The sequence below is a fragment of the Hylobates moloch genome, unplaced genomic scaffold, assembly GCF_009828535.3.
Source record: "Hylobates moloch isolate HMO894 unplaced genomic scaffold, HMol_V3 SCAFFOLD_2, whole genome shotgun sequence".
In the NCBI taxonomy this organism is placed as follows: domain Eukaryota; kingdom Metazoa; phylum Chordata; class Mammalia; order Primates; family Hylobatidae; genus Hylobates; species Hylobates moloch.
In genome coordinates, this window is record NW_026652277.1 from 5234786 (window position 1) to 5305746 (window position 70961).

At 51.0% G+C, this 70961-nt stretch overlaps 2 protein-coding genes and 1 long non-coding RNA gene across 3 annotated transcripts; 1 reads left to right on the forward strand and 2 right to left on the reverse strand.

The window, feature by feature from the left end:
- Positions 1-20600: 20600 nt before the first annotated feature.
- Positions 20601-21041, reverse strand: CALML5 (calmodulin like 5). The gene has a single exon (XM_032163215.2). It carries the CDS (start codon positions 21039-21041, stop codon positions 20601-20603), a length of 441 nt encoding a protein of 146 aa, XP_032019106.1.
- A 15100-nt stretch (positions 21042-36141) lies between these two features.
- Positions 36142-47887, reverse strand: LOC116474628 (uncharacterized). The gene is made up of 4 exons (XR_004249720.1): positions 47774-47887; positions 45946-46060; positions 43588-43800; positions 36142-39417 (listed from the first exon to the last, which is right to left on the reverse strand). It is a non-coding gene; the product is annotated as an uncharacterized LOC116474628 (long non-coding RNA).
- Positions 46602-47770, forward strand: CALML3 (calmodulin like 3). Its single transcript, XM_058429466.1, has 2 exons — positions 46602-47134; positions 47333-47770. The coding sequence occupies exons 1-2, from the start codon at positions 46727-46729 to the stop codon at positions 47477-47479; spliced, it is 555 nt and encodes a 184-aa protein (XP_058285449.1). The 5' UTR covers positions 46602-46726; the 3' UTR covers positions 47480-47770.
- Positions 47888-70961: the final 23074 nt, after the last annotated feature.

Sequence of the window (70961 nt, forward strand, 5' to 3'; positions counted from 1 at the left end):
GCTGGAATGGTCTGACCTGAACTCGCTGGCTGGGTATTTTTGAAATCTACTCTGGGAAGCTTGGAGGGCATTAGCAGACATCTCAAAGAGATGGGCAGTGACCCTCCGCAGCTGAGCTCCCCAGTCCCTTGCCAAGTGACTGGGATGGGGACACGAGGATCACATGTCAAGGTGCCGTGGACAGAGATAACAAATGGGAGCTTCAAATATTAGCCCCCAGTCAGAAGCTGCAACCCCAGTGCTCTGCTCAGAGCGGCTGTGATCCAGCTCTGACTCCCACGGGGTGAAGTCATGGGGATTAACTGACTTAACTGTGCTGAGCGATTCTCCCAGGAAAGGCCGGGAGGCTGCTCATCTTAAGTCCGTGTTCCAGATCTGAATTTAGCAATAAATTTATACTCAAAGAATTTTTGAAAACCTCTAGCAAAATGAATCAGAAGATTTGGAAGCTGTATCTTCAGAAAGTCCGTTTTGTGGCTGGGGCCAGGTTTTTGCCTCTGGCTTGGGTTGGGGGCTGTCCCTGGGACTTGATCAAGGGGTGGGAGTTAAGCGGTGCTGTCCTTTCCCAGGGGAGCCTCCTCACCAGGAGGTGTAGAGGAGCCAGGGCAGGGGGGCCGCCTTGCCTGTAGGACCAGGGCTGGGCCGCCGAGGGCCTCTCTCCCTCCACCTGCGACTGTCTTGGCCTCGGCTCCCCTGGAGCTGGGCAAGAGCCATCCATGAGAGTGTCTGGGTGGGTTAAGGTCCCTTTCTGTACCCTCGCGACTCTCCTCTGAGGCCTGTGTCTCTGTCTCTCTCCTCCAACCCCCTCACACCATGGCTGCACTGCGTCCTTCTCTCCTGGAGGCCCCCGGCTGAGCCCCCCACCGTGGCCTTGGCCTCTTCCTCAGGAACATGAGAGGCTGGGATTACATCGCGTTTCCACAGGCCCTCCCGTTTTGTGCCACTGCCACAGTTTTGCACTTTTTCATTCATTATCTGCTCAATAGTTTCAAATCTACAGTTTCTGTCTTTAGTGAACATAATTTAAATGAACACTTTATGTGATTATTCTAAATGGAAAACCAGCTTCCTTTGCTTTATATAGAAGGAAATGATAACAATAAGTATATACTGAAAACAAAATAATGTCAGTAAGTGCTGCCTGGGCCTCCCTGGCTCTGAGAAGGGTCTGCTGTCTCCTTTTCTGTTTGCCATCGCGAGCCCTGAAATCCCTCAGACACCATCAGTGGCACATAGCAAAATTCTGGCAAACCCTTGGAGATCTCTGTGGTCCATTTCAAGGCTACTATTCTCACTATTCTTCTGTTTCTTTCTCCCCTCTCCTCCCCAGATGCCTTAGCTACTTCCCCTCGATAATTACAACACACCCACAGATAAAATCCTCTGGTCTAAAAGTACCTGCTTAAAAAGACTTTATTTTCCAGCGCCCGCCCACAGCAAGGCACCAGGGTTGTGTTTTGGGAGAGATAAGCGGCTGTGTTTCCAACATCCCTCCCCATAGGCCCTGACAGATACCACGGTGGTTCCTGATAGGAAATCCCCTCTGCCTCATGGAAAACCCAGAGAAGGAAGCTGAGCCGCCTGGGTGGAATGGGCAGCCTCCACCCGAAGCTACAGAAATAAAAAGAGCCCATCTTCTCGGGGCCCCAGGCCCAGAAGCCCGGGGCTCTGATGGGCGGGAGGTGAGTGCCCCACTCACAGGGACAGCCACGGCTGTCCGTGCCACTGTGTCCGTACCACACTCCACCAACCACAGCTGTCCCCTGCCACGGCGTATGCACGGCGCTACCCCAACCACAGCTGTCCCCTGCCACGGCGTCTACACCGAACTCCATCAACCACAGCTGTCCCCTGCCACGGCGTCTGCACGGCACTCCACCAGGCCCAGAGTGGCCCTGACTCACGACTGCGTGATAAAGCAGAGGAAGAAGTGTCCCTGTCTCCATTTTGCAAATGAGAAAACCACGTCCAAGACGCTCTGCCCAACATGGAGCCCAGGCACGCATTTCCAACCCAAACACACGCAAAACACTCTGACCCCCTCGCGTACTTGTCATTCCTTCTTTCCCTTCAGCTTCTTCAGAGATGATGCCAAGTTCAAGCTCACGACCACTCCCTGTGACGGAGCCTCTGCTTCTTTCCCCACGTGGGTCCACGTGAGGCTCTGCCACACCAATGCCCGGTGCCTTCTAGAACTCAGTGGCTCAGCCGTCCACCGCCACTCATGAAGCTGATCCGAGCCCCTCAGTGGGAAGGGCAGAGTCAGTCTGGCGAAGGCCCTCCCGCCTCACAGGGTGGTCCCGAGGCTTCCCATCCTGGCAGTGGTTGGGCTGCCCCCTCCTGCCTTCCCCTCCCTGCAGCCCCGAGGTCATCCCCTCCCATCTCTACCCACCCTGTCCAACCCTGGGGTGGCAGGTCGTGAGTGACAGCCCCAAGGACACCAAGGGATGAAGCTTGTCCTGTGCTGAGATCCTTCTCGAACTTTCTCAGAGGCCATGCGGAACAGGAGGCCCCATCTCCTGTTCTGACTCCGAAGCCGTCAGCAGGGCTGGGCTCAAGATGAACCCGTGGCCGGCCCCATTCCCCGACTCTTGCTTCAGGGCCTCACGTTTCACCCCGAGGCCTGGGGGCTCCATCCTCATGGCTGGAGGGGCTTTCAGAATATCTGGTGGGCTCCGACCTCACAGCTGGAGGGGCTTTCAGAACATCTGGTGTCACAGCTCCCAACTCTCTTCCGGCCAAGGATCCCGTGTTCCTCAAATGTCTTTCTACCAAACACGGTTGCTGTGTAAATGCTCATTTCATTTTCCTAATTTGTGTTGATCTAGGACACGGGAGGAGACCTGGGCAGCGGGGCAGAGTCACTTCGGGTCACTCTGCGGTGAGGACGCCACAGACACCAGGGTGCTTCTCTTCAGGACACGCACTTGTAACAACATGTTTGGCCCTTTTTTACCCCCTTATGTTGGTTTCCTACAACTATGTAGCAAGGTACCAAGACTGGGTGGCCTAAAACAGCAGAAATGTACCGTTTCTCAGTTCTGGGGGCCAGAAGTCTGAGACACAGGTGTGGGCACGTTAGGGGCGGCAAATATCTGAATTACCGGCAAGTCTGCAGAAACCTCAATTCTGGCCTCCTCAGAAGAAAGAATTCAACAGAGGGGTGTAACGCAGAAAAAGAGACCAAGGCAAATTTCAGAGCAGGAGTGGAAGTTTATTAAAAAGCTTTAGAGCAGGGAAAGAAAGGGAAGAACAACTGGAGGAGACCCAAGCGGACCCCTGGAAGGACGAGTGCAGCCTTTGACCTTTGGATTTGGGGCTGGAAACATTGGCATCCTTCCGGGGTCCCGTCCCTCTTCCGTGCTTCTCCCCTCAGGGTGAGCCACCCGCATGCATGGTGGGCCCTGAGTTTAGGAAGTGGTGGGTGTCCTCCCTGAGGCTTTCTTCCCTTCTCCAGTGGAGTGCCCCCAAAAGCCGTACTCCTCCGTTTTGTCTCTTAATGCCCATCCCCGAGCCTACTTGCCCCATTTCTGAGACTTTGTTGGAAGCCGATTACACATCTCGAGCCTTTTTATCTGTCTGGGGAATTGCCTCTCCCTGGCGCCTGTGATCAATGATCATTTTTAGAGAGGCGGTGGGATAACTGCTGAACTCTCACCCGATGATCGCCTGGCATTCCTGGTGGGGGGCGGGGGAGCCCTCTGCAGCCGGCTGGTGCCTGACTAACCACCTGCAACAGGCAGGGCCCTGAGGGAGAATCCCTCCACATCTCTCTGAGCATCCAGGGCAGCCGGGACCCCCTCCGTGCAGTCTCTGCCTCCGTCTTCACATGACCGCAGTCTCTGGGTCTCTGTGTTTGTGTCCGCTTCTCTTAGGACAACAGTCAGTGGATTTCCAGCCCACCCTAAATCCGGGTGATCTCCCCTCGAGATCCTTAATTACATCTGCAAAGACCCTATTTCTAAATAAGGGCCCATTCACATGACTGGATGTTAGAGCATGGACATACCCTTTTGGAGGCCCCTTCAACCCACAGCCCCCTCACCAGTGAACGGTAAGTTCTGCATGGACAGAGACCATTTCTGTCCTGTTCATATCACATCATCAGAGCCTTCACAACAGTTATTCAAACACATTTACTGAATGAATGTGTACATTTAACCCAAAACACTGAAGTTTGACCTTTTTCTCCTCCGTAGGTTAAGGGAAATTTCCACTCTACTTTCTAAAATACAGTAGATGATTATTTCTCTGGGAATCTAATTATCAGAAGCATAAAAATAACAAAGTGGCTTTTAAAGGAACTCAGAATGAGACCCACCATGGCATTCATGCCAACATCACAAATGACAGCAACATATCCTCAACTTTCGCTTATTTCTTCCCATTTTATCCTAAATTGTGTATCATACCAATTTTTCCAAATACATTGTTTGTTTGTTTGTTTGTTTTCAGTTACTGGGATTGTTTGCATTTGGACATCAAATTTGGGCCTGGCAGGATGGCTTATGTCCATAATCCCAGCACTTTGGGAGGCCAAGGCAGGAGGATCCCTTGAGCCTTGAATTTAAGGCCAGCATAGGAAACATAGCAGGACTCTATCTCTACAAAAAAAGAAAGAAAGAAACAAGGCTGGGTGCGGTGGCTCACACCTGTAATCCAAGCACTTTGGGAGGCTGAGGCGGGTGGATCACCTGAGGTCAGGAGTTCAAGACCAGCCTGGCCAACATGGCAAAACCCCATCTCTACTAAAAATACAAAAATTAGCCGGCCTGTAATCCCAGCTGCACAGGAAGCTGAGGTACAAGAATCACTTGAATCCGGGAGGAGGAGGTTGCAGTGAGCCAAGACCGTGCCACTGCACTCTAGCCTGAGTAACAGAATGAGACTCCATCTCAAAAAAAAAAAAAAAGAAACAAGTAGCTGGGCTTGGTGGTGTGCACCTGCAGTCCTAGGTACTCAAGAGCCCTAGGTGGGAGGATTGCTTGAGCCCAGGATTTTGAGGCTGCAGTGAGCTAGGAATGTGCCACTGCACTCCAGCATGGGCAACAGAGAGAGACCGTATCTCAAAAAAACAAAAACAAAAGCGAAAACCTATTGTTTATTTGGAATGCATCAGGTCCTGAATGCTCCAGGCAAAAAGTGCCTGTGTTGAAATCTGCTGGTAACCCCTCTTCACATTCCAACCCTCCATCCAATGGTCCCCTCTGACCTCACTCCCTTCTGTTATCTTCCTGTCCATACCAGACTGGGCCCTTAGCACAACCAATCAGGCCACAGGATAGGTCTTGAAGGAACGAGGGTGGGATGCACACCGTGCTAGGTTGAGCGAAGAAGGGGTGGACACTGAGAAAGAAATGTCAAAATTACACAACTGCAGCCTCATGAAACACAATTGAAATCATTTTATACTGATGGGGGATTTTCATAAAGTTCTTCTACACATTTAAAACTCTCAGAAAAGACAAAAACTCCAGTTCTAGGTGGCTTTTATAGACATTCCGAATTTCTCAAAGTCAACATGGATGTTCTAGTAGAACATCCAGTTCCATCCAGTTCAATCCAGTTCATCTAGAACAATCCAATTCTACTAGAAAGAGTTTACCTGTCATAAAATCTGAAATAAGTATTTCATCTATAAAATAAGAATATTTTAGCATTGTCCTAAGGAGATGATACATGAGATACATGAGATCATGTATGTGAGTGGGGAATAGAAACTGTAAAGCTCCGTAGTTATGGAAAGCTTGAAAACCAATTATTTTTACGAGTCATTTACAGATTTTAAATACCCCATACCTCTCTACTGCTTAAATATTTTTTACTGATTGATGAATAATATAAATAGTGGTGGACTGGTACATGGTTAATAACCAGCTTTCCAGGGGGGGAAAAAGGACCTAATTTGTAGCATTTGCCAGTTGCTATGGTGTAAATACTCCCACCAGGACCAGTTTCAAGTTGCCAACATGATGTAGCTGATCCACTGTATTTCATGCAACTGTATCCCTGCAGTTGAGAAGAGCTTACACAGTCTCACGAGTCAGGAGCTGGCTCTGGCTCATCATGGATATAAATGATGCACCTATGTTATTCATCATCTGTTTTTCTTCTTTTGTAAAAAGAAGTATGTGCTTGGTGAAGCAAAATTAGAAAACATACAAAAACAAAAAAAAAGTTCATAATTCCACATCCTGCAAATATCTCTTTTTCATCTTTTGGTGAATGGTGTTTTACTGTTTTATGCACACCTCCACGTTCATATACTGTAGCAAAAATACAATAGCAGGATACACATTGTTCTAGAAGCAAACAAAAATGTATGAAGACATTTATATGTTTACGAAGACCTTTACATGTTTATATAGAAATAAAATGTCATTGCAACCTAACATCATCCGTTAAAAATAAAAGGAAAGGAAAACGGCAGGGAAAAGTGCAATAATTATGAATGGTGATGTGCTTAGTCTTAAGCATCACAGCAAACTCATTATTTCCAATGAAACAAGGATTTTTAGACCCATCTTTGGAAATGATTCCCAAATTAGAGAACCATCAGGTCTCAAAAAAGGAAGGGCCATCAAAGTCCATCCAGCCCAGCCACCCTGAGGTGCCTGTATCTCCTCAACAAGCTCCCTCCCAAATGTTTCCCTAAGGTCTGAGGAGCACCTGCAGCCTCCATCCCCCAAGGTGACATCCCTCCCTGGGCAGCTCTATAATCTAGGCTCACTGTCTCCGTGCTGAGCTGCAGCCCAGCACAGCAGCTCCCGCCTTCATCCCTGACTTAGCCCGGGGCTGTGATTCCTAGCAGGTTCCCTCTCTTTTCCAGCACCCAGTGTGTGGTCTTCTCAGTGGCAGCTGAGCACATTCCTTCCGACCACCATTCCCGACACATGGGTCTTCCTGGTCCTTCCTCTCGGAACCAGTTCCAGGTTAGAAGTGAAGTGCCCAGAAATGAAAAAGCTGGTCCTCTCTGTGTTATCCATCCATCCCGCAAAATCGAATCCTTGCTGCTGGGATGACAAGATGAAGTCCAAGCTCACGTCCTGGTGGGGTGTGGGGCATGGGTGGATGGAAAAAAGGGCAAAAATATCTGGCTATGGTAGATGCTCTGCAGAGCTAAGTGGGGTCTCGTAGTAAAGGGGGATGGGCTGACAGCTTTTATTAGAGATCGAGTCAGCGTCTCTGAGGGATGACATTTATGCTGTGAACTCGGTGACAAGAGGGAGCCAGGCAGAAAGACCAGTTCAAGCTGCGTCCCCGAGGCAGCAGCAGGCCACCTGCACTGCTTCTGCCTGCCCACTCCTTCTGCCTGCCCACTCCTTCTGCCTGCCCACTCCTTCTGCCTGCCCACTGCTTCTGCCTGCCCACTGCTTCTGCCTGCCCACCGCTTCCTTGTGCCCCACCTTCCACAGCTTTTAATCCCAGGCCGCCTGGCAGACTTCTCTCCAGATCTCAGGCTTCTCCCAAACAGGCCAACCCCAGAAGGGTGCCTGCCCCTGGACAACCATGCCAGGAAGGAGGCACATTGGGCCACTGAGATAACTCTAAAGGCAGAACTTTCAGAATTGAACATCAGTGATACTGAGAAAGGAGGATCAGGAGGCCCTGTGAGCAGTCCAGCCCCTCCCCAAAGGCATCCCTCTCCAAGGCACCGGTCCACTTGCTTCCGAGCAGAAAAATCCCAGGTCCAAAGGCAGGCAGAGAGCCGGTCTGGGAAGGGGTTACTCTGCACCCCAAAGTCTCCAGGAAGCCCCAAACTCACCCTGAGCCTGCAACACCCAATTATCCAAATGGTCTTCAAAGCCTCAGATGCTTTACGACCCAGTCCAGCAGCCTGTGACCCTCAATACTGTCAGCCCCACATCTTGTGTGCTCAGAGCCTCCCGAGGCTTCCAGTCCAGCACCCTCCCTGACCTCGGCCACGGCCGTCACTTGTGCCCATGGAGCGCTAGGGCCCGGCACTGTGCCTGCAGATCACTGGGCTCCGTGTGTTTTGCTGCGGGAAGAAAGGGAAGGAGGGAGAGGAGGGAGGGAGAGGGCAGCTGGGGCAGGGAGACTGAAGGAAGAAGGGCATTAGCAGCTGTCACTCCTGGAGCGCCAGCCTCTCCGGAACCGGGTGCTCTCTGTCTGCATACTGGGGGCAGCGTCTTTCCTCTTCCCCTTCTCCTCTTCACAATGTCTGACCGTCTGCACATCCAAGAGGGAAGGAGAGGGTTTCCTAGATGCCTCAGACTCCGTGTGGATTCAGATTCTGCCTTAAGCAGATGGAGCTGGAGGTTAGGAAGGACCTGGGCCTGCAGGCGGAGGAGAGGCAGCTCTCCCTGCTGACTTCCCCCTTCCCTGACTCCTTCCCTCCTGGTCAGCACCTTCCTGGCTTGAGGGGAGTCCAGGGCTTTTCTTCTCTCCAAATTCTGGAGATGGGCAAGCCCTGGGGTTAGAAACAGCACCTTCTACCCTGTTCCGATCACAGCCTGAGTCTTGCACAAGTGCTCCTCGGGCTCTCAGTGGCTCCAGGATTCTGAGAACTCTGACGTGCTTCCACCATCTGACAGGCAAGAGGCCACATGGGCCTGGTTGGCCCACCCTTCCAGTGGTACCAGCAGTAACTCTGACCCGGCAGGGCACGGACACAGCTCAGCCTGGCGGGGCTGGGGTCCCTCCTGTCCTCTGCTCGCTCCCCTCCCACCTCATCCAGAACTGCTCAAGGCCCCGGGGTTACTAAGTCAGGCCCTGTCCCTCCAACGCCTTCCTCTCCGCTTCCCCTCCCCCACGTCCCTTCCTTTCTCTGCCGACTGTCTCCACCTTCCCTCCTGTCCTAATCAGCTCAGGCTTAGGTGGCCGAATCTGCCTCCTACAGGGCCCATCTCCCTGCCCTCCTTCATACCGCACATCACTGCCAGCACAATCTTCCTAAAGCACAGATTTGGCCGCATGCCCCCACGGGTTAAAAACCTTCCGTGAGTCTCCATCTGATCTTCTAGGGAAGAAATAGCACTAATCTTGGTGACGTTATGCAAAACACTTCTGCTGCCCCACAGACGCTGTTCTTAGCACTTTCTCCACATCCCCCCCACCCTCCTCACAACCACGTTGAGGCAGATCTCACTCTCACCCCCAGTTACAGTTGAGGAGACTGAGACAGAGAGAGCCACTGACTTGCCCAAGGTCACACCACCAGGCTTCACTGGGACATGAAAAGGATCCAAACTCCTTCGGCAAACCATCAAGGCCATCTGCGATGGCATTCAGACCTCTCCCTTACCTCCCAGGCAGCACGGGCTCCCCAAAAGACACTGACGCTCCCACTTCCAAACCGTCACTCATGCAGTTTCCTCACCAAGAACACCCTAACCTGTTGAAATCTGCCCCCGCCGCAGTGCTACCTCCCAGAAGTCTGTCCCCTTCTCTGAGTACCTCCTCAAATGGGAATCCACTGACGAGGGACCTGACCCACTGTCTTTGCACGGCCATTTATGTTACATCTCCTGGGCCCAGAGGCCGGCGCAGCGTCTCCCTCCAAGCCCCCGCAGACCCACAGTAAGGAGGAACACCCAAGGAAACACTTGTAGAATAGTGAGTGAATGAACGAATGAAAGTCACCCACACCTCCTCCATGAAGCCACAACCACACGGCTCCCTGTGTGGGAAAATACTGCTCCTCAAAAGCACTGAGATGTGTTTTTGTTTGTTTTGTTTTGGTTTTTGTTTGAGACAGTCTTGCTCTGCCGCCCAGGCTGGAGTGCAGTGGTGCTATCTCGGCTCACTGTAAGCTCCGCCTCCCAGGTTTAAGCAATTCAACTGCCTCAGCCCCCTGAGTAGTTTGGATTATAGGTGCCTGCCACCATGCCTTAATTTTTGTATTTTTAGTGAAGATGGGGTTTCACCATGTTGGCCAGGTTGGTCTTGAACTCCTGGCCTCAAGTGATCCACCTACCTCAGGTTTCCAAAGTGCTGGGATTACAGTTGTGAGTCACCGTGCCCGGTCCAAAACACTGAGATTTGACTTCTTTCTAGGCCAAAGGTCATCTGGGCAGCAAGGCGGGAGCTCCTGGATCAGGAAAGTGCAGGCACACCATGTCTCTGAGTGGTGGGGTGGGGACAGAGGCTGGCAGGCCACCAACAGGGCAGCATCTGTTCCCAAGCGAGGTGACTCAGACCTCGCCTTGTCCAACCTGCAGGCCTCCCACCAGTGGGGCTCTATAAGCTGGCGCTCGCCTCCAGGGTTCTCCCCCACACGGGGTGCCAACCTGCCCAGGGGCAGAAGGGAGGTTGGGCATGGGCAATGCCGGGTACAGTCAGAGTTTCCAGGACAGTTTGGAGCAGTGCCTCTTAATCTTGGCCGCACAGCACCTGAGAGCTTAAAATAGACCCCCATGCCTGAGCGCCCCCACCGCTGACCCACCAGGGCTCAGTGCAGGGGGATGGCTCACACGGCACATTTTCCAGAAGCTCCTGGCGTATCTTCCAGGTGCAGCCAGGGTTGGGAATTGCTGGCTTATGCAACCCAGTGGAGAGGTGGGAAAGGCAGAGCTGAGATCGGGTGGGGCCACCTGCGGTGGGGAAAGAGATGAGCTCACACCTGGAGATGGTAAACAGTGCAAAAGCAAGAAGCAGCTTGCAGAAGGAGGCGTTGGGCCTTTGCCCCAACTGCAGCCACGTGAGAGGGAAGCTGGGGAGGAGCCAGGTGCAGGCATCTGCGGGCTGGGCAGGGCCTGACTTCACTGGGCCCAGGCTGGGAAGGCCTCACCTGCTTCTCCAGCGGGAACGGAGGGCGACCCTGTGCAGCCTAGGCACTGCGGCCGTGGTTCACATGCAAAAACTAAAAGCTGGACTCATTTTCAGAGAAACTGAGATAGAATATTCTACCTAGACTGTTTCTGTAACACATGATCACCGTACTGTTGGGAATCTGTTCTTTATGAGTTTTGTTGTTGTCGTTGTTTTTATAAAAGGGGGACTCACTGTGGAGAGAGAAACAGTGGCTTAGAATCTTAAAAGCTGGTCTTAGAAGTCTGAAGTCCACATCTTTGACTATCTGGTAGGGTGACATGCCTTCGACTCTGCCTATTTTTGGACCAAGAGGGGATGAGTTGGGATTTTGTGATCATACGAGGACTATTTTCGTGGTTCTTGGACAACAGAAAGGGAGAACAAGAGAGGAGTCCTCCCTCTGCAGTCGCGTTTCTGGTTCTCCCTCTTGTTGCAGAGTACGACTCTGTGAAGATTTCCTTTAACCCCAATCAGCACTATGGAGGCCATCTCCCCCATGCTGGAGATGAGGCATCCCCAGCAAAGGAGACTGCCAGGTCGTGCCATCACAGTGCATGTGGAGGGTTTCATGCAGAATCCAACACACCTGAGGAGCCTGTCATCTAGTTTAAGCATTGATGGGCTTTATTTCACTATTCAGGGTTCTGAGGACGGAGAATAGGCCTTGTCCACTAGGAATGATGTAAGAGGTGCACTCTGAAAAGAACTGTACGAACAGGGAGAGATCACCTTCAGCCATTCGCTTGGAAAAGAGGTGCAGAGGACCCCCTCTGCGCCAGGCCCCGCTGTGGAAACCTTCCAAAAGCAGGAGGCATTTGATGTGGATCTTAACAGAAGGATTGGGTCACCAGGCCTACCAGGATGGATATAAACTAGGATTTAAAAGATCCAGGGGGCAATCCAATGAAGAAAATGTATTATTTCGTATATGAAATTTGAAACATGTATCTGGATCAGAAGTAGAGTAATTCAATCTACCGATGAATCAATCTACCGATGAACCTCTTGGAAGATTTGGGGGAAGTTTTGCTTTACTTGAAATTAGTTTTGGTTTCCCCAATGCTGTCCCACCCAAGCCAGCTCCAGTAGCTTCATGAGTTCAGTTCTCCCCTGCTGAATGTCAGTTTCATGTGTGATTCATATTTCAGACACCAAGCACTTACCAAATACTTCAACCACTTGCAAAATATCCGTTTGATTGAGCCAGTGAATAAATCAGTGAATTGAAAGAAGTACTAAAGCAATAGATTTAAGTTGAAATTCTATTAGGGGAAAGAAACCTGCCAATCTATAAAATCCTGGACGTCGAAGACGTGTCCAATGGCTGAATCTTGAAATGAACCAGAAGCTCTCTTTCTCCAAAACCATTGAACCAAAATGCTAAAAGTGAAACAACAAAATAAAAACAGACGACTTTAAACACTGTCAGCTTATGGTACAATGGTTAGGTGAACTGACTGCCGCTAAAATCGTTTACTAAAAGTAAAACTGAACAAAACTAAAAATTTAAACTCGGTAAATAAAACGTCAAAGAAATAGTCAACAACTGTTAGAACAGCTCATCCAATATGAATTTCTGTGAACTTTATTAAGTATCCTTTTAAAAAAACTTTTTAGTAAGTTGGGAAATACCAGCACATTTACCGTTTGCAGAACTAAGCTTCTGGCAAGTCAATTTTCAGAGAAGCAGCTTTCAAAGAACCGGGTTTTCCTAAGTGACCTGAAGCTGCGCCAGCTGCTCGGATGCTTCCTGGGCTCTGTCTACTCTCTTCGGTGTTCTGAGCTGAGATGGGGCACCCTTGTGGACCCAGACGTGGAGCATAGCCTGCCCTCTGCCCTTGAGGGTCTTCAAGGCCATTCAGAGGCGGCAATGAGGCCATGTCTGTGCATCTCTAGTAACTCACAGTTGCCAGCTTCTGGAAGACATTCCACGATGTGGGTCCCAACCAACCCCACCCTCAGACCCCCACCTCAAAACCAGTCCCTGGGCAGAGTCTGCCCAGGAAGCACCCCTTGAAGGCTGTCCCCTGACCCCGTTCTGAGCTCTTGAATTCCACTCCAGGTCCTTCTCAGCACCTCACTCTAAGACCTGAAGTGAGCCACTTCCTCTCCAGTCCCTCAGGTTCCCTTCTTCGTCTCTTGGGTCAGTAGATTCAGAGAAGTTTCTGCTGCTTTCTTATTGCTTTGTGGCCCCATCAAAGCCCTTCTTAAGAATGGGCTCGACAACAATGAATAACTGGCTTAGAACACCCTGTCTGTTATTCTGTCTGCCCCAGACAGGTCGTCTGCCTCCCTAGGCTGTCCGAGTGGCTTCACTTCTTTCCTTCCTTAATGCTTCTCTCTGATTGCCCATTTCTCAGACCTCCAAATCAGCACAGAGCTTCCTGCCACAGCCCTCTTTGCAGGGGACTCACCCCTGCCCCCTGCCTGGCTCCAACTGCCAAGGCCACAGCCCTGGCGTGGACACCCAGACTCCCTGATGCCAAGTCGGCCACAAGCCTGGAGCAGGCCTTGGCTCTGGGATTCCAGACTGTATTCCCACGACATGATGGATGTTCTGAGAGGGACAGAATCGCCGAACTCAAGCCCAGGATCCTGTCTCTCCTTCACCGTTCTTCACTTAGACCCTTGTACCCGGGGCAGTGTGTGCAGCTGGGGACTCATGAGTCACACCTGCTGTGAGCACTAAGCACTTGCTACGTGGCAGGGGCTGCACTGGGCCACGTGTGGACTCCACAGGCAAAGGCCACCTTGGGACACGCTCACAGCAGCTTGCTCCGGAAGCCTGGGCTCTGCAGTGGGCTCTGAGTGCTTTCTAGTACGTTCCGCAGGCAGTGTGCCCGGTGCTAGCCTCACAGCACCCAGTAGCCCAGGCATTATTATTGATCTCATTTTCCAGGTAAGAAAACCAAGACTCAGAGAAGTCAAGGTATTTGCTCAAGGCCACATGGACAGCGGATCTGGGATTTAATTCCTTCTCCATCTCATTCTGGAGGCTCCAGGGGTGACACAACCATTGGATGGAATATGATCAGCCACTAAAAGCAATGGCGTGGGTCTCCATTATTTTCACAAGGAAAGGTGTCCACAATATAGCATTAAATAGAGAACGGTTACAGAGTCATCTGCATGATGCCATTTCTGGGAAGGAAAAGTATGTAGAAATAGAAGTATGTGAGTGGATAGAAAAGGAAAAAAAAAAAGGCAGGATATGTTCCAAAATATTTACACATGGTCTTTGCTTAGAAAATTGTTTCGATTTTATCCTGCTGTCTATGCTTGTGTAGGTGAGCATTGGACTGACAACTCTGAAGTCCCTTCCTGATGACCAGCATGATCTTTTCCTTCCCAAGAACTACGTTTCTCTTGCTCCTCGCCTCCCCACCTTACACAAGGCACAGCTGAGCCCAGACAGCGGTGGCAGCTGACCTAAAACCACCGAGCAGAGCATGCCCCAAGCTTCAGGCCTGGAGCCCGGGAGTCCTGACTCCACACTCACGGGGGCCTGGGGCCTGACCAGACCAGTGAGGCCTCTGACCCTTCACTCCCTGAGGGAATGTGCCCCAGCCTGTGCAGCAGCTGCCCCCGGGCCCTCCTTCAATACCAGTACTAGGTAGAAAGGCTGATGGTGGCCCAGGAGGAGGGTCTGGGCTTGGCCTGGCCATTGCAGGAGATTCCAGGGTTCACCTTTCCCCTTTGCTCCCACCACCTGGAATCCCTGCTGCCTGAAGCACCCCCACTGTGGCATCCCTCTAAGCAAGACCAGAGCTCATCATTCATCAGCAGCTGTTCTGGTGGGCTCGACCAAGAAGTCAAGGACCCCCTGACAAGGAAGCTTCAGCACAAGCCAGCGGCTCTCAGTGTGTGTGTGGAGTGGGCATGAGTGAGTGTCTCTTCCTCAGTGCACATGCCTGACTCCCGTCCACTCCATACTCTCCTGACATGGCCTGGGGAGGGACTGGCCGACAGACACTCCCCAGGCCTGACCCTGTCCCCCTATGCCTGCCCAAACTGTGCGCTGACATTGGTGCTGCCTCCATGCAGACCCGGGAAGGATCAGACCCATGGCTGGGTCAGGGGTCCTGCCCAAGAAGAGGGAGAGGTGGGGGTTGGCTGATCTGCAGGATTTGGTTCCATGGAGAGCTGGAGAAATGGATTCCAGGAAACCAGGAAGGCAGGGAGAGCAGACACCCGAGGTGGGAGAGAGGGGCCTGGGCAGCCAGAGCCCAGGGCAAGTGTGTGGAATGTCGCCACATCCCTGGAAGTTAAGCAGGAATGTGGTGGGAGACGTACACCCATGGGTGCTTCCAAGAGGCACAGCAAATTCCTGCTCTCAGGCAGAATTCCCAGAAACAGCAGGTGATTGGTCCCTACTCACCTTAGAAACGCCCACCGCACAGGAGACTGGCGAAGCTCCCTCTGGAACTTTCTCCCTGCTCGACGACCTCTCACCTTCAGGAGACGGGCGAAGCTCCCTCTCGAACTTTCTCCCTGCTCCACGACCTCCCTCCTGCCCCCTCCTCTCATCTTCAGGCTTCTTGTCTTTGCTAAGACTCCAGGGGAGTCCAGGGAGGCCAAGGGGGTCCCTCCTCCAGCAAACATTCACTGAGGGAGGAGTGGCCCTGTTTATTCAAAGCAATTCATATGTTCTGTGTGCAGCAGGCTACACCCTGGAGGTATAGGAATTAGGAACTGCCCTGCAGGCCCTGAGGGGGCTCCAGTCTGGGTCTGAGGGAGAAGAAAAATTGAGAAACTGCTGTTTACCTAGAGACAGGTAAATATTGTCAGCGAGGAATGTGCAAATGGCCCAGGGTTAGAGGATGACCTTCCCTGCAGAAAAGGCCCCAGGGATTGCACAGGATGCCAGGCTGAGCCTTCTTTAGTCCCCCGGGCCTTCCTTCAATACCAGGCTGATCCTTCTTCAGTCTGGCATCCTGTGCAATTCCTGGGACTTTTCTGCAGGGAAGGTTGCCCTTTCCTCTACAACCCTCCTCCTTTCCCCGTTAAAAGATCCCCCAATAAAAGTCAATCAGGTGGCTCGCCCTGCCTTAATCCCAGCACTTTGTGAGGCGGATCACCTGAGGTCAGGAGTTCAAGACCAGCCTGGCCAACACGGAGAAATCCCGTCTTTACTAAAATGCAAAAATAAGCCAGCATGGTGCACGCCTGTAGTCCCAGCTACTTGGGAGGCTGAGGCAGGAGAATCGCTTGAACCCAGGAGGCCGAGATTGAAGTGAGCTGAGATTGCACAGCTGTATTCCAGCCTTGGGTGACAGAGCCAGACTCCGTCTCAAAAAAAAAAAGTCAATCAGACCAAGGCTTTTGGGGCCCTGACTCCCATTTCCCTCGAAGTGTGTGGGTTTCTGGACAGGTTTTTAGCCTCTGGGTACCATTCCCTCATCCTCATCTGGGTCGATCAGCTCAGCCCTGGTGCCCTCCACTGTCCCGTTCTAACATTGCAAGCCCGGCATTCCAAGATTGCTTACATTCCAGCCAGTCAGGATGGTGCCCACCCCATTGCCTGAGCTCTTAGCCCACAGGGGAGCTCCCCTATTGCTTCCAGAAAAAGGAACAGAAGTGTGGTCCACACTGCAGGTCTCCAGGCCTGGTCTCCTGGCTACTCCCCCAGCAGCAAATCAGCCTGAGCTGCTTTCTCTCACCTGCTCCCTTACACGTGGAGCTGATTCCTTTTCTAAGTGAGTGGATAGAGAGGGGGATGGAAGAGCCAGCAGATGCCTCCATAGCCTGCAGAGACGGCAACAGAACCATGTTTCTGAGAGCGGGCCAGGGCCTTCCTTCCTGGGACCCAGGAACTTCCATTCCAGTGCATTTTCTTCTCAAAGGTTGGACCTTGATCCACGGTTGCAAGGAGAGGCCAGATCTAACCATCATGACAAATCTGGATGTATATGCTGACCCTAGCGTTGGTAACGCTACTGTAGAAAATGTCTTCTTTGGTGCAGTGGCTCATGCCTGTAATTCTGGCACCTTGGGAGGCTGAGGCGAGTGGATCACCTGAGGTCAGGAGTTCGAGACCAGCCTATCCAACATGGCGAAACCGTGTTTCTACTAAAAAATACAAAAAAAATTGCCGGGCGTGGTGGCGCAGGCCTGTAACCCCAGCTACTCAGGAGGCTGAGGCAGGAGAATCGCTTGAACCCAGGAGACAGAGGTTGCAGTGAGCCGAGATCACACCACGGCACTCCAGCCTGGGCGACAGAGCGAGATTCCATCTCAAAAAAAAAAGAAAAAAAATGCCTTGTTTGTTTCTTTCTTTTTGGTTTTGGTTTTTCTTTAGCCCTTCCAGATTCTGTCCCAACCCCCAACTATAGAAATGGAGACAGGCAGGTGCCTTGCTAGTTCCATGGAAAACTCAAGCCCTTTCCTCCCAAGTCGGTCAACAGACTGTGGAGTCGGGGCCAGTGGGGCAGGGCCTTCCCACAGGGGAAAATCCAGCAAAGCTTCGGGCTGTGGGTCTCTGGAGGCGTGGCCTCATGCGGGAGGGTGGAGCTTCGGGCTGTGGGTCTCTAGAGGCGTGGCCTCATGCGGGAGGGTGGAGCTTCGGGCTGTGGGTCTCTGGAGGCGTGGCCTCATGCGGCAGGGTGGAGCTTCGGGCTGTGGGTCTCTGGAGGCGTGGCCTCATGCGGGAGGGTGGAGCTTCGGGCTGTGGGTCTCTGGAGGCGTGGCCTCACGCGGGAGGGTCGAGTTCCCCGTGTGCTCCTCTCTGCGATTTCTAACCTTCCGTGATGCGCCCATGTTATTTTTAATATGAAACATTTCAGACACATAAAAATATAGAGACTAACATAGAGAACACCCACATAACCGTCAACATCATCAGCTAAAGAAATGACACCTTCAGAACCAGCTGAGGCCCCTCTGATGCCTTCCCCAAACCCCTCCCGCGTGCTCCAGAGCACGCGTCAGTCCTGAATTAGAAGTTTATTTTCCCCATGTATGAGCTGCATGTGTCTTCAAAATCAGGTATTTTTTAAAAGAAAAGAAAATCGATTTTGCCCTCTACAGATTTCAGCTGCTGTCCTCAGACTTTGGGACTCTCCCGGACCAGGAGCATTTCCAAAGAAATTTGTGTAATGGTGAGACTCCCCATTTTGCAGAGTGAGAACACGAAGGAAAAGAAACACCAAAAAAAAAAAAAAAATCTCCTGTGATTCCAGTAGCTTCCTAAGAGAAAGGAACTCAGTGGTGAAAATGCAGCATATCCTCAGAATTTAAATAGTGAACGCAAAGCCTTTATTTTTCTTTTGTTATTTTATTTTATTTTCCTACACAGACCCTGGAAAACCTCTTCTTGACCAGGTTGGCACTGAGGAATCATCACTTCAGAAATGAGACCTCTGGGACCCGCATCCCTGAGAGGATGGGGCTTTCCTGGAGGACCTCCGGGCAGAGCCGGGATGGGCATAGACTTTGCCAAGGGCCTCCTGCTCGGTCAGGCGGCCAGGCAGGTCTGAGGCTGCCTCTGCTCTGTTCCCCTCTCACCTCCTCATCTTCTCTCTTCGACCCCCTCTGCAGCCCTTCCTGTTCAGAGCCCTGAGGGAGGAGACTGGGGTGTCCACCTCTCCTCTCCCTAGCCCCAGGTGCGCCCTGCCCACAGGCCAGGCAGAGGAGGGAAGGTCTGGCCCCAGTCCTGAGGCTGGAAGGGCCTGGGGGGCACTGGCCAGGCTCTGAGCTCCGGGCGAGAAGGAACAGGTCGCAATGAGTGACCGCAAGAGATCATGGTGACTCCTGAAAACGCCCAGGCCCCGCCTCAGTGCCCCGGGCCACCCCTGGCTCCCCGGGCTTTGTGCTGAAGCCGAGATAAAGTGGACAGGCCCACCTCGCTCCTCAACAGGTGTGCGCCCCCCCAGGTGTGCCTCCCCCGCAGGTGCGCCCCCCCCCCCCCGCAGGTGTGCCCAAGAGCACAGCAGTGGGAAAGTAACGAATCCTGACTCCAAGGCCAGGGCCGCCACCTCCCCGAAGCCCGATTTCACCCGATGCTACCATAAGTTGGCCTTGGCTGCTCCTGTACCCACCTGGAGCTTCAGTTTCCACATCTGCCAAGCGAGGCGCCTGGGTGCGACCATCTGAGACCCAAGACAAAGGGAGCCCTGGGAACGCCCGGCTGTGATGAGAGAGCCTGGGTCTCGTTTCTAAACCTCACGGCACCAACACAACCCAAGTCCATACAGGGCTGTGCCCTGTCAGGGTGGAGGGCCCTCCTGCTCAGCCCCGTCCTTCTCCCCCTTGCTCTGCCCTTTCCCCACCTCCCCCAACCCTAACCACACAGACGCACGCACACACACACACACACACAGACGCACAGATGCACACACAGACACAGACTCACAGACACATAGACACAAAGACACACAGACACAGAGACACACAGACACAGAGACACATAGACAGATGCACACACAGACAGACACAGACTCACGGATACAGACAGACACACACAGACAGTGACACACACACAGACACACACAAAGACACACAGACACATACCGACACACACGGACACAGACACGCAGACCCACAGACACACACGGACACACAGATACACAGACACAGACAGACACACACAGACACACGGATAGATACACAGACACACAGACAAAGACATACCTAGACACACACACACAGACACAGACATACAGACACAGATACACACAGATACATACACAGGCACACACAGGAACACACAGACATACCTTGACACACAGATACACACACAGAGCCACATAGACACACACATACACATACACATATGCACAGACATAAACACATACACAGACACAGACACACAGACATACACAGACACACAGACACACAGACATACACAGACACACAGATAGATACACAGATAGGCACACAGACACACACAAACATAGACACAGACACACGCAGACACAGACACACACAGATAAACACACGCAGACAGAGACACACACACAGATACACACACAAAGCCACACACAGACACAGAGACACACTCAGACACCCACACAGATACACACATACACATGCAGATGCACACAAGGACACACAGACACAAAAACATACAGAGACTTACAGATGCACACATGCAGAGACACATACAGACACACGAACATGCACACACAGATGCACACACAGACATACACTATATTATTTGCAGCCGAAGAGAGGCAGGCTGCGTGCAGAGGCTGGCAGCTGGGCTCCGTCCGCCCGTGCGAGGCACGGGCTCCTGTTTGTGCAGGACACGTGCCCAGGTCCTCACCAGCAGCTCAGGCAGAACCTGGAGCCAGAGACCCCGCCCAGCACCATCCTCACACATCCTCTGCCCACCTGCCCTCGGCTCCGCGTCAGGGGAGGCAGGAGGTGCCCCTGGGGCCTGCTCCAGGCAGTTCTCCCACCGCAGGTGAGAGCGGTGGGCTGGGAGAGGGGTGGGCTGAAAGGAACCCTGGAAGCAGGTGGGGGCCCTCAGAGGCCGCCGCCCCACAAACACCAAGCACACATGGGACTCGGCAGTCCTTTATTTAGATCAATGCAGGGCTGAGGGACCCTCAGGGCAGCCCCGAGCTGGGGAGCCCCATTCCACTGCAGGGCAAAGGGGAACCAGGCCCAAGGAGGCCGCCTTCTGCCCAAGGTCTGGAGGCAGAGAGGGGCTCGCAGGCGGCCCGAGGGCGCCGCATCCAGGCCCCGGAGCGCAAAGCCTTCCTCCCGGGGGGAGGCAGTCTCCCATCCACCGACCAGGTTTCCCTGGAGAGTCCCAGCACAAAAGCAGCAGCGGGCGGTGGCCCCGAAGGCTCAGGGCGCAGCCCGGGGGACGCAGGCGGGGAGCCTCACTCCTGGGCGAGCATCCTCGCGAACTCCTCGTAGTTCACCCGCCCGTCCTGGTCCACGTCGGCCTCGCGGATCATGGCGTCCAGCTCCTCCTGCGGCAGCGGCTGCCCCAGCCCCGCCATGGCCTGCTTGAGCTCGTCCACGGTGATGTGGCCGTCGCCGTCCAGGTCGAAGGCGCGGAAGGCGACCTGCAGGTCCTCCAGGCCGGCCCTGGCCTTCTTCACCGCCGCCAGGAACTCCTGGAAGCTGATTTCGCCGTCGCCGTCGCTGTCCAACTGGGAAATGAGTTTCTTTAGCTGGGCCTCCGAGAGGTTCTTGCCCAGGGCCTTCAGCGCCGCGTCCAGCTCCTGGGCATTGATGGTGCCGTTTCCATCCTTGTCGACCGTGGAGAAGGCCTTTTTGTACTCGGCCTCCTGCTCAGGAGTCAGCTCACCGGCCATGCCTGCGTCCCCTGCACCTCGCGGAGCCTCCGAGCTGCTGCCCACCGGCCCTCAACCTGCTGCTTCTCAGAGCTCGTGGTCCAGAGTGCAGGCAGCCGCAGGGATCCGGGCAGCGTCTGTCCCAGACAGTTCTGCCTTGGCCGGGGAACCCCCTCCTTTTCTGCAATCGGAACAAAGGGAGGAGGAGGCTCCCCACCCTCCAAATGCCCTGGGGTGACAGCCTCCTCCCAGGGAGGGACAGATCAGCTGCAGACAGGAAATGCAGGAATGGGAGTGGGAGGGCTGTCAGGCGCCAGGTGGGAACTGCCATGGGGTCGGGGTATCGGATGGCTAGCCTGCCAACCCCTCCTGGCCTTGATAGCAACCACCTCCCTCCAGGAACATTCTGCCCAGGGGATAGTTTCCCCTGCAGCTGATTCTCAGAGATCCTGACCAAGCCAACGGGTTCAAGACAGCTTCTCCAACTTCACAAAGACTGAGACTGGAGGGGAAGGTGGCTTGAAGAGGGCTCCCTCAGGGGCACAGCAGGCCCCAGTGTTTGGTGTTTCTGTACCCCTCTCTCCAGTGCTACTGTCTAGCTCTTGCCCTGAGGCTGGGGCTCTTGGACGGGAAGTGGGTGGTAGCGTTGATTCTGCCAGGGCACAACTGTGGGTATCATGAGATTCCCAGTCCAGGGTCTAGAGACAGAGGATGGGGCTCACTGCCTTTAACTTCAAGGAAACAAGGGACCAGGGCTGCCTTCAGAGCCATAGCTGGTGCTGAGATATTGTTTATCAAGTGAACAGGTGATGTGTGATTTCAGGGGAGAGGGAAAGACTTTTTGTCTCCCCAGAATACTCCCTTCTAGCTCAGGGATTCCTAGAGTTCGGTTCCATCGCCAAGTCCAAGGTTCCCTGTGCAGACACCCTGGGAGCTCAGTGGCAGGCGTTCCATTCACAGGGCATCAAATAGCTACAGTTGGAGTTTTGCTGCAGCAAGACACGGGGGGCCTCAGTGCCCAGCATACCCCAAAGGTGCAGGCAGAGGGGCAGGAGGATGCAGAACAGGTGGCTGCCATCAAATTTGGCCTTCCTTGTGGTTTTACTAAGCATCAGCCCTAAGCACAGAAACCCATCTGGGAACCTACTGGGAACCTCGATCTGATCTGTTCTCTGGAAGGAAACCCCCAGGGCCACTTGCCTTGAGCAACTTTTAGAGCAACAGCTAAGTTTTCGGGGGACCATCCCCAAGTCCTTCCACTGATATGACCTACAGTTGTGAGGGGATATTTGCCTTGGAGTCCCCAAGATGCCTTTCTCAAGCAAGTCCCCTCTGATCTCCATAGATTCCCATTCTTCTCCCCAACCCCTGCCCGTACACAGGGAACAAACTCCTTTATTCCCCTGAGATAGTTTAAACATTCCACCTCCCTCCTGTTCAGCCCATCGAATAGACCAAGTGCCCTCTCCTTCCCTAAAGTGCAGCCAGACAAACACCTCCCAGCCCCTTGGTGCTGCACACATTCTCCAAGGGAAGCCGGAGGCTGGGGTGCCCAACCGCTCACTCCATGACCCACAGCTCAGTCCCCCAGGACCACACAAGAGGCAAACCAGGCAGAGCAGTGAGAGGAGGGAAGATGCCCCAGCCAGCCCTGGTGCGGCAGCTGCTCTCTGAGCGGCGTGTGAGGGCCCAGAGGGAGGTGCAAAGGGCTTGGAAGCACCGCAGCAGAGGGAGAGGCTGAGGTTTGCAGAGAGGGAGCTCCGTGGACCAGGTGCAAAAGGGAAGGTCATGGTCAGCAGGGAGAAGGAAGCAAGGGGGTCACCCCACTGGAGTTCAGGGGGACCCAGCATAGACAGAGAGATGCAGAGAGCAGTGTCCCAGTTGTCTAAGTCATTTTGTAAAGACATCTTGAAGATTTTCTAGCTCACCTCGGTGGTGGAATAATACAGAGGCCTCAATAAATATTGAGCAACCAATTTCTCAATGAAATTGACAACCGGTTTGGGGTGGAGAACGTGGGTCCGGCCAAGAGATGAGAACAGAGAAGCATCCTGCCTGGTGAGGGCCCCGGGGAGGGCGAGACTCTTAATAGCTGGATTCAGCCCAGCTCCTTGTTTTATTTCCTTAAAGAATACCTGAAGATTTAAATCTGTATTTGAAATTTCCTTTCCTTCTCATCTTGTTGATGGGACCTGTGATTAAAATCCAAATGCTTAATAATTATTTCATGTCATTTTCCCCGGGTATTAAATACTACTTTGCAAACAATATTAGGAGGCTTGAGCTCCCAGTTCCAGTTTTGTCAGTGATGTGGAAACATGTGTCTCAATATCCGCATCTATTAACTAGGATGATGCACCCACCATATCTGATCGGAGCGTGTAGGATCAGAATATTAAGCACAGAGCCAGCAGCAGGTGTTATTATTCTATGATAAACGTCATGGTCAATAACAAGCTGATTCATGTTTGATGTAAACCAACACTCGGGAAAACATCTACTTGAAGGGGAATCTCACAATTTTGTGACTAGACCTCTTTTGATTGAACTGAAAAATTAAATGCGTCAGCCTCGAGGTTTAGTTAAGTCCAACATGCCAAGGCTCAGAGCATTAGCTGACTTTTCAGTGTCAGCTCCAAACAGAGGCAGTTCCATGCGGAGCAGAAGCACCTATTTAGAAAAAGCCTCAGGCTGTCTCATCACGAGACAGGACGATGGTCACTATTCTCGTGATGTGCATTTTCTAGATGGAGAGAGGCAGTGTCCCATAGGGAAAGTCCCCTGACTTCCTGCTGGGTGTTTCTACATCCGGGGTCATTTCCTCCCTAACACATTCTCTTTTCAGGGCATGTACAAGCACTGAGATAGTTTTTTCATCCTCCCCTCAGGATGAGGGGCACTCCGCCTCCCACCACAGCATGCAAGCCGTCAGCGGCCTTGGCTCAGCCTCCGTGGGTGAAGTTTCCACTCCCCTCCTCTGGGTTCAGCACTAGGGACACCAAGGACAGCCAGCCATGCATGAGTGACCCGCACCACAGACGGCCTGGCACAGCCCAAATGGGGGCGCCCAAAGAGGGACAAGACGGCATTTGTTGTCAAATCTAGGCAAGCTCGGTCAGGCCCCTCTGCCTTGGCTGGTTTAGCACAGCAGCTGGGTGCAGAGCTGACTTTGAGGAGGGAGAAACCCTTCTTTCTAGCTAAGGTGCATTCTCAGGAGATGCTTTCTGCGTGTATCCCTGTGTGATGCAGGGGCCAAGGGCATCATCCGTCCTCCACTCCATGAGGAGCCCAAAGCTGGGGTACTCAGCCACTGGCTCCACATCCCACAGCTGAGCTCTCCCGACCCAGGCGCCATGTGAGAAGCAAACCCAGCAGAGAAGTGAGAGGAAGGAAGATGGCCCAGCTAGCCTTAATGTGGTGGCTGCCTATGGAGCTGTGTGCGAGGGGCCTAAGGGAGGTGCAGGAGGCTAGGAAGAACAGCAGAGGGACAGGCTGAAGTTTGCAGAGAAGGATCCCGGGACCAGGTGAGAAAGAGAAGGTCGTGATCAGCACGGAAGAGGGAGGTGGGGGGCGGGGGTTGCAGGGAGATGACACCTTTGTGATTGAGTGCTGGAGGCAGGCTCTCCCCCTCTCCCACGCCTCTCAGTTGAGCCCCTCATGGAGACGCCAACTCTCCCTGCCACCCTGGAGGAGAAAGGGAGTCTCCTTCGTTAAGGAGGACTGAAGACGTCTGCAACTTGCTATAGGAAGGATGAAAACCTCTCCAAGGTGGCCGGACGGGTCCCCAGAGGCAGGGAGAGTTATCATCAGTCATGGGACTGCCTTGTGCATTAGCTGTGTGCACATGTGTTTTTGTGTGTGTATGTGTATGTCTATTTGTGTGTGCATGTGTGTGTGGGTGTGGGTTTGTGTGTGCATGTGAGCACAAGTTTGCATGTCTGTGCAAATGTGCATGCATGTGTGTGTGTCTGTGTTGGGAGAAGATATGCAGGGTGTAGGGTGGCTGTCCTTCTGTTCAGGCGAGGACAACTCTAGCTTTCACACCAGACTCACCCCAGGAGCAAAAACACACTCTGGCACTTCCACTACACTTTGGCTCCTCAGAGTGGAGAAACCAGTCAAACAGGCCTTGGAGCCTCAACCAGCGCAGAAACTCCTCACACTTCTGTGTTTGCAGAAACTGTTCTCACCTGGCACCTGTGCTGTCTCCGCGGTGTTGGCACAGCCCTGACCTTCTCTGGGGACAGGGCAGCCCTAGGGAAATGAGAAGGGCCTGTGTGGAGGGTGTGATCTGTGGAAGAGAACGCTGGGGACCAGGTTCACAGAGCTCATCTCCCTCGCGATTAGCCTCAGCAATGAGAATAGAAATGATGAGCGACTGTGCTGGTTTCACAAGCAGCCGGCTCTGAGCCCCCTTTCCTGGGTACTCCTAGACACCGCGCACCTCTCCTGCACACCACACACCTCCCCTACACATCACACACCTCCCCTGCGCACCGCGCACCTCCCTCCCCTACACAGCACGCACCTCCCCTGCACACCACTCACCTCCCCTGCACACCGCGCACCTCCCATACACACTACGCACCTTCCTCCCCTACACACCACGCGCTTCCCCTACACACCACGCACCTCCCCTGCACACCACGCACCTCCCCTGCACACCGCGCACCTCCCATACACACCACGCACCTTCCTCCCCTGCACACCACGCACCTCCCCTACACACCACACACCTCCCCTGCACACCACACGTCTTCCCAACAGCGTGTGGTCAGATCACTGGGGGTCAGCTCCCGGCTTCTGCACTTTGCTACCTGCGTGGCCTGGGTGAGCTGCTTCACCCCTAAACACCGCATGCCTCTCTGGTGAAGAAGATGGTACTAGCACCTGCCTTATAGGAGCCTTGAGAGGGTCGAAGCCCTGCAGGAAAGCCTCCGCCCAGCACCTGGCAAGAGCAAGCACTCAGTAGGCAGAGCCCCGCCAGCTCCTGCACCCCGGCCTGCGCCAGCTCTCTGCTGGGTGCCATGCCAGGCTGCTCCCTGGCCAAAGCAGAAGTATCCTCACTGCAGACCCGGGTGGCAATTCTAAGTTCTCAGGGCTTCAGCTGAGTAAAGAAACACCTGATTTCACTGATGCTATGGACAGCATCGACCTTGCTGTCCACGGCACTCCTAGGGTCCACCACATGGTCCACATGTGTGGAACACGCTTGACAGAGGCTCATAATTCTACAGGAAACTGTCACAGGTTGAGAACTCGGAAGGTGGAGAGCTCGGTTCCAATCTAGATTCCCGTCCAATCAATGGTGTGATTCTTGGGCTACAACAACCTGAAGTCACGCCAGGGGGTTCCCTGAGCAAAGGGCAGGGGCCATCCCCACTCCCTCTCCTGGAGAGGGTGCTTGTGCATTCTCGGGTGAGGAGAGGCTCTGGGGCTGGTGTGGGTTGCTATTTATCCAGTGCCCGCAATCTGTCTAGACTTGCTGGGCTGGTTGGCAAAAGCAGTCCTCCCCCAGGCTCTTACCCATCAATGACACACCTGGGAACCTGGCAGGACACACCTGGCTCTGTGTCCCAGACCCAGAGCCTGTTCATCAGTCCCCATCCCCCATCCCTGATTACCCAGCACCTCCTGGAGAAGTGTCTTGAGAGAACTGAAACATTTCAACTCGGACCACATTGGATGGAAATGTAAGGTGGATTACATGTTTTATTCCCCATCATTTTAAACAAATTACATGGAGTATAATCCCAGTGGTTTAAAATGATACATTAGAACCCTCCATTCACTGCGCAGAGGTTTGTGTGGGGTCTGGCATGCGTGAGACGGTCCTGGATCATGGCAATTCTCCAGGTGACCCTTCCCCCCTGCTGTCGTGGGATAGGAGGCCCCTCTCCCTCTCCCATGGGTCTCCGCAGCATGTTCTGAGCACCTCTTCATTTCGCAGCTAGTATTGGCAGAACTTAAGGCATAACTCAGTTGTCAGGAAAAAATATCAGCAGCTTTCATCTAAAATCAGTAATAAAGCTGTGGTTCTGAGGGTGGTGCTCAGGACTGCGGATGTATTTCAGGATTCAGGACCATATTCTGAAGCGTGAAGATGGTCACGAGCCTGAACGCTGGAGAAGATCAGGGATTATTGTGATCCTGTTCATTGCTATAACACATATGTACAAAAACCTTTTGGGGAAGTTTAGACCTGAACAACTAAATGCAAGTAGATGGATGTGCAAAGTGAGAGGCGAGAGAGAAATCTATTTAAATAATCCTGGAAACCCAGAAGTTCTCAAAGAAAAGGTAGGTATATTTGACTACCTATAAAAAAGGTAAAAACTTCTGTGTGAGCAGCAAAAAAACACTGTATCTAGATAAAGCAAAATGATAGATCTTGGAGGAAATGATAAATATACAAATAATTTTACATATAAAGAGCTCTAAAATTGTTAAAACTACAACAATAACAATTCAATAGAAAAATAAGCCAAGGATATAAGTAGCCAGTTCACAGGAGAGCAAATTCAAATGGCCAACAAACAGTAAAAGATGCTAAAATTCAGTGGTAGAAGAGGAAGTACAAATTAAAATAATAATGAGGCGTCATTTCGTGCCCAATCTAGCTGGCAAAAAATGAATTAATTAAAATACCTACTGCTAGAGAAGATGTGAAGAAATTGTTATCATTCCACATTGCTGGTGAAAAGGTCAAATGTGACAGCTTTATTCTAAGTAATCTGGCAATGTGTCATGTATTACAACTAATAACAGGACTATACATGTATAAACAAAAATCTACGATATTAATATGGATTGCAGATATACCAATATGCAGAATAAGGGGGTGAAAAGATGAAAAAGGCTGAATGATGTGGCCATTGTGTGTGTTTGTGTGTATGTGTGTACAAGAAACTGTATAAACCATTTTTAAAGGATCTTTGTTTTGTTAAGTATTTCCTATTTATTTTTATTTTTATTTTTCCTTTTTTTTTTTTTTTTTTGATGCAGTGTCTTGCTCTGTCACCCCAGCTGGAGTGCAGTGGCGCAATCTTGGCTCACTGCAACCTGTGCCTCCCAGGATCAAACAATCCTCCCACCTCAGGCTCCCGAGTAGGGCCCATCCCAGGGGGAGCTGGAGACAAGAAGGCCCTCGGCTTAGGAGCTCCGGTTGCATCCACTGTAGAGGAGGTTAGGAATCCCTACCTCTTCCTGCTATGGGGCTGCTGCAAGAAGAAAATGGGAAAGTGCCTGTAGCCTGCAAGGCACCCTACAAAGGCAAGGGACCGTTCTTCCCTCCCATTGTGAGTTCCACCCTCTTGAGACCCCACCTGCCACCAGGAGCTGCGGGTGCCTGGCCAGTGGCCCGTCCAGTAAGTTGGTGGCCGCTCAGAGGCTTTCAGGAAGCAACGCCTCCGTGTCATGCCTCTTCATCCGGATGGTGCCAAGCAAGGAGACGACGGCCCTGGGGTCATGGTGCCAAGCAAGGAGACGACGGCCCTGGGGTCATGGTGCCAAGCAAGGAGACGACGGCCCTGGGGTCCGACATGGGCCAGGAAAGCAAGAGAGATGTGAGTTTGTGGTCAGAGAGGAAAGGAGGCAGGCGCCATGCAGGACCATAGGGCCGTCCGTGGAGGGCAGGGCTGGCCACACAGTGTGCTCTCCCTCTGGCGCTTGCTCTCCTCTGCACCTGCCGTTGGACACATGGGCCTGGAAGAGACAGGAAGGGCACTGGCTTTGACTCAGCGGAGCAGTAAGCCTCCTCCCTCTGGCCCGACAGCAGCCCAGTGCCTACGCTCCACTCCTGCTGACCCCATAGGCTCAGTCCCCTCGACAGGAGGGTCCTCAGTGTAGTTCCAGGGGAGGGTTGGCCGCTCCCCGCCTCTCAGGAGCTCTTTCCGAAGGGAAACCTGTTGTGCGGGAGCCAGCCCATCTGCAGGGATTGAGGTGTGTCCCCTCCAGGTCAGAGCAGGTCCAGGCACCAAGCTCAGCTGCAGGGTGCCCTGGGTGGGGCTGCGTCCTGGGAGGAGAGCATGGCTGCCCCAGAGAAGGAAGGGGGAGAAAAGCACAGGGGTGCCGTGCCCTTGCAGGCTTCTTGGAGGGGAGCCCAGAGACAGGAACCTGGGTTACCAGCAAGTCTGACCCCGTGTCTATAGTGGAAATGAATTTGAATCCCACAAGAGGCCACTGGTGGAGGTGAAGCCTGCAATGGCCAGGGGGACTGAGGGCAGGAAGATCCCCCTCCCAAAACCACCCTGCTGCCCTCCCACCCAGCCTCCCTCTCCGGGCCTCCCCCACGCTGCATCCTCTCCTCCCAGGACCCCCTTACCACACCCTTCTCAGGCCTTACAGATGTAAGCAGCCCCCTAAAGCAGCTCTGCCCTCCCGCGGGCCACGACTGCCCTCCTGCACCCGCAGCACTTCGCCCTGACCTCCCGGGGGGTATGTCTGTGTACCCGTCGCCTTCCCCACCTGCCGGGCTGAGGTCCAGCCGCAATGCAGGGGTGTTCTCTCTGCCACCCTTGAATTGGTCAGGGCTGGTCACAGACAACACTTTGAGGGGTCAGGCTCACTGACTGAGTAACCTCACAGGGCCCCTGGCAGAGCCACCCTTCACCCGAGGCCCAGCCTCGCAGGGTCCAATGCACGTGGACTGGTCAGCAGATGCTGGGCTCTAGGGCTTAAAAGCAGGGAAAGTGCAGCGGGGCAAACCAGGGCTTCCAGGCAGGAGACCCAGTCCTGCTCCTCCTCTCGGCTCAGTTTCTACATTTGCCCAGAGCTCAGTGCCAGTGGCCCGTGGAAACCTTCGGCCCTTTCTTTGGTCCTGGGATTTTCCGACTGTGCAGTGAGTGGGTTGAGGAGAAGGAACGTGCTTCCAGGTAAACATGCCCTCAGCTCACGTGGACGCGCTCACCAGTCACTCATGAACAAGCCTTTCCTCCCATGCCTGCAGCCACGCCCAGGGCAGCCGTCATGGTTAACCCTATTTCAGAGACTGGGAAGCCAAGGAATGAAAAGAAGGAGCTGCCCCTCGGAAAGGAAGCTGGAATCAAAATACAGGCCCGAGACTCACGTGGTGTTCCTCCCTCACCGGCTCCCCTGGGTCCAGGTGCTTCCTCAGGCATGTTCGGCTCCTGATCCCAACCAGGGGTCGATGGCTCCTTGGGCCCCTCTTTCCCCGCCCGCCCCTGACCATTACCCAGGGTCCATCCCCACTGGACTTGGATGTCTTTAAAACCCCACTTCGAAGAACTCTACGCCTTTTCCACAGATATGGTTTCAGGTCTCTTCTTGGATCCCCCGGCTCTTGGGTGGAGGTTTAATTGTAAAAGACACACATTTGCTGTTCTTTTCCAGCACTAAATCTTCCCCAGCTGCTACATCCCACTTTCTTATGAACCCAGATGTCCTCCGCCGCTCACCCCCGACTCCAGTTTCACTCTTTTTGTTCTTCTCTAGGACAGGCTCTACTCCCACACCCCCTTCTCCTCAACTGGGTGACATTTAAGAAGCATTGGCGTTTCTGCTGGCCCAGAGGCTGGGATGCCCTGGACCTGGCTGGCCGTGTCTCCTCCTTCCTCCTCCCTTGGGATAAGATGCCCACAGCCCTTTCTGTACCACCGTAGCTTGCCTTCCCTCTCCTTCCCACAATCTGGTTCAGTCAACCATGGCATTCCTAGCACCGGAGCTGTTTCTCCTTCCTGCTTCCTTCTTTCAGGAAGTTGCTCTTCCCCGTTCTGGAGCTTCAAGTTGGCTTTCGCCAGTTCATGAGAAGTCACTAGTTCATAACTAGTTCATGAGGGTGGGACGTTGATGTGATGTCCTCAAGTTCCCTAGATACAGAACAACTCTGTGCTGTATGTACCCCAGCCCACGGATTCATGCCACCCTCTGCGGTTGGATTTCCAAGAACCCCCTGCACCAGGGCTCAGTAAAGTCTGCTGCCACCAGCTTTGTCCTTTACTCAAATATCCACTGCAGCCCAGCCACACCTCGGTGCCCAAACTGGGCAGAGCCATATCGAAGCCACCGCTGCCCCAGTTACCTGAGGAGGACAGGCGATGTGCACCTGCCCTTTCTATGTGCCAGGCGCTGTGCTAAGGGCTTTGATGCATGACCTCATTCTTCCTCTCCTTTTATTCTTATTAAAATAAGAGTAAGCAGATGAAGCAATTGAGGCTTAGTGAGGTCAAAAAACCAGTTCATCAAAGAGGTGGAAATGCGAATCTAGGTTTGCCTGATGCCAGAACCCAGGCTCTTATCCAAGGCACCATAGCGTCTGCTTATTATCTGATAGCTTCATCTTTCCTTCATAAGCCATTGAAGACAAAACTCGGCTCCAGCAGCCCCTGACTCGACGGTGAGGCTTTCTAGCGCAGAAGCCCAGCCCGAGGCCCCAGCGTTGTCCCGCACCCCCAAGTGGAGAAGCACATTCACAGCTTCACCCATGCGTGGCACGGGCAGGGGCCTGAGGAGGTGGCCGGGAGTGGGAGGAAGAGCACTGCCTGTGCCGGGAAGAGGTGGCAATTCGGGCCCGCTCTGCCTCCCACCAATTACGTTCCTTGGAAACACTTAACTGCATGAGTCAGTTTTATATTTTTATTTTATTTTATTTGAGACGGAGTCAGACTGGAGTGCAGTGACGCAATCTTGGCTCACTGCAACCTCTCAGGTTCAGGTGATTCTCCTGCCTCAGCCTCCCAGGTAGCTGGGATTACAGGCACACGCCACCACACCCTGCTAATTTTCGTATTTTTAATAGAGACAGGGTTTTACCATGTTGGTTAGGCTGGTCTCGAACTCCTGGCCTCAAGTGATCCACCTGCCTCTGCCTCCCAAAGTGTTGGAATTATATGCATGAGCCACCACACCCAGCAGTTTTAAAAATTTTAATACAGTCATCTGGTTACTGTACATTTCTATGAAATACACTGCTATAAAATCCTTGGAAGCAATTTCACCAAGAACTCGCTATCACCTTGATCAGTCCCTATTTATTTAAGTCTATCATTATCTTATCTTCCGGAACATTCTGCAACAAGCTGGCTTGGCCTTCTCTCTTCCTTGATAACTCAGCCTCTCTAGGTTAAAAATCTCTTTACTTGAGCTTTGACTTCTCCCTCCTACTTTCATTTAAGTTTCTCCTTTGTGCTTTAATGTCTGTGTTCTTCGTGACACGTGTGGAAATAATGATTTGGTTCCCGAAGATCAGTAGCCTTACTCTTCTCGAAGAGCTTTCTTTGCTGGTTTTTGTTTGTGTTTGTTTTGTTCTTAGCATGTCTGACAACTTTTTGGCGTCTTAAAAAGAGAGCTGCGCTTTTCCCCTTCCTCGAGCCCCCCTTTTGTTACAGTGTTAACATCTTTCTAATCTAATGGGAGTTGCCTCATCCTCCCGCCGCCCCTGCCAAATACATCATCAGCTTGATTCTATTACTATCTATTACTTGATTATATTACTGTACACAGATGTCTTGCTTTGACACGTCGCACACTCTCGTTTTCCTTGCCTATAGTCCTCGCCGGTACTGGCCCATTTTCCTTTCTTCGCACATTCCGGGGTGTGATCAGTTACAGTTAAAGCAGCGTTTAGAACTCCAGTCCTCTAAACCCACTTGAAATACTTGGATTCACGGTCCTGTTGTGTTTGTTTCCCAAGCTAGAACATTTTCTAAGATACATCTGAGATTCCTTCCTCAGGGCATAGTTTATACATATGGGATCCAGAGTTTTGCAACTCGGGGCAGCTCTTTTTCCCAGTGGCCAGCACCTTGACCCCAAACCTGGTTCATTCTCCTGTCATACGGCTTCCTTTCCACCTCCTATGAAGGCGGCACCAGGGTCTTCCCTCCCCAAGCCTTCTCTCTGCAAAGGATAGGCCGCTACTGCTCACACCTCGACTTCTCAGGGAGCCAAAGCTGCTCCGTGGAGGTCTCAGTGGAGACACGCCACGCTTCCTGCTGGGACATCTCACGGGGTGACAGAGCCCCCGCAAATGCTGATCTGCCACGTCCCATTACCAGAAATACCTGTTCCAGCTTCTAATCCCTCTTCTCCGAAGAACTGAGACCAGGCAGGAAGCTTTGGGGTCTGGGAAAGGACACGCAGGGTGGGAGAGGGGCATCCAGCTGGGAGTGGGCGTCAGGCCTCGCCCCCCGCCCGTGTCTCACCATCGGGGGTGTGACTGGACAAACCCCGAGCCTCCGCCTCTTTCTTCTCGCAGGGTGAGATCTCACACAGAACCTCCTCGGGCTCCACGCAGAGAGTGTCTGGGGCCTGGCAGGAAACACGGCCTGTGGACTCCTTGGCAGCGGATCTTTGCCGAAACCACCCTGAGATCCTCGGGCCAGGCGCTGCGCTGACACAAAGTGGACTCAGTGCGCGTTAATTTGTTTTTTTGTTTTTTTGTTTTTTTTTTTTTTGAGACAGAGTCTCGCTGTTGCCCAGGCTGGAGTGCAGTGGTGCAATCTCTGCTCACTGCAAGCTCCGCCTCCCGGGTTCACGCCATTCTCCTGCCTCAGCCTCTCCGAGTAGCTGGGACTACAGGCGCCCGCCACCACGCCCGGCTAATTTTTTTTTTTTTTTTGTATTTTTAGTAGAGACGGGGTTTCACCGTGGTCTCGATCTCCTGACCTCGTGATCCGCCCGCCTCGGCCTCCCAAAGTGCTGGGATTACAAGCGTGAGCCACCGCGCCCGGCCTGTGCGCGTTAATTTGATGAATGATAGCGAAAGGATGGCTGGCTGGCTGAATGAATGCATGCATGAATGAGTGGAATACAAAGTCCCGCCAGCATTTAAAGTCCTTTCCCGCCCCCCCACCGCTGGTCCATTCTGCAAAACAGAGTCCACCTTCCCTGTGGATCCGAAATGCACGTCAAACCTCATTTCCACAAATGTGGCTGCCTTCGGGTCAGTGCCGGGACGCACCTCGGTGGAATTCATGCTAAGGTTCCCATGGAGAGCTTCCTTCCCTGGAGCCTGCGACCTGCAGCCTCAGAGCCCCTGCTCCCCGCTCCCCTCCAAGAAGCCGTGTGTGAGCTTTCGTCCGTCCTCTCCTTTGCTCTGCAGGATTTTCCGCCCTAACCATCATTCCTTCAGGACTCCCTGGAGCCAGGAATGGCAGGAGAATCTGGGAAAAGCAAGCAGCTCCAGAGAAGCCCTTTCTCCTCCCCGTTCCTATTGGTTTCCTCCCTTCTTGCCTCCAGTTCTCTATCGTGTCTTCTTCCTTCCTCACCCACCAAGCTCCCCTCGCGGCAGATACTCACCCATGGCGTGTCCTCAGCCAAACCCGGCAGAAAAAGCGCAGAGCTTCGCACACCCCATTTCCCTCATGTCCTCTCTAATGGCCTTCTTCACTGAGTTCCCCTGGGCCACGCACCCCTCACTCCCGCCCCTTCCTCGCCGTGGGCACCTGCCGCCTTTCCGAGGGCGTCCCTGCGCGGAAGCAGCAAATCCGGCCTTGTGCTGGCTGCAGTGCTCAGTGGCAGGCGAGGGCCTTTCTACCTCCTCCGTGTGCCTTTAGAGATGAGGTCGGAAGCTGTCTGTTCTCTTCATTTTACACATGCAGAAATGGATACACAGAAACACCAAGAGGTTTGGACTGAACCGTGTCCCCCTCAAATTCATAGGCTCAAGTCCTGCCTCTCCATGGCATGGTATTTGCAGGGGGTGAGACGGGGTCATGAGGGGTGGGGCGCCATGGAAGTCATCTTACAAATGAAAAGCGCACCCCAATAACACAAAATAATAGTGACTATTTAGGGAGATCTTATGATGTGAGAGGCCTGACCACTCTTTGGAGTCCTCTCATGTCTTAATTCATGTCACTCTGGTCACCCACTGACCTGGACGCTGCCATGGCGCCCATTGTACACATGAGGACCTGAGCCATGACAGCTGTGATTTGCATGATGCATATGAAACAGTTGCAAGCAGAGGTGGGGAAAGGAAGGAGGCCGGGTGGCCTGGGCTCCTGCCCCTCACCTTCCCTTGCCCCTACACACCTCTCGATGTACCTCTGCAGAACCCAAGGGTTTCGAAGAGGAGAGTTTAAAACCACAGCAGTAAATAACTAAGGCAGGATCTGAAGAAATGATGAAATGGGAGCTGCACTTTGCCGAATCCCTTTGCCTGCTTTAAATCTCTCATCAGGGTACTGAGCCCACACCCTAAACCCTCCTGCCTTCTCCACACATCCCACCCTTACCCGCAGGCAACCCATTGTCACAGGGAAGCTTGAGCCACATGTGTGGGTACAAACACATGCACACGCACGTGCATGCCTTCCTGTATTAAATGCTAAGGTTCTCTTCCGAAGCATAAACTTCAAAGGCTGGAATTGGGAACAGAAGCTCTTCCTGCTGCTTGGGGAACTCCTTATCCTTCAAGGAAGATCAACTTGTTCTCTGGGAGATAATTATCTTGCCCCTTTGGTTGTGGAGGCTTAAAGTAACAACCTGTCCCAGTTAGCTAATCATTGAATGCATCTTGGTATAAAAAGATCTGTAGCATGTGGCTAAGCCTCTCAACGACATCCCCCTACTTCACTTTTTTTTCTTTTTTTGAGACAGAGCCCCACTCTGTCACCCAGCCTGGAGTGCAGAGGCATCATCTCGGCTCACTGCAATCTCTGCCTCCTAGATTCAAGCAATTCTCCTGCTTCAGCCTCCCAAGCAGCTGGGATTACAGGCATGGGCCACCACACCTGGCTAATTTTTGTATTTTTAGTAGAGACGGGGTTTCCCCATGTTGGCCAGGCTGGTCTTGAACTCCTGAGCTCAGGTGATCTGCCCACCTCAGCCTCCCAAAGTGCTAGGATTATAGGCATAAGCCACAGTGCCCAGCCCATATTTTCTGTCATTTTTTTTCAAAACATCAAACGTCAAGCTTGAAAGGTTCAGTGGATCATACAAATGAACCTATCCCAGAGTGAACCCCCCATTCTCCCTCCCTATCCCCCCCGCCCCCTCTCCTCCCTCTGCCTCTGTTCAGACCCTTCACTTTCACCTCTCACCACCCACCACCCTCCAGCACAGGTTGGGGCAGTGAGTGAGCTCACGGCGAGCTGTCAGGGAAAGTTCCAATTCCTGCATATTTCACAAGAAATAGCCCTTTTCCCAGGAAAGTGACAAGTCCAAGAATAGATTTTTATTATTATTATTTGGCTGCTTTTATCATGAGACCTATTACTGGTCTGCTTTGGTTTAGGGCTGATCCTTTAATCCTGGTTTAATCCCACTTGCTGTCAGGAACTAAGCACAGGCCACGTTAATGCCTCTTATTTGGCCCTTTGCAAAATGCATCCATGGAGGTGCTCAGTGAGGCTCCGGAGCTGACCTCTGCAGCCGAGGCAGCCGTAGAACTCCATTGTGCTGAGAAGGCAGCTCTTGCACGGCAGGATAGCCCAGGGCTACCTGGTGCAAACTGCAAGACCTGACGTGAGGACCTGCCCAGGACTGTCTCCATACAATCTCATTGTTTGGCTTGGGGGCCCGTGGTGCAGGTGAGGCCCCCAACTATGCCAGAGGACCGCCTCTACATGATGACCAGACCAGAGGCCACGCAGGGCGCTGCAGGCTGCAGGGAGCATGCTTACATGCCAGCTTTTTACATGATGGTCTATCAGATTTCAATTAAACCAATCACTGCTCTGTTCCAGAACAGTGATCTCCTCCCTGAATGTCAACTCCAGCCCAGCCCGGGACACAGCCCTGTGTGAATCTTGATGAGTCACATGAGACAGAACAAAAGTCACCCAAAGAGCTGAGCCAGGCAGCACATCTGGAGGAGGCTTTCAAGAGACGGTGGGAAAGGAAGGCCCAGGGCCCACGCTCCTGCAGGAAATCCCTCCATCTGAGGGGAAGCAGTGAGGCTGACCGAGAAAGGGTGCTTTCACCCCATGGTCAATGGGAGTTGGAGTATAGAGCAAAGCATATCAATTGTCAGGTCAATCCGGGCCTTGGGAAGCAAAAGGAAGCCGCAGTATCTGGTCAATTTCACGAGCAGGACACAGATACAATTACCGTCCTTATACATGTTTCATCAGCATCTCCAGTAGCTCATGTTCATGTCCTCCATCTCCATTCGGTTGCTGTCGCACATTGGAGTGTGAACTGCAAAAATCCCCCAAAATCCCAGATCGACAGCATATTTTGTGCAGGCCCTGCAAATCCAGGCACATCTGACAATTTCCAGAAGACTGGAAGGGAGCTGTGATGGAAAGTCGCTGGTAGGAAATTTTGATGCTGGGAACAAAGACCCCAAAGTCCAGTCACACAAACAGGCCAGATGAAAAGACGGCCCAGGACAAGAAGTAGCCAAGGACTTTGCTCTGTGATGAGTTTGCTCTGTGATGAGTTGTGGGGGATGCGGGGGGTCCTAGCAGATATTTTTAAATTCTTCCATTCGTGTGTTTCCCAGGTGATCCCACAAGTCATGCGAGGAACATCCTCCCACTAGTGGGTGAAGGTCGAGGTCCTGACGAAGTGCCACTGGCCATGCTCCAGGATCGGGGCCGCTCTTCCAGGCTTCTTCTTCCACCTCTTTCCTGAATCCCCCACATCCTCTCTCCACCTGGTTCCTCCAATCTGCCCTAGTTGGGCTGTCAGCCTAACTTTCAAATTTGGCTTTGAGCCTGGAGTGTCTTTCCGACCTCCACGGATTCTTTACTAAGGAGAGAAGTCCTCTCTTCCCCCTGGGACCTGCTGTCACTTATCACCTTGGCAGTTTCCTGGCCTCTCTTTAAGGAGCCTGCACCAGAGTCCCTGGGTGGTGGCCGTAACAGAGAGCTGGGGTTGAACACTGCGATGTACCAGAGGGCTTGCGGGAAGCTGGGTGCGTGAGTCCATGCCTCCTGAGGCCTACACAGCACAAAGGGTGTGGGGGCAGTTTCTCATGCTTGCAGAGACATGAACAGAGGAGAAGCATGGTGGTCAATATCCACAGATGCCAAGGTGTCCTGAGACGCCGAGCCTTAGCAGCTGCTCCCAGGGGCCAGCATGGAGGTCTCCAGCCACCACCGAGCCCCATGCAAACGAGGACAGTGGGGAAGAAAGAACAGACAACCCAGGCAAATAAAACAGGCACCTGGGCAAGGCCATTTGAGGAATAGCATGGAATTTTTTGAACCAGAACTTGAAGGAAGGATGAGGTTCCAATGATCCTTGTGCAATTGGAGGCAGAGCTGCTCCTTGATGACAACATGATCCTCCTGTGCTCTTTTTACTTAGCAAATACTGATTAAAGTCAGCGAGGCAGAGGACCTGTCCTATCTAAGGAGGCTTGACAGGGAAAGAAGTCGGAAACAGCCCTGGCTCTTGTGAAACTAAGATGGGAAGGAACTAAAAGAGGGGGTAAAACAGAAGTGATGGGAGGAGGCAGAGAGTTAACTAAAAGTGGGTATTCAGGGAAGCCCTCACAAGGAAATGGAATTTGACTTTCAACTGAGTGACAGGGAAGGGCGAGCACTTCAAGGTTGGGGGCAGAGTGTCCGGGCAGACAGGGGACTCATGCGAAGTCACAAAAGTGGGTATCAGGCTAAGAGTGTTGTTCAAGGAGCAGAAAGTAGGCTGGAACATAGTTTTGAGGGGTCAGCGATGGAATCATAGTGAGGAAGGCGGGAAACAGTCATGGATGGTGAAGAGAAGCCTTTATAGGATTTTGAGTAAGAAAAGACATGCATTGAATATAAAACAAATAGGGAGACCACTTATGAGGCCGTTGAATATTCCTGCCTCGAGGTGATGGTGGCTTGGTGCACTGGATGAGTAAAGAAACATTTTCAAAGTAGAGCTGAACAATTGGTTTAGAAGTGCAAGAGGAAGGGAGGAATTAAATATGACTCTAGGGTTTTGTTCTGAACAATTGAATGAATTGTTTTTTAAAGAGATGGGAAGACCCCGCTACTTGGGAGGCTGAGTTGGGAGGATGGCTTGAGCCCAGGAGGCAGAGGTTGCAGTGAGCCAAGATGGTGCCACTGCACTCCAGCCTGGGCGACAGAGCCAAACTCTGTCTCAAAAAGAGAGAGAGAGAGATGAGAAGACTAGAGGAGGCAGGCATGAAGGCCAAGAAGTCTGCTTGGTTACATTAGCTTGGTGATTAAACACGCAAATGGAGGTGTTAGATTGGCAGCTGCATACATGAGGTGCTTAGCAGAAAAGGTGGAGAGAGATATACGCTACGAACAAGCCTGTCTAGATACTTTCTTGAGCTGAAAGCCATCTAAGGCAGGGCCAGTCCTGGCTTCTGTTGTCTGTTTTGCAGCTTCTGGACAAGACGGTTAAAAACTGCATTAGTGATGACCACAGAGAAAACGGAAAAGGAGGCTGGCTGTAGGAATCGGAAGATCTAGGTCCCAGTCCAAGTTTTAAACTTGCTAGTTGTCCAACTTTAATTCATATTCATCATCTGTGACATGGAGACATAACACAAAGGATAGTAATTGCTCAATGGATAGTAAGCAAATCCATGTCTTACATTATAAATGTAACCGTGAAACAGTAAAAGAACGAACATAACTAACTCCATTTTTGTTTAAGGGGCCTTTGCCCATTCCTGCATGGATGCTAGGATAATTTTAGAGCACTGAGATAATACATAAACACGGAAATCATATAGTTTTTGAAACTCACTCTGAGATTAAAGGTAAAGCATATAAAAAATTAACTATGTTTTGTTAAAGATTTACAGTAGCCTTGTGACCTCCCCAAGGACAAAGAAGTTCTCAAACTCCTCGGACCTTCACGGGCACCCAGATGTCTGCAGTCCTCAATCCCCTCTTGATGCTAATCCTCCCTTCTCCCCCATATCCCCCTCCCATTAAAAAAACCCCAACCAGCCTGACATTTTTGAGATGGTATAATGGTTTAGAACACTAGCTCACCACCATCTCCTTTATTTGCTGGCTTTCCAGAGAAACCTGCTTTTCCTCCCACCAACCCTTGTCTCTTCAGTCCAGCTTTCAAGCGGTGAGAAGCCGAAGCTGGGTTCAGTTACATAAAAGTGCTAATATTTACACTGGGGAGGAAGGAAGTTGATGAGCAAGTGTCAGTACTGGTGGATGGCTTCATCAAGGAAAAAAGAGAGAGTTCAGAACTACTCAGCCACACCCATTCCAGCAGGGTCAGGGGAATGGAACTGGCTAAAGATTGGAGAATCTTCATATCTTTATATCACCCAGCAGGAGAGGCACATTTGAAAGGACACTTAACAAATTCTTCTTAACAAAGGCTATTACAACACCACTTCGGGGGTGGTGGGTGGGGAGGGGGGGAAGCAAATCACCTTGGGCCTTCTGGCTCTAGGGTTTCTAGTTTTCAAAGAAAGCAGCTGCAGTTGGTGTGTGTGGGGGGTGGGGTGGGGGTTCCTTCGATCTGTATCTATTGGATTCTTCGTATCTGTATCTATGGGATTCTGCAAGGCCAGCACCGTCCCACCACAATTCCAGAGTCTTACCTGATGCCTGCAGCTGGGGGAATTCTACACCCAGTTCACACTCCTGAGTCCCAGCACCCCAGGCACCTGGTTCTCAAAGCCTGTTCCATGGATCTCTTTGGAAACAGGGTGTCCCAAGACCCTTACTGAGGGCCTGAGAGGTCAAAACTATTTTCACAATAAACCAGTGTTTTTTGCCCTCTTCACTGTGTTGATATTTGCGCTGAGGTCAAAAGCAACAGGGGTAAAACCAGTGCCTTAGCATGAATTAGGAACCCTGTGCTAGGCATCGTGACACCGTCCACTGCCACACTGTCTTATTAAACAAACAAACAAACAAAAAAGCTGGTTGCACTTAAAAATATCTTCGGAGCAGCAGAATTACTTTTATTAAATTTCAAAGCTTACTTGTACATTTTTAATAGTCTGCTGATACTGAAGTGTGATGATTGTCATGAGGAAAGCATTGCGTGATTGATTAAATGAGTAGCAAGGTAAGCTTTTTTCATAGAACATCTTTTTTGTTGGAAAGAACAGCTGATGGACAAACCATGATCACTCAGATCTAGTAGTTGGCAGACATTTTTTCGAGAATGGATGAAGTGAACCTGTTACTTCAAGGAAAACAACTGACAGTATTTGTTGCCATTAAAAATGTTTGAGCTTCTGAATGAAAATTGGAATTTTTGAAATTTTGTATTTGTCACTGTGAACTTGATCCTCTCCAGTACTTAGCAGCTTTTCTAACGAGATTGGTGGTGACATTAATGAATTTTTTTTTTTTTGAGACAGGGTCTCACTCTGTCACCCAGGCTAGAGTTCATTGACGTGATCACAGCTCACTGCAGCCTCGATCTCTCTCCTATGCTCAAGCAATCCTCCTCATACCTCAGCCTTCCAAGTAGCTGGGACTACAGGCACACACCACCACACCCGGCTAATTTTTCAATTTTTTGTAGAGATGAGGTCTCACTATGTTGCTCAGGCTGGTCTTGAACTCCTGGATTCAAGCAATCCTCCCACCTCGGCCTCCTAAAGTGCTGAGATCACAGGTGTGAGCCACCACACCTGGCCTAATGAATGTGATTTTTAAATGTTATGTATGTAATTGTTCAACCAGTGAACCAGTATTTTCCAAGTGACCAATGCATGGCATTAACAAAACCATGCATGGGTAACAGATCTGTTCAAAGGGCAAAAGAGACCAATGGATTTTCATTTAACAGTATGAAAAGGTCTCTGACATGGTCTCAGATTCCATACTGCAACTCACCTTTCAGAAACTACCATTTGTCAAATTTTGATGTAATATCAAAGAAGAATATCCACAATTTTTTGAAAAGACTATTCAGATGCTCCCTCCTTCCCCAGCTGCATACCTGTGTGAGGCTGGATAATCACACACTCCAAAACATTTTGCCACGGATTGAGCGTCGATACAGATTTGCTTCTGGAAAGCCAAGCATGAAAGATATTTGCAAAACTACTTTGTAAAACGCTACTCTTCTCCCTATTACTTGTCTTGGAAAATACTTATTTTTCATTTAAAAATGTTGTTTTTCTTTAACTTTTTTTTAAGTTGAGGGGCACAAGTGCAGGTTTGCTGCATGGGTAAACTTGTGTCATGGGGGTTTGTCGTTCCAATACTGGACTACAGGTCCACCACCACCCACTAATTTTGTATTTTATAGAGACGGGGTTTATCTGTTACCAGGATCCACCCACCTCGGCCTCCCAAAGTGCTGGGATTACAGGCATGAACCACCATGCCCGGCCTGATCACCCAAGTATTAATGGCTAGTACTATTAGCCATTTTTCCTGATCCTCTCACTCCTCCCACCCTCCACCCTCCAGTAAGCCCCAGTGTGTGTTGTTCCCCTCTATGTGTCCATGTGTTCTCATCGTTTAACTCCCACTTATAAGTGAGAACACGCAGTATCTGGTTTTCTGTTCCTGCATTAGTTTGAAAGAATAGTGGACCCCAGCTCCATCCCTGTCCCTGCAAAGGACATGATCTCATTCTTTCTTATGGCTGCATAGTACTCCATGGTGTATATGTACCACACTTTCTTCATCCAGTCTATCAATGATGAGCGTTTAGGTTAATTCCATGACTTTGTTACTATGAATAGTGCTGCAATGAACATACGCGTGCATGTGTCTTTATAACAGAGCAATTTATATTCCTTTGGGTACGTACCTAGTAATGGGATTGCTGAAAAATATGTTTTTATGTGAACAAGTAATGGGTTTATTTCTATTAAGTTATAAATATATATACTTAAATATTAAAGTATTTCTCGGTTTTAGTTGCAAACAGTAAATATTTATACATACATTTATATTTATATATATTTATACATATATAATATATTTATACATATATATTATATTTATACATATATATATTTATATGTATATATATTTATACACATATATATGTGTGTGTGTGTATATATATATATATATGTCCCACATAAACACAAGCTCTTTGGAGTCCCCAATAATTTTTAAATGTTTAATTGCATCCTGAGACCAAAATAACATCTATTCTGTAGGGAAAGGAGTTGCTATATTGGGGTGAGAGGCTGCAGGGAGAGAGTTAAACGGAAAATAAAAAACATTCCCTCTGTCACAGTTTCCCAACCAGCGAGTTGCGACAGTCTGGCCCATCATAAGGCTGCCCTCTATGAGTCACTGCGCACTAAGCAACACTTGAAAATCCTGAGTCCTCTTTTTTTTCTTTTTTTTTTTTTTGAGGCAGGGTCTTGCTCTGTCTCCCAGGCTGGAGTGCAGTGGCACAATCTTGGCTCACTGCAACCTACGCCTCCCTGGTTCAAGCGATTCTTCTGCCTCAGCCTCCCAAGTAGCTGTAGCTGGGATTACAGGCACCAGCCATCATGCCCAGCTACTTTTTGTACTTTTAGTAGAGACCTTTAGAAGAGGTTTCACCATGTCGGCCAGGCTGGTCTCGAACTCCTTACCTCAAGTGATCTGCCTCGGCCTCCCAAAGTGGTGGGATTACGGGTGTGAGCCACTGCGCCTGGCACTGAGTCCTCTTTCAATGTGCCTTTTTGAGAAGGACATTTAGGTAAAAGCTAATGTTTGAGCCACAGAGCCATGACCCAGAAACCAGCAGTTACCTGTTGGCTTCTCATCCTGGTCGTTGGTCAAGTGGGCAGGAGGTATGACCGTATTCCTGTCCTTGTCCATCAGGGCACCGTCTCAGGCCAGGTTTCCCCCAATGCCTTCCTGGGATCTCCAGAAGACTGTGTCAGCCACATGCCCGTGCCTCTCGGTACTCCTGCCTCCTGTGACTGCCCCTGTATTCCTTCATGAAGATGTCCCTCCAGCCCCTAGGCAGGGAAAGTAGAAGAAAAATGCTTCATAGCATCTTTTCCACTAGATCGTCACTCTGGCAGTCAAATAGGGGGTGTGGTTATTGGCTATTAATTATTCTGCTTTTCTATACATAATAATAGCTATGCTCACCATAGTCTCATCTCTCTGAGAGATATAAAGCTGACCATATTACCAGGCCCTCCACATTACCTAACCTCAGAGAAAGAGAAAATATTGGGGGTTCAGTAAGATATGGAATATTTTTTTATCTGGGATGGTTTTTGAATTTTCAGTCATTTCCCCTAATAATAGAAATATGGCAAATGTAAAACATTTTTAAATGAGCAAAGATACTATATTTATAAGAAAATTAAAAGCACTTATAATCCTATTATCCAAAGTAACCACTCTTAAGAGGTTGGTACATGATTATCTAGACGTTTCTTCTGTGAATGTATATAAATAAAAATATATAAATGTTTAATACATGAAATCGTATCACACGTACAGTTTTCTATCCGCTTTTTAAAAATTTTCCAGGGAAAGCTTTCCATTGTTGTATCCTCATCCCCATTTTAAAGGCTGTGTATGATTTCATGGTGTGGAGGAAAGTTCAGGTATTTGTTACGAACCTGCTATTGTTGGATAGTCGGGTGATCTGGAGTGGAGATATTTAAATATTTTTAAAGTGCTTTTGGGATGTGAATTCTAACACTCAGGCATCAGGCACCAGTGTACAATCAAGAGGCCCTCTCAGAAGGTGACAGAAGGTCCCCATGTCCCAGAATTAGCCCCCAAAAAACCCAAAATTAAAAAGGGACCTTGATCCCCAGCTGCACTTTTCACGGGGTGACCTTGAGCAAGCTGTGTGTGCAGCCTTTGCTGGGTCTCCCCACCACAAAAGAGTTCTCCAGAATATTCGAGGAGGGGTGGGGCTCCCAGGAGCAAAGCACACGCTCTTTCTTGCTTAGCCCCCCATGGACAGAGCTGTAACCTGGGCCCAGGGTGTACTCCCAGCCTGCAAATGGAGATGCTGCCTCATTTTTCTCTCTACTACCCCAGGGAGTCCTGGCCAGCCCATCTCCCCACTCCCCTAGAGCTGTTGGGGTGTGAGGTCTCAGGCAAGGCCGAACATTCTGGGGCAGGGAAAGGAGGGGAGGCTGGGCTCTGGTCACCAAAGTGTTACCCACACATGTGGCTTCCAAGATGCCCATCACCTCGTTCCCTCCACGCCACCCCTGGGCCCCAGGGCTCTTTGCCAAGGCTGCCTGTGGCTGCCATATCCCTGAGCCCTGCTGCTCTGGGGTCCACAAACTTCTCTTCTAAGGAAAAGATTCCATGGGGATGGAGGGATTCTTCAACCTTCCTGCTTCCTCCTGCCCAGACCCTCAGGACCCAGGCTGTGTGGGAGCCCTCAGGCAGGAAGGAAGGAGTCTTGCAGGTGGCTTCAATTTTCCCCCTACCACAGACCCCCTGCAGACCAGAAGGACACACTTGACTCTACTTGAATAGAGAAGGGAAGGAAATTCAGAGAGAAAAAAAACGAATATCCAAGCCCTTCTCCTGCCATAGTCTCTTCTCGGCAAGTCCAGGTCCTCAAAAGGACACTTTCTTTCCCATTCAGGTCTCTACCCCACCCCCACACACCCAGCAAAAAATAGAGTGGGCTCCACGTTTCTCCCCCAGTGTGGATTTCCTGGATTCCCACAGGCGAAGCACCTGCTCCTGCCTCTCTGGGGGTCATGTCTCCAGGCCCCCTGGGAGTGGGAGCTGAGTCTGTGCTGTGAACACCCCACCATCCCCCTGAGTGGGTCTCCTCCTGGAGAGGCCGCTCCACAGCCCCAGCTCCATGCCGCCCGGAGCTCCTGGGGCATCGTGGACCACAGAATGATAGTGGGACTTCCTGGCTGAGCCCTTCAAGGTCTCCTTTGTCTCTCCTCCTTGTCCCCTCCCTCACGGGCCTGCAGCCCCACTGATCATCTTCCAGCCCTTGGCCCTGCCATGCTCACTCTGGCCTAGATGGCTGCTTCTCAGTAGAAGGTCTGTCCTTGACCAGGCTGAAAGGTGACCTCGGGGTCCTGTCCATCACCCCCTTGTATGTCCGTCAGCATTTATCAATAATCCCTAGTTACCTTGTTTGCATTCCTTGATTAGTTTACCTGCAAACTAGCTGTCTCACTAGTTAACCTCACGAGGACTGGGGGTGGCTTGCCGGTCCCACTGTGTTCCCAGCTTCCAGAGTGACACTGCACGTAGTAGGCCCTCAATAAATATCTGTGAAAGCATGGATGAGTGAATGGGTTGGAGGAAACCCCTCCCTATTCATGTCCATTCTGAAGATAAGAAAACTCGCTGCTTCTACCTGAAGGGAAAACCTTCCTCCTCCAAAAACCCTCCGGTGCTATATAAGGCTTTAGAAACCAAAGGCAAGGAAGTTTCTTCCATCTGCCTTTCATCCTGCAAAAAGCCCTCCACGCAAGGGAGGAAAGGGCACTGGAGCTCACTGAGTGGGACACAAGCGGCAGGTGGGAGACGGGGAGGGAGGAGAGAAAGGGAAATTCAGGAGGAAGGAGTCCAGCGTGGATTGCTCCAAAGCTCGCCCACCACGCCCTGACTGCAGGTGTGATTCGGGGGCCCCTGTGGCTCTGCTGGGTCCGGGTGCAAGCAGGCACAGAGGTGCTGGCGTCAGCTCAATTCGCAGGCCCTGGACTCCTGTCTAAACAGGACAGGCCCGGGCAACCGCAGGGCAGGGGCGTCTGCCAACGATGGGGGAGGACGCTGCTGCTTCTTAAGCTCCAGCGTCTCAAGCCAGGGCGAGACAGCCCGCCGGCCGCCCGGATCTCCACCTGCCACCCCAGAGCTGGGACAGCAGCCGGGCTGCGGCACTGGGAGGGAGACCCCGCCGCGGCCTCTTCTGCCACCCACGCCCCCACCCCTGGCATGGCCGACCAGCTGACTGAGGAGCAGATCACAGAATTCAAGGAGGCCTTCTCCCTGTTTGACAAGGATGGGGACGGCTGCATCACCACCCGCGAGCTGGGCACGGTCATGCGGTCCCTGGGCCAGAACCCCACGGAGGCCGAGCTGCGGGACATGATGAGTGAGATCGACCGGGACGGCAACGGCACCGTGGACTTCCCCGAGTTCCTGGGCATGATGGCCAGGAAGATGAAGGACACGGACAACGAGGAGGAGATCCGCGAGGCCTTCCGCGTGTTCGACAAGGACGGCAACGGCTTTGTCAGCGCCGCCGAGCTGCGACACGTCATGACCCGGCTGGGGGAGAAGCTGAGTGACGAGGAGGTGGACGAGATGATCCGGGCCGCGGACACGGACGGAGACGGACAGGTGAACTACGAGGAGTTTGTCCGTGTGCTGGTGTCCAAGTGAGGCCGGCGCGGGCCATGCTCCTGGGCGCCCACGCGGCCCACGGGGCAAGAACCCCGGGCCTCCCGCCTGCTCCCTCATCCCCCTGCCTCCCCTGGGCACTGTGGCTTCTTCCTGGGCGTGGTTGATTCAGCCCACCTCTCCGCATCCCGCTTCCAGCATCTCTTCTCTGCTCTCCTGCCGACCTTCCCACCTGCTCATCTGAATGACATGCAACACTCCCACTCCAAGCAAACCGTGAAGCCCTCCCCACTCGGGAGAAGCAGAGCTGACCTTAGGACCACGCGCCAGGGCAGGTTGCGCTGACTCTGCGGCCTGCCAGGACGGACACCGGGTGACCCCTTAGGGCACCCAGGCAAGATCCCTAACAGACACCCAATGCCCAGGCCAGGGGGGCTGCAGCCCTCAGCCCACGCCAGGATTACTGGAGGCTCCTGGACTGGAGGCTCCCTCCGAGGTCGGCTTCTGGAGGGTAGGAGGCATCTTGGCCTGCAGTAAGCAGTGCTGACGGGGACTTTGGCCACAGAAGTCAGGCCTCCTGAAAACAGCACTGCCTTCCACGCTGCCCCAGCTTGCCCCATTCCTTGCCCGCCAACCCACCGTGATTCATCTTCTGAAGCTGGGAGTGAAACTGGGTCAGCTGTAACCTGTTCCTATTCATCTGGAAGGAGGGAGGCTTGGATGAGGGGGGGATGAGAGCTGCAGGGAAATAAATGAGATATTCCTTCTTATTTCATTTCCTTTTTTCTGGTTCCCATGGAAATGATCCTTGTTAAATTCAGGGTTGAAACGAGGCAGGAATCTCCATTTTTGTGCTTTTTGAAAATGCAATGAATTCCTATACAGGGGGAGGGGGGATGGTGCCTCAGAGAGAGAGAAGTCTGGATGAGGGAAATGTTGAATATTCTCAATCAAATGGATACACTGGCAGCAAAGAGTGGTTAAAAGTCCATCGGGACTTGAAAGACCCGAGTCCATTACGCTGAGAAGGGACCTGCTGATTCCTTTGATTCCCCCTGGCAAGTGCTCCCTGGTTGTGAAGTACCAGGCACTAGAGGTGGTGAGGGGCTGGGGGGCAGCTGGGCACACACAGTGTAACAGCCATTCAGAGGCGTTGGTCCTGCGCTAGCCCTGCAAGCGGCCGGCAACACCCAGAGGTCGAAGGGCCCTGCCAGAGACCCCTTCAGTTCTAAAGGGAGGTATGTTTTGCGGGATGGGCACTAGACGGAGCCCATCAGAAAAGGCCATGGTAGATGCATCCTCTCTCCCTGACACCCCACCCCCGCCCACCACCACCGTGTTTCCTCCTTTGTAAAACAAAGAGCTGGGCCCCAGGCCCCGGCCTTGCCATCATCACTGCACCACTGGGACCTCCAGGACGACAGGACCCTCATGCCACCTGCTTGGGCTCAGGGCACCATCAAGCACTTGGCCTGCATAGACAACTGGCACCTCCCTATGGGGCAGCCACTATTATTACCTTCCTCATCTTACAAACGAAGAAGTGGAGACACAGAGGGCTTCAGAAAGCAGCCCTGGGTCCCACCAGTGGGTAAGAGGCAGACCTGGGATTTCAGTCAGGTCTGTGCCCTGACCACTCAGCTACAGGTCTGCCACCAACCTGTGCCTCCACCATGGTAACTACGGTAGTGCCTCTCTCCAGCACTTGTGAGGAGCCAGAACAACATTCTTAACACACCTGGCATGTCGTAGGTGCTTAATAATGACAGCTACTATTACCATCACCTTAAAGATCCCTTCCCACTCTAATACTGCAAGGCTGTCCAGGGTAGCCACCCCTCTCCATAGCTCGAGAACAAGACAAGAGCAGAAAGGGGCAGAAGCAGGTGCTCTGGGGCTGGATTCCTGAAGGGATGCTGGATGGTGGGGTCTCCGGTGAGCACTGGCCCAGGGCAGGTGTAACTGCAGGTACTGCTGTCAGGGGAACAGAAGCAGAGGGCAAGCTAAAGCTCAGCTTGCCGAGCAAATCCCCATCCCTCCCTGCTACTCTCAGGAGTTGGGGTTGATTGGACACGTCCTGGGGAAGATTTGGGAACAAGCCTCATAAACACTTGGACAGAGTGTCTAGAGTTCATTGGGCAGCAGCTCCCCAGGGGGTGGGGGGCAGTGAGCAGGAGGGGCAGGTAGAAGCCCCCACATGGCTGCTGATCGCCGGCCAAAAGGAACAGGACATCCGGCCTAAGCACCTTTTGTAGAATGTCTCCTAAATTCTGCAGGAAGGAGAGAAACCGAGGTCTCCCTGCACAGGGCGTCTTTGTCGTCACTGTCATACGCATGGCTGAGGTTTGACATCTAAGCCCCCTCTTCCCAGGTGCAGGCTTGAGGAAGCGCTTACAAAGGTTGGGACCTATGCGCTGGAAATGCCTGGGCTAGGAGGGCACGCCAGTGTCTTTATTTGTTTTCCTCCCAGCGTCCCAGCAATTCTGCCAGGGCAGGTCTTTTTGCAACCCCACACACCAGTCATTCTGGAGCCACCTGGCCCTGGATTTTGCAGGCGCTGGGAGCCTTTCATCAAGAGCTCTTTGTGCTCAGGCAGGCACTGGCTGGGGTGGTGGAAAGGTCCTACCTGCTCTCAGCTTAGAGCTGGCAGCCCCAGATCCTCCCTGAGGGGGAGTCCTCAGAAGCAGAGTAGTAAATGGAGGTGTCTTCTTTTTTTTTGAGACGGAATCTTGCTCTGTCATCCAGGCTGGAGTGCAGTGGCGTGATCTCAGCTCACTGCAACCTCTGCCTCCTGGGTTCACGCCATTCTCCTGCCTCAGCCTCCAGAGTAGCTGGGACTACTACAGGCACCCGCCACCACGCCCAGCTAATTTTTTATGTTTTTAGTAGAGATGGGGTTTCACCGTGTTAGCCAGGATGGTCTCCATCTCCTGACCTCGTGATCCACCTGCCTTGAGATAGGATCTTGCTCTGTAGACCAGGCTGGAGTGCAGTGATGTAATCATAGCTCACTGCAGCTTCAACCTCCCAAGCTCAAGTGGTGGTCCCACCTCGACCTCCCAAGCTCAAGTGATCATCCCACCTCAACCTCTAGAGTAGCTGGGACTGACGCATACCACCATGACCCACTAATTAAAAAAAAAAAAAAATTGGAGGGGTGAGGTCTCTATGTTGCCCAGTCTTGCCCAAACTCCTAGCCTGAAGTGATCCTCCTGCCTCGGCCTCCCAAAGTGCTGGGATTACAGGCACGAGCCACTGTGCCCGGCCCTGAATATGATTGTTCAGTAACATCTTCTGTCTTCCCTTCTCCTTGAAGCTGGGTCACTGCCCTCACCACAGTGAGCGCCGCCTGCTGCCACATGGCTCCGCCCCCTCCCAACCTTCTGTGTTGGGGTAAGGAAGGCCAGGCCAGAGGGGGACGCAGCTCTGACAATGCTCTCCGACACTGCATCCCCTGCCCTCACCAGCGGACCCCAAACCCACAGTGTGAATGCATCTCTCACCGGGCTAGCATTGCTGACCTCCACAGCCTGGCATCAGCTACTCTGACCCATGGCAGTGAATGTGTCCTCTCACACAACAGCCTCTGGATCCAGGTCTACCTAGGTCACACCTGGGCCTGTCTTTAGCTTCCTCCCCATCTCCCTTTATCTTATTTTCCCTTCTTTTTTCTCACCCTGGTCAGCACTTCCAAAGAGCCTGCCTCAAACCCAGATGTCAAGGTAAACTTTTTTGTTGGTAAAATGTGGTCACTCCAGCTGCCAGGGGTGGGTGCTCACCTGTTGGACATAGGCAAGGGGAGGCCTGGGGGCTGGAGCAGGAGGAAGGAGCCACGCAAACGGGCATACAGGATTCCCCAGAGGGACCCAGCCCTGCAGGTGGAGCTTTCTTCCACCCTGTGTTTTTCTGTGGCAGAGACTTAGAGGCAGTTGCCCAACTGGCATATCCCTTTCTTTTCAGTCATCGAATAACCTAATTTAAACAACCTGCCCTCATCCCCCAAAAAGGTGCAATCTGACTGCAGCTCAAAACAACATTCCAGCCATCCTAGGGGAAAGGAATTTATAAATATTACCTTGGCTTCCACGTGCTTTCACTGAGCTCCCTCATAAATCAGGACTTGGGGCTCCTGCACTCCCAGACTATATAAAGCTCGCCTCTGACTCCCGTGTTTCCAATTTTAAATCAAATGCAGCCCAGCCCTGCCAGCTCCTGTTTATCCTCAAAGATTCCAAAGGCCTGTTCAAAGGCTCCCAGAACCAGCCAGCTAAAAATGACCCACGGCTTCCGCTAGAGAAATTTAGTATCAAAACTCGTGTATGGGGTGAGACTGCTCCATGGAGAATGGTAGCAATGGGGAATATGAGCTGTGTTTCTCCACCAAAAAACAAAGCTACATAAAGTAAGACAAGACCAAAAACCACCTCTGAGAAAGGTCTGGCCCTAAACCATGTGTCAATCTCCTCACCATCTTGCTTTTCTGGTAGTCATTTCCATAGCAACAGGTTCTCAGATAGGGGTCTGGACTGGGCAAGTAAGGGAAGTGTCTGGGAAAGGCCTCCTCTGAGCCCTTTCTAACAGGGACAAGGCTGGGTGCTGAGTACTGGGTGAGACAAGCACCTTCCTCAAAGTGCAGGGAAGTGAGAAGCTTGAAACAGACCTAGAAACAATGGCAGGGTTTCCATAATCAGAGGAGAAAGTACCTATCAGAATAATAACAGAAGGAACCACACACAGTCCCTTAAACACCTTCTTCAGGTCTTTCATGTCTGTGTAGTGTGTGCAGAACTACCCAGGTGGGGAAAGGAGCCAGGCTCTTAGCACATAAGGAGGGGAACATCTGAAGGGTGAACATCAGGTTGGCGTAGGCCTCAGACAGCCAGGGCGGCCCTGCATACCTTGGAGAGCTGAACATCCAGGGAGTGACTTCCTGAAGACTGACCACATGTGGCCCTGCTGGCCCATGGTGAAGTTCATCTCCCGTCATCACCAGCCAAACAAGTCTCACCTATAGCCCACTGCACCCCTGAAGACTCGGGTCTGAAGGCACCCCCATGATAGAAGTTCAGCCCTCACTGGGGCACACTGTCGGGAGGCAGCTGTCTTGCATTTCATTAGCTCCTTTAATCCTCCAAACAAGCCAGTGCAGTAGCTTGTTTCAGCCTGTTTCAGAGAAGAAAAGATTAAGACTTTGAGAATTTGAATGACTTCTCCAAGGCCGTATATCTAGTGAATCAGAGTTTGACCCTGGGTCTGACCGACCCCAAAGCTCACGCCTTTCCCACTGTGCCAGAGAGGAGTTCTCAGAGCAAGGACCCTGAAACCAAGAGGCGCTGAGCTCACAGAGGCAGTGAGTGCTGGAGAGAGCTCGGTAGGAAAGGCCCGGAAGTGGGAAACAGCTGTCAGGCAGAATTTGTCTGGGCAGAGAGGACCTAGAGAAAAGAAAAGGAATTGATCAACGCCAGGAACATCCAGGAGCCACAGGACCCATCGTGTCCGGGTGTGGGCATCTGCAGAGGGAGTGCTGGTGGACTGCCCACTTGCCACGTGAGACATGATGTTCCTGCCCCTCTGGCCCACCACTGGAACCCATGCAGGTGCTGGGGCTGCTGCAGTCCCAGAAAACAAGAGGGAATCCTGCAGTGGGCACATCTTTGTGACAGGAGGTCCCAATCCGCTCCCTGCCCTACACAGGTGCATCTGTCTGCAGCCAAGGTGCTGCACGAACCTTCGCCATTCATTATTGCAGAGCAGCGGGGAGGTGTCGGGCTTCTCAGCTTCTCATCCAAACTCACATCTTGGGGTGCAGGTGATGGGCAGTCAGAAAAAGCCACATGACCTTATTATGGTTGAATTGTGCCCCCCACCTCCAAAAACTCATATGTTGAAGTCCTACCCACCAGGACCTCAGAACATGACCTTATTTGGAGATAGTCTTTACAGGGATAATCAAGCTAAAACGGGGTCATGAGAGTGGGCCTTCAGCCAATATAACCTTGTCAGAGTGGGACACATGGACACACATGTCCAGAGGGAAGACAGTGTGAAGACACAGGGAGAAGACAGCCGTCCACAGGCCCAGGAGAGAGGCCTGGAACAGCCCCTCCCCACAGTCCTCTGGAAGGAACCAACCCTGCCAACACCTTGACCTTGGACTTCCAGCCTCCAGGACTGCGGATGAGGCCTTTCTGTGGTTGAAGCATCTGATCTGTGGTGCTTTGTTATGGCAGCCCCCAAGCATCCACTGTAAGGGGATCAGGTGTATTCACGGCCTCTCTCTCTGCTCCAAGGTCTGCAAGGGCTGCTGGGGACTTGGTCCAGAGCCGTCCTTTGTCTGAGTCCAATTCTGACTTCATAGTGACTCCCGGGGGGATGCAGGGAGTCAGATCCACTTGATTCTGGAAAGGATCCAAGGGCAAAGGAAGGAGAAGGAGGGAAATAATCCCTTGAACATGGGAAACTGTCTTTTGACAAATTCTGGTGTGTCTTTCCAGACCATAGATGCGTGGGTGCGATTCAAAGCCTGGCCCTGCTGAGGAGCAGCGGAGCAGCCCAGGAAAGCCCCTGCTCTCCCAGCCCCAGCTCTGCTGAGGAAGTGAAGGATCCTTGGAGGCGGCACAGCCATGCACAAGGTGTAGCCGCCTGGGATGCAACCTGGGCATGAAGACAGCACAGCCGTGGTACCGCGGGGCCCGAGGCTGGGTGAGAGTCAGGCTGAGATCAACGTTTAGGCTTGTAGACGCCTAGGTTTGCACAGCATCATAGAGGTTATCTGGCCTAACTTCCCATGCAGGATGACAGGCCTATGAGTGATGACATCCTAAGCAACGGCAGGTGTACAAGGCCTTGAATGTGACCATGGTAGGGAGGTCAAGGCAAGTCACCCAAAGCCTGGAAAATTGCTATCCCCAGAAAGCTTTTCCTTAGGTCTGAAAGGTGCCTCCATGTAACTGCCCCCACTGGCCCCTTTATTCTCTCTACGTCCGGGAGAGTCTAGAGCAGCAGCGCCTCTCCGTGTGTCTATGTATTGGTGCCTCCGGCAGCAGCAGGTGCCCTCATGCCCCACATGGCATCCTCTCCTCTCCAGGCTCTGTCCAGAGGTTCTTTGACAGTGGGTAAGGTTTCTCCCTTATCCCCCAGTGGTAGCTCAGCTTGGGACACGTGTCAGCTTCTCAGAGTCCTCCTTGAAGATGGGACCAGTGCCTGTGGCCAGAGCTACTTCCCCCTGCTCTGAATAATACAGCATTTGTAAGATTAAAGCTAGTGGCGCAATGCAGACTCATATTCTGTGATGCTGCTGAGTGCCGGGCATGTGCTCGTGTGTGTGAGGCTTCAGGGGATGCCAAGAGAGAAAGACTCACACATAACAGGGGAGGTCGGAACAGACGAGGATGAGACACACAAGGGCTGGGGGAGTGCCCTGGAGCCAAGAAGAGGAGGTGTCCGCCATGGCTCAGCACATGGAGGGAGCAGAGTGGGTACCGGGAAAGACTCCACAGAGAAGGGACTTGCCCGCCGGGTCTGCAGGGCAGCCAGGCCAAGGCGGTGTTGGGTGTCCCAGGCTGAAGCACAGGGTGGGAAAAGGCGCAGGGCCCGAAGCAGTCCGGCTCCTCTTGAGCGACCACTTCCTACCCATCCTGATGCCCTCAGTCCTCACATCAAATCCTCCAGGAAGCCCCTCCTGACTTTCCAAGCCCTGAGCTCCGGCCTTGACCCTGCACCTGCACATCTGGAACCCGGGCACTCACCTCGATCCATTCCAATGAGGGTTTCCTTTCCACCTTGCTCCCCACCAAAGCATCAGCTCCTCTTGTTGGCGTCTTCACAGTGAAGATCTAAAGCGGAACCTGGCTTAGTGGCCATTTGAGTGCGTGTGTGGATTGGATGCATGAGGCAGCCTGGTGTGCTCTGGGAGGAGATGCTGGTGAGGACGGTGGAGAGGTAGGCGTGCCGGGCAATGAGGTCCACCTGCTGCCATCCTGCAGAGCCTGGGCTCGACTCCAGGGGCAGTGGACAGTCGTGGGTCACACATGTGCAGGAGGCAGATGGGGAGCACGCTGGCAGCTCTTAGGGGATGAAGATAGGGTCGGAGTGAGACAGGGAAACTCATTAGGAAGCCTGGGAATGGCTCAAGTGAGAGGCCTGGACTTGAAGCAAGGTTGTTGCAACCGGGGGCGTACGACATCAGAAAAAGGAAAATGGGTTGCAATTACATTTTGATGGTTGGAGGACATGGGAGGAGGGATCAGATGATAAATTCTAGGTTTTCGTTGATTTTCAGGTAATAGGATTTCCAAACAGAAGAGTGGATGAGGTTCCCTAGGGAGGGTGCAGAGCGTGGAGAGAGATGGTCCACAGGTGGGAAGGTCACCACATGCCCCCACCTTGCTCCCTCACAGGTGCACAGGCCCTTTCTCAGGAAAGCCCCACACTTGGCTTAAGGCTCTGCTGTTGCTGTCTTGAACTCTTACAGAGTTTTTAACAAGGGGCCTCGTATTTTCATTTTGCACTAAGCCCCCCAAATCATGTGCCTGCCCCACTCACCATGTCCCCCTGAGCTCCCAGGGCAGAGCCTGCCACACCCAGACGCAGACTGTCGCTGCTTCCTCAGACCCTCCATCCTCCCACGATGAAGATCAAAGCAGGCTCTTTGCTGATGGGCTGGCGTTTGTTTCTGCCCAGCCTGATGACACAACTTTGGTTTTCTTCCGTTAGCTTCTTTGTCCAGAAAGCACCACTGATATTGTCAGGTTACACACTGAATGAAGGGTGACTAATAAGTGGTGCCAGCTGCCTGTGGACCCAAGAGAATCCAGATACCAAGCGACGCCTCACATTGCGCCACCCACAGGACCCGTCAGCCAGGCTGGGCTCGGCTTGTACCTGGTCCTCAGTTTCTCCCTCTGCACAGCAGGCTTGAAGCCCCAGAACTTTTCCCTGAACTCTCCCGGCCTAGATGACAGATGTAGTCGGGAAAGAGCTTCTAACAACCCAGAGTGTGTGGTCAGCCTGCCAGAGACTCTCAGCGCTCCCCAACACTCTTCCCGCCCGTAGTTATCGCCACGCCAAAGCGCAGAAGCTCACAGAATTGTGATTCTTTCGCTTGGGAAAGAAAATACTTCACAGCAATTCGATTACAGTCTTTCAATTCAGAAAGGGAGATTAGGCAGAAGGTAAAGAGTTGTTCCTCTTTTCCTGTAAAAACCAAATGGCCTTAAACAAAAAAGTGGTCTTAAACATCAACAGAGAAGATTTTGATTCGACATGAGGAGGAATTTCACCATAGCACAGATTTGGAGATGTCTGCAGGGGCAACCAAACTGCAGAACAGTTCACCTGTGTGGGAACCTGGCCTGCGCAGAATGAAAAAGCCTCTTTGTGTTTCCTGAAGTCCTGATCACAGCGCTTTGTGTGGAGACCTCTCCCCATCAAGGCTTACGAGGAATAAGTAAATGCCTGAAGCTATGCGTGAAAGTTTTTATGGAATATCCCAAGGGATATCAGCTGCATTTCCAAGAATTAGGCTATCCAAATAAAAATCCTGCTCCAAACTCCCCTACCTAATTTTAAAAGGAAATTTTCCATTCCTGAATCCAGAGTCTTGGTGGCCTTATGCAAGCCCCGGTTCTGCACAGTCACAACTCTTAAAAAACTATGTTCCCAAAGGAGACTCGGGGATGGAGTAAGACCCTATCTGTAACCCAAAACCTGTGAGGAAACTTTAGTTCTACTGGCAAACAGAGTCTCCACTGAAAGGGAACAAAAACATGCAAAGAGGTTTTGCAATAACCAAGCCTTCTGTTAAAAAAAAAAAAAAAAAAAACCTGCAGGGACCTCAGGAAACTCCAAAGAAGGCTAAAAAGAGATTTATTTAACCTAGAACACAGAGGCTTCAGCAAGGCAAAGAGAGTGTGATGCCGGAATCTGTTCTCTTCCACATTCTCTTTTCTTTCTTTCTTTTTTTTTTTTTGTGTGTGTGAGACAGAGTCTTGTTCTGTCACCAAAGCTGGAATGCAGTGGAATGATCTCAGCTCACTGCAGCCTCTGCCTCCCAGGTTCAAGCGATTCTCCTGCCTCAGCCTCCAGAGTAACTGGGATTACCAGCGCCAGCCGCCACGCCCAGCTAATTTTTGTATTTTTAGTAGAGATGGGGTTTCGCCATGTTGGCCAGGCTCGAACTCCTGACCTCAGGTGATCCACCCACCTCGGCCTCCCAAAGTGCTGGAATTACAGGCGTGCGCCACCGCGGCTGGCCTCACATTCTCATTTCTAACCCTGCATCAGCCCTCTGGAAGGGAAGGTAGTAGGTGTGAAAAGAGAATGGCCCCCCTCATAAGTAGTGATTCTATCTTTATTGCTATGGCCTCTTCTGCTGTAGTGAACACAAAGATATATGGATGGCATTTAGAGAATGAAAAATCAGGCCGGGCGCAGTGGCTCACGCTTGTAATCTCAGCACTTTGGGAGGCTGAGGCGGGCAGATCACGAGGTCAGGAGATCGAGACCACGGTGAAACCCCGTCTCTACTAAAAAATACAAAAAATTAGCCAGGCGTGGTGGCGGGCGCCTGTAGTCCCAGCCACTCGGAGAGGCTGAGCCAGGAGAATGGCGTGAACCTGGGAGGCGGAGCTTGCAGTGAGCCGAGATTGTGCCACTGCACTCCAGCCTGGGCGACAGAGTGAGACTCCGTCTCAAAAAAAAAAAAAAAAAAAAAAAAAAAAAAAAAAAAAGAAAAATCAGAGATTTACTTCAATGCATATTTCATTCATTCATCCATTCGCCAGTCTTACAATTATTTGTTGAGCATCTGCTGTGGACCCAGCCCTGTGCTGTTTACCAGGCACAGAGAGCCTCCTGCCTTCAGGCAGGGCTGTTTAATACAACATACAAACAGGTGTGACACACATCTTGGAACTAAAATCACTCCAGTACTGGCTGTGGGATCCAAGAGAGGACAAAAAAGGTGCACGGTGCATTTGTAATTGTATAAGCGCCATTATTGTGGCTCTGACAGGCGAGAACTTCAGCTGTGATTGGTTATCAGGCCTTGACAGGAAACACATCCTCCACTTGCTGTCTTATGTCTAATAGTTGTGAGAATTCCACTGTCCAGCCTCTGGCTGCCTACATTTCAAATCTCAGTTCTCTTCCACTTCCACCATCCTTCTAGGGCCCAGCACTGTGGGATGCATCCCATGGCAATAAGGTCACAGGTCCAGAGGACCCTCGTGCCGCAGTGCCCGTGTGTGGTAGGAGCATTCCTGAGGCTGTGTCTACACTGGAGCTTCTGGAGATCATATAAATGTACAAGGAGAGACTGCAGACTGCCTCAGGACCACAGTCTGGCTGACAGCAGTTGAAACATTAGTTTTGCAAATTTTACAAAAACATATGCCTATATGAATACCCTGTGGGGCTCCTCCCACAGCCTCGGGAGGGGTCCCACAAAAGAAGGTCTGAAACAGAAGCCAAGTTTTCATCACGATGGCTGCATAGCCAGGTGGAGGAATGGTGAATGTCTACCCTATTTCCAGCCCTTTGAATATTCTTTTTTTTTTCTCAAGACGGAGTCTTGCTCTGTCACCCAGGCTGGAGTGCAGTGGCATGGTCTCAGCTCACTGCAACCTCCACCTCCCAGGTTCAAGCGATTTTCCTGCCGCAGCCTCCCAAGTAGCTGGGATTACAGGTGTGTGTCACCACACTCAGCTATTTTTTGTATTTTTAGTACAGACGGGGTTTCACCATGTTGGCCAGGCTGGTCTTGAACTCCTGACCTCGTGATTCGCCCACCCCAGCCTCTCAAAGTGCTGGGATTACAGGTGTGATCCACCATGCCCAGCCCTTTGAATATTCTTGACCACATTTTCCCTGTAGAGGACAAAGGTCATCTCAGCTGCCCAGATACTGCACCCTAGAGGCTGCCTCAGGTCTGTGTTCAAGAGCCATAAACACAGACTGAAGTCAGGCTTCTTTATAATGGCCAATAAAAGATGCTGTGACGCTAAATCCTTTCTTCCGTGTTTCGATCTGACCTCCTGCCTTCCTCTCTGTGGCCCAACCCAATTTCCCTACATGGGAATTTTTCTCTGTCAGACTTCTCATGCTGTCCGTTTTGTATTTTCAACTCTCATTGCCTTTAATTCTCTTGTCAATCTTCTCATTGTTGTTTTTCCAGTCTTCACTTTTTTTTCATTTTTAATTTAAGGTCATTTAATTTTTTTGAGATAGGGTGTTGCTCTGTCATCCGGGCTGGAGTGCAGTGGCACAATCTTGGCTCACTGCAGCCTCAATCTCTCAGGCTCTAGCGATCCTCCTGCCTCAGCCCCACAAGTGCTGGGGCCACAGGTGTGTGCCGCTGCTGCCACACCCAGCTAGTTTTACAGTTTTTCCTCACAGACAGGGTCTCACTATGTTGCCCAGGCTGGTCTCAAACTCCCGGGCTCAAGCGGTCCTCCCTACTCGGCCTCTGGAATTGCTGGGATTACAGACTTGAGCCACCGCGCCTGGTCCATTCCTCACTCTTTAAAGCCTGTGTTGCTCTGCCGCTTCTCTCCTCTCCCATTTTCTTTTTCCTTTGTCCTCCTCCTCCTTCTCACTGACCCTCCCTCTCTCTCTTCCTTTCACCATCTCTCTACATCGAGCTCTCTGCCCTCTCTCTTTTTCGCTGCTCTCTGTTTTTGCTCTCTCTCCATAACTACTGCCTTCATGTCTTCTGTTTCTTCTACTCCTTTTTTTGTTTGTTTGAGACGGAGTTTCACTCTTGTTGCCCAGGCTCAAGTGCTATGGCGCAATCTCAGCTCACTGCAACCTCTGCTTCCCCGGTTCGAGTGATTCTCCTGCCTCAGCCTGCAGAGTAGCTGAGATTATAGGCATGCACCACCATGCCCAGCTAATTTTTGTATTTGTAGTAGAAATGGGGTTTCACCATGTTGGCCAGGCTAGTCTCGAACTCCTGACCTCAGGTGATCCATCCGCCTCGGCCTCCCAAAGTGCTGAGATTACAGGCGTGAGCCACCGTGCCCGGCCTGTTTCTTCTACTCCTGAGCCTCTCTGCCCATCTTTGCTCGGTACCTCCCACTTGTTTCCAAATACAACCCAACCTCCACTCTGTCCTAACATATTTTTCCCTGTTACTCATTCATTGTTTAAGAATGTCTTTGATCTTGGGACACAGCCTTAATGCAAGTTGTTTTTCCTTCCTGTGGTAAGAAAGCTTCAGGAGCCTTTTCCCTTTAGGCTGCAGAACCCGGAGCAAGCACAGCTGATCCCAGCTCCTCCTGCTCCTGTTTTCACAGGTCCTGCCCTCCAGGGGAATGTTCCAGGTACATTCTGTATCTCAGACATAATGCAGAAGCCAAAGAGACAGGCATGAGTCAATTATTTGGGGATCCCTCTAACTGTGTATTCTTTAGTTCCATCTGTTTCTGTCTGACTTTCTACAGAAACCTATGCCCTGTATGCTTTATCGCTCAGGGAATAAGTTCTGCTGGAAAGTCCTCGATGAGCTATGCAGAGCAAAGTTAAGTCTTGTTCCTCAAATAGCTCATTCTCCAGGATCTGTGGACACAAAACAATCAGTGTAAACAAGCAGGGGCATGTAAGCAACCAGACGCACAATGCTGACCACAGAGGCGTCTGGTCTGAGAAGGGAGAGCCCAGGGCAAGCCCGAGGAATCACAGACGCCTTGCAGGAGAGGAGGGGAGAGGAGCGCTGGGCTGCGTTTGAAGGGAGGAGGGCGCCATCCACTTCATATCCACATACCTGCTCTTTTGTCCTAAAACATGGACGATGTATTTCATATGGAGGAGTTCGGTGTCTCCCCATTTCTCTAGCAAAATTGACTTTTTCTAACTTGCCCTTGAGAGGATTCAAGTAGCAAAAGTTTCTGTGGTCTTATCACCACCATTAAAGTCATGATTTCAAAGACAAGAGCTGCATAGACGCATGGAAGGAAGTTCCTATTGCCTGACCCTAGGGTACGGACACCCCGAGGGGAAGGCCCTGTTGCTTTAGCTGCTGGTTCAGTCACATGGAAGGAAGTTCCTATCGCCCGACCCTAGGGTATGGACACCCCAAGGGGAAGGACTCGTTCCTTTAGCTGCTGATTCAGTCACGTAGCACAGCCCACTGTCTCATTAGGCGCCCTGAAAATATTAGACAAATGAAATCAATTTGAGCAGAATTAATGCCACAGATTGCAGAATTTGGAAGGCCATGAAAGAGAGATCTTCTCCCCAGGGTGAAAGTCTTCAAGGTCTTTCTTGAGGGTAGTTTACTTACCCCAAGAGCCAAGGATTTAAAAGTATGCCCATAATACCCTGCTTTCCAGCTGGTTCAATTTTAAGAACATTTAAGTTCCCGCCATGAGTTAAGAAGTGGGATGGGAGCTTGACCACTGCCTTGCACAACTCAAGGGCACCTTCACAATATGTCTCATGTCTGTGGACAATATGTCTGCCTGGATGTGTGCTAGGCAAAGGTCCTCACATAGAAGACAGAAGATGCAAAAATAAATGGGTTTGTTGGGGTGTTTTGTTTTGTTTTGGTTTGTTTTTTTGTTTTTCAGAAAGTATCTCACTCTGTCACCCAGGCTGGAGTGCAATGGCGCAATCTCGGCTCACTGTAGATTCCGCCTCTCCAGACTCAAGCGATCCTCCCACCTCAGCTCCCAGGCCTCCCCCGTCACCAGTAGCTGGGACTACAGGCGTGTACCACCACTCCTGGCTAATTTTTGTATTTTTTGTAGAGCCAAGGTTTCACCATGTTGCTCAGGCTGGTCTGGAACTCCTGGACTCAAGTGATCTGCCCACCTCAGCCTCTTAAAATGCTAGGACCTCAGGCATGAGCCACTGCGCCCAGCTGGAGTTGTTGTTTGATGGGTAGAGAGTTACTGTTTAGGATGATGAAATTCTGGAAATGGATGGTTGTGACAGTTCTAGTTTGATTCCATGTGACTCAGTGTTGAGACTAAGGCATTGAGACTATGGTATACTTAATGCCACCAAATTGTGTACCTAAAATGGTAAATTTTATGCTATATGTTTACCTTGATCAAAATAAACAAAAACAAATGAGAAAAGTCCTTGAACCCAAGAAACTCACAGACCCAGGTGATAAAGGGTGTAAAATAAAATAAGTGCAATGTATAAATAGGCATCTGCCACCCTAAGATCACAGAGGGAGGCATGACTGGTTGGCAAGGGATGCTGAATTATCAGTAGATGCTACACATTGGATGAACAGGGAGCTTTGAGAGGGATGGTAGTACACTGAGTCTGGAAGCAGGGCTAAGGGTTCATTGGCTGAATAGACCCTAGTATCCTCTGGAATATCCTTAGAAAAGCTTGGACCCCGGATCTCTTGGTCAAGGAGACTCCATCCACATGGAGAGGGTGGATTTGGAAGGGAATACCACACAATTAGGAAGAAAGGGCACTTCTAAAACCAGAAGACTGTCTGCTGGCCAAGGAAGGGTGGAAGACCCAGAGTGAAGACCGCAGGTGGCCCTGGCAGGGTGAGAGCTCCTACAGCGGTTCTTCTGGAGGCCAGCCCAGCGGTGGATTGGGAGTCATGCGTGGGCAGGGAAAAGGACTTTAAAATTAAGTAATACCAAGGAAACCCTGTCCTTCCTTGACTCATCTTACAGGCCCCACTCCTTTCCTGCCATTGAGAAATTAGGGCTGTAAAACTTACTGATAACCTGGTTCTTGGGAGTTTGATTACAATCACCTGCTTTGGAGACCAATCACAGGCCTAAGAAGAGGGGAAAGGTTTCTAGTAAAGGGTATGGCAGACAACCAAGAATTTTTCTTCCCCTTTCAGGTGAATCTTTTAACCCAATATCCACATTTTTCTAACCAGAAATGAAATTGCATGGTGAAAACATTACTGTTATACTAGGGGAGCAAGAGGACAGAACATTTGAAATTGGAACATTGCTAAAAAGTCCAAATTTGTTACCTCCTAATTATACTCCCAGGCTTCCAGAAATATCTGGAGAACAGCAACTTATGGAGAGTTCTGTCCACAGACACAATATGTTTCAGACTTCTGTCTGCTCCTCAGTGAAAGAATCACAGAGGCTTAAAAGCAAATAGTTGCCAGGGACCCAAGAGATAAAAGAGTCCAGCTTCCTCACTGTAATAGAAACACCACCATACCATGTGCACACTGCCTGGGCATTTAATAAATGCTGGCTTTCGATTGTTTAATACAATAACTCTATAAAGTGGGCATTTTATTATTCCCATTTTATAGATTTTAGAAATGAGGCTCAATGAGCTAAAATGAGTTGCAGTGCCTGGCTCACATTGTAAGAAAATGAGAGCCCAGTTTTTAAACTTACATCTTATGACACACTACCCACTGCTGTTTCTATTTAAAAAATACTTTCTGATCATAAAAGGTAGAATTCTTAACTTTAGATAATTCAGAAGAGGATAAGGAGGAAAATAAAGGGCAGTTAACATAAAATTGGAATCACACTAAACATACATTTTATAATTTATATTTTTATATAATATATCATGAACATTTTCCCATGCTTCAAGATATATACACTAAGAATATATTCAGGGCCACAAAACAAACCTCAACATATTCAAAAGAATTCACATCTTATAGCGTGTGTTCTCCAATCACATGGAATCAAACTGGAAATCAATAACAGAGAAATGATAGGAAAATCTCATAACACTTGAAAACTAAATAGCACACTTCTAAATAACCCAGAGGTCAAAGAGGAAGTCTCCAGATAATTTTTTAATATATTGAACTGAATGAAAATGAAAATTCAACATATCAAAATTTGTGGCACTCAGCTAAAGCAGTGCTGAGGGGAAAATTCATAGCACTAAATGAATATATTAGAAAAAGGAAAAATTCAAATAAATAATCTAAGCTTCCACCTCAAGAACCTAAAAAAAAAGTAAATCCAAAGAAAGCAGAAATAAGGAAATAAAAACCAAACTCCATGAAATTGAAAACAGAAAAACAATAGAGAAAATCAATCAAGGACTAGTTTTTTGATAAGATCAATAAAATTGGTAAACCTCTAGTAAGACTGACAAAGGAAAAAAGAGGAAAGACATAAATTACAAATATCAGAAATAAAACAAGGATATTACCATAGACCCTACAGATATCAAAAGGATACTCATGGAATGCCACAAAAAACTTTATCCACATAAATTTTGACAACTTAGATGAAATAGACCAATTCCTTGAAAAACGTAAACTATAACAACTCACCAAATATAAAGTAGATAATTTGAATAGCCCTTTAACTATTAAATAAATTTAATTGGTAATTTTTAACCTCCTAAAAAAGGAAATCTCCAGGCCCAGATGGTTTCCCTGGAGAATTCTGGATCACTTCCAGGTTTGGGCTATTACAAATAAAGCTACTATACACGTTGTGTACAGGTTTTTAAACAAATACGAACTAAGGATAAGTGCAACAACCTAGATGGGTCTTAGTGAATTATGTAGAGTGAAAAAAGCCAGTCCCAAAAGGTTTCACACTATATGATTCCATTTATAACAATCTTGAAATGACAAAATCATAGAGATGGAGAATAGATTAGCTGTTTCCTGGGGTTAAGGTGAGAATGGTGCAGGAAGAAAGGGGGCATGGCTATAAAAGGGCAACACAAGTGATCCTCGCAGTGGTGAAAATGTTCTGTTGCTTGACTGTATTAAGGTCCATGTCCTGGTTGCTATCTTGTACTACAGTTTTGCAAACTGCTCCCATCTGGGGAAATTGGTGAAAGATACACAGGATCTCTGCATTCTTTCTTAAAATTCTTTCTTAAAAGATAAAACATTTAATTTTTAAAAATTAAAATAAAATGGAATCACACTAAACATACATTTGTATTTTATAATTTTTAATAATATTTCATGAGCATTTTCTCATTGTCTAAAATATTTTTATGTATTGTATTTTTTGACTTCTTTATACATCAACTATGGGTGTACTATAATTATTTGATTATTTCTTTTCCTTATGGGTTTGGATTGTTTCAAATTTTTTTATTATCATGAAAACTGATGAGAAGAACATCCTGGTGCCCTTTTCTTTTAGAAAAAAATTGTTGAGATATAAGTCACATACCATAAAATTCACTCATTTAAAGTGTACAGTTCAACATTTTAAAAATAATTCAGTGTTGTATAACCCTCACCACAATCTAATTTTAGAATATTTTTGTTCTGCTAAAATAAACATCATACCCATTAGCAGTGAATCTGCATCTTCCCAACTTTCCTACTCCAAACCTAAGCAACCCTACTCTATTTTCAGCTCTACAAATTTGCCTATTCTGGATTTATATAAACAAAGCCATAGGATGTGGTCTTTCGTGCCTGGCTTCTTTCACTTAGCATAGTGTTTTCAAGGGTCATCCATGTTGCAGCAAATATCACTACTTCACACCTTTTTACAGCAGAATAACATTCTACTGTATGGATAGATCACATTTTATTTATTTTTTCAATAGTGGTGAATACTGGGCTCTTTTCACTTTTCAGTTAGTATAAATAGTACTGCTATAAACACTCACATACAATTTTTCTGTGTGGACACATGTTTTCATTTTCTTGGGTATACACCAAGAACAGAATTGCTGGGTCATACGGTAACCCTATGTGTAACTTTTTAACCTGGTGCCCATTTCTGATTATTTCTTGAAGACGCTCTCCTAGAAATGAAAATAATTGGTCAAAGCACATAGTCACCTTTATGGTTTCTGATACACGTTGCCGAATTACACATCTAAAAATTGTGCCAACTTCTGCTCTCACTGTTGTGCAGGATGATGCTTTCATGGTACAATTTTGAACTCCAGAAGGTCTCCATGATCTGATCTTCAGTCACCTGATCTCAGTTTGGGCCCACGGGACTCACGAGGCAGCCCCCTCCTTTTCTAGATCAGGCTTTGTGAAGGAGCCAGAAGACCTCGTTCTCCCAAGCCTGCTACTTGCTGGCCATGTAACCTTGAGCAAGTTATTTCCTCCTCTGCAAAAGGAAGACTATACCCTCCTGCCTACTTCACTCAGACATTCTGAAGATCGATGTAGCAATGTGGTGTAGACATGCTTTTGTGATGTGGACACACCCAGGGAACATTTTTTGACAAACACTGCTTAACTGGTTTGTCCTCTGAGTGTCACAACTTTTGGCAGAACTTGGTAGTTGGAGGTCAGTGGTTGGTTGGTTCAGGTATATCTACTTTCACAGAACTTGAGAATGAACAAATTTTTTTCTCATATGAATTTGATCACACTGCATGATTTTGATGTGTTATTTATTATGCTGAACAACACACACACACACACACACACACACGTACATGTGCACACACACTACCACCAGTGGCCAAGTCAAGCAGGGACAAAGAAGGTGAAGGTGCCCTTCAATCTATCCTTCAATAGTGAAGTTTTTGTTCTTACTGATAAAAGTTCTTCCTTCCATTGAAATGAAACTTTCCCCCCACAGAAATTCTCATCCGTAGTCTCTGCTTGGCCCTCAGTCCTGTGGCCATGCCCCATTGCAAAGTTTTTCTCTAAGACTCTTCCCACAAGCCCAGTGCCTTCCTCTGCAACCAGGAGGACAGTGAGGTCCCCCTGGCCAGCTGATGGCCCCCACACCGAGCCCAAGGTGACCTGTGCCTGCTCCCTGGTCAGCATGCTGGCATCTGGACCACTGGGCATTTTTCCATTGGTTCACGGGAGGTCCTGCCTAACTTTGGGATGAGGAGAAGACAGAAGAGGCCACTAAGACCAGAGGTGGGCCAGTGACCTGGAATCAGGGCTGTGGCCTCACTGGGTGCTGACGAGCATCTAGCCTGGGGCCTGGGAATGAGATCCCACCAGATGGTCCCCAAGGAGCTGTGTGTGTCCGATGGAGAAGGCCTGTATCTTACTCAACTTTACTAGACCCAGAAGGTTTATTTGAGAGGGGAAGATATTTAATTAAGTAAGATTAGCTGCTAGGTAGTAAGCGCCTCCTGTGTTCCAGCACTGTACATAGGTCATCTTTAATCCTCACAGCAACCTCCCAAGCAGGCATCACCACCCATCTCGCAGATAAAGAAACTGAGACTCTGCGAGGTTAAGTCACTTGCCTGAGTCCATAAAGCTAGGACCAGCAAAGCAGCCTTTGCAGCCAGGTCTCGCAGACTCCAAAACCCACACTTTCCTCATTTCATGATCACATTGTCTGTAAGCTGCAGCCCCACACCCAGGGCTGCCCTAGCCCGCTGTGCAAAGGGTCAGCCCAGCAAGAATGGAGGTTCCCGGAGCCAGCAAGGACCCTGCCCAGGGCTGGGTTCAAAGCACCAGCTTTAACAGCTGTAGGAGGGAAAGCGCTGAGCAAATGTGCTCAGTGTCTCAGTCCCAAAAAGGTGGACATGGCCCCACCCACCTGAGCTGGAGTCCCTCTCCCGGTCCCTGGGCGGCTTGGGTCTTCTTGTGTTTATTCTGGCTTCTCACCTTCTCCCCTCTTCCTCTGCAAAGCCCTTTGTGTAATGGGTTTTCCCTTCCAACTCAATCTCAAGAATTGTTTAGCCAAGGAGGGCCCTTGAGTCTCTCTCTGGGTGTTTGTTTTTGTTGAGAGGAAGCGCTAGTTATGAGTCAGTCCAGCAGCAGCGTATCTGAGAGCAGGCCCAATGTGGTGGGGCACGTGCTCTGCTGACCTGCAGCCATCCGGGGTCAGCCCAGCCTGGCCAGCAGCTGCGGGTCACCAGCCAGAGCCATCACAGGGTGGGTTGTTAGGAGCAGTGTGTGGCAGGCATGACCCTCCCGGTGAGGGACAGAGGGGACAGTCCCCAGGGAAGGGAGCCACAAGGCAGACCACAAGCTGGACAGAAGTCAGGAACGCAGGCTGAGGAAAACCATTGCAGTTCTGTTCTGGGAGCCCAGCATGCCAGAGCCAAGGACACCCTCCTGAAAGACAGTGCAGCCAACAGAGGCATGGCCCCACACGGGCAGGATGGTGCTGGCCGGCTAAAGGTACCAGTGGGCTGACCTACCTGAGGGATTTGGCAAGGCTAGAGGAGTCGAGGCCAACCTGCAGCTCTGGGCGTCCTGGAGCACATGCCAAAGCCTGTCCAACCATTCGGAAGACCAAGCAGCACAGCGTTGTCACCACACACAAAGTCACAGAAGCCTCCTTCTCCAGGTGTGTGAATACCATGAGGACTGGCCCTGGTTCTTCCTGCAGGCCTTGCCTGTGTAAAGAATGTCTGTCTTCTATCTACCACCCTCCCAAGGATGAGGTTGAAGGAAAAAGAAGCATAAGATGGATTTTCTGCCCTCCAGAGATGTGGACTAAAAATGGGAATGAAAACATGGATGCACAAAACAGACAACAAGGCAACGCTTTCCATTGTTAATGGTGTCAGTTACACAGCAGCCATGTGGGTCGGCGCCTGGTCAGCCACAGCTGAGTCTTCTCCTGCACTTCAGCACCAGCCCTGCCCACACAAAGTCCTGGGCATCACACTGCACCAGGAGCTGTGACATGAACAATACCCAGTGATATTTCACAATCACCCCGCCCTTTTATGTTCTGTCTGTCCTTCTGGGCAGGTGCGGGCCGGGCACTGCCCTGCCTGCTTTTAACAGATAAAGAAATGAGCCCAGAGGAAGAAAAGCTCATAAATGTTCACAACATCACCTGCTGAGTCAAGGCACAAACATCTGACATTCTCCCCTCTCTGGCTGCCAAAGGAGAGGACTGGGCCTGGCTGGTTAGTTCCACCCCATGAGAGCCCCCAGAAATGCCCACCTAAGGATTGGTTCCCCTGCCCATAAGCCTGCAGCCACCTAGCCTAGCCACCTAAGAACACACAGGTCTCCTCCAGCAGCCAGTGTGTCTGAGAGGAGGAGATCCTTTCTTTTTGGCCCACTTGCTGGTTTCTCTCAGCACAGCTGGGCTCAGTTACACTGGATTTTTGGGCATTACAAGCACCAGTTTTAGAAGCAAAGGCATAATTGCCCCCCACAGGCATTGTTCCATCTGCTGGAAGAATGAATCAATAATATTGGATTAACCCCAGAAGCAGGGCTGCCATGTTCAGTCTGACAGGTTGCACACTGCACAACTGCAGGGGGGCACCAGCCACATAGTGACCTGCCTGGAAGAATTTATAATTTAATGAGGACAAACAAATCTTAGCATAGATCTCACTGTACTAGAGACAAAAAGATTAGAATCAAGCAGACTTTTCCACAGCTAGCACTAGGGATGATAGTAAATGACAACAGGCTGGGTACTAGGGGCTTGGTCCCAAGCCCAGCTCAGACAGCAACTAACTGACCTTTGGCAAGAGCCTCGGTCACATCACTCCCAACAAGAAAAAGCACAGGAAAGCCCTGCGGGAGCGTCTAACTTAAGTACTACGTAGCATCATTTTAAAAGTGAAACTCTGGCTGGACTAAAAGCCCTTAGCCGTTCCTTCTGGCTGGGCCGTTGTGCAATTTTTTGATATAAAAGGCGGGATCACCGGGGCAGAGGACTCAGAGATAGGGGAGAGCAGAAAGAGTGAACTGGGTGAGCCCAGCCCAAACATTCCAAGAACACGGAAGCAAACACCCGCCCTTCGACCACTTCGCTTATTATTACTATTACCATTATTATTTTTTTTTTTTGAGACGGAGTCTTTTCGCCCCGCCCAGGTTGGAGTGCAGTGGCGCTATCTCCACTCACTGCAAGCTCCGTCTCCCGGGTTCACGCCATTCTCCTGCCTCAGCCTCCTGAGTAGCTGGGACTACAGGCGCCCACCACCACGCCCGGCTAATTTTTTTGTATTTTTAATAGAGACGGGGTTTCACCGTGTTAGCCAGGACGATCTCGATCTCCCGACCTCGTGATCCGCCCGCCTCGGCCTCCCAAAGTGCTGGGATTACGGGCTTGAGCCACCACGCCCGGCCCACTTCGCTTATTTTTTTCACCCCCTCTCAGGCCGGAACAAAGAGCCTTTTTGTGAGTTTAATGGTGTCTGACTTACTCAGCAAACTTTTCTGTCTCCTTTGCTATGAGGAAAAAAACAAAGCTCTCTGTCCGGTTTGTTAGGTTCCTTTGAAGAGCTTGCTGCTTGGGTTTAGGCAAACAGGAACCCAGCTGGCACCGCCCTGGTCAGGCTGCCTTCTGGGAGACCTTCCCCAGGCCTCGTCTGCACCCGGGCTGAAGAGGGGGCGGAGAGAGGGGGGCACAGAACAAAGGGAGAGGGCACCCAGCACCTTCCAGGACAGGTGTTACGGCTGATGCTCCTGAGCTAGCTCTACCGAAAGGAGCTCATTGAATCCTCACCACGCCTCCGAGGGAAAGGACCGAGCCCCCACTGCCTGGATCAGGAAACGCAGACTAGCCGAGGTCAAGGACTTTGCCAGCAGTCACACAGACAGGGAGTCCACCCCCAGTGCCTTTACTCTTTCCACTCACTGAGTCCACCGCCACCCAGAGATCCCCCAGCCTTCGCTCATCCCTTCCTCATCCTCTCAGAACCCGGGATCTGCAGAGCAGGAAGTTCAATAGCCAGGCCTGATGTCGTTAGTCAGTCCTGGGGACAGGCATCCTTTCCCCAGCATGGAGGATAAGGAGAGAGTTCAAATTCCAACTCAAGCAACATACAAACGCCAAACTCAGCTCACACCTCTGGCTCTGAGCTGCAGGGTCCACTTGGGGGGAAGGGGAGACAGCCCAGCTCCCTCCCTCCCTCTCCCTTATCCACACACATACACACACTTGCACACACAAAGACACACATGCACATGCATGCACACATGTACGCACATGCGCACACACACTCATGCACACACACA

Bases quoted from the DNA above. Each gene is read 5' to 3' on its own strand.
- CALML5 (XM_032163215.2), bottom strand. From the start codon at position 21,041: ATGGCCGGTGAGCTGACTCCTGAGCAGGAGGCCGAGTACAAAAAGGCC.
- CALML3 (XM_058429466.1), top strand. From the start codon at position 46,727: ATGGCCGACCAGCTGACTGAGGAGCAGATCACAGAATTCAAGGAGGCC. The intron at 47,135-47,332 runs GTGAACTACGAG...TCCCGCTTCCAG, and splicing joins ACACGGACGGAGACGGACAG to CATCTCTTCTCTGCTCTCCT.